Below are 71,775 nucleotides of genomic sequence, written 5' to 3' on the forward strand. Positions count from 1 at the left end.
TGCCATTTGCCATGTGGGGCCGACTGAGTGACAGATCGGACATGAGTCTTCGGCAGACACACTTTAGAAGCCCCAAATTCCCGTGTTAAACCCTAAGCCTCAGCTCCCCGGACTGTGACCTTATTTGGACACCGAGTCTTTACAGAGGTGATTTGAGTTAAATGAGGCACGGGGGGGGGGGGGGGGGGCGGCCCTGATCCAATAGGACTGGTGTCCTTATGTAAAGGACATAAATAGGCCCCAGACTCAGAGGGAGAGAAGACGCAGGCTGAGCGGAGCGGCCTGGAGCAGATCGTTCCTCAGGGCCCTCAGAAGGAGGCAGCTGCTCGCACCTTGACTTCAGATGGCACACCTTGAGAAGCAGGGGACAGTGACTTTCTGTCCTTTAAACCACCCTTTGTTACAGCAACCCCAGGAAACCGAGACAGCCTGTTAGCCGGCCGAGGGTGGACAGATGACACATCAGGCATCCCGTCTACACCTCCCAAAGTGTGTTACGTGAACCTCTGAAATGTGTAGCTGTGCAAGGTAATCTTGAGTGGCACAGGATGAAATCATTTTATTTCCCTTACTCATGGATTTACCCTACTGTGTAAATGCTTCTAAGAATCATTATGCATTTTAAGTGCGACTAAAATATGGATTTCGGGCGCCTGGGCGGCTCAGTTGGTGGGGTGACTGCCTTCAGCTCAGGTCATGATCCTGGAGTCCCGGGATCGAGTCCCGCATCGGGCTCCCTGCTGAAGCGGGGAGTCTGCTTCTCCATCTGACCCTCTTCCCTCTCGTGCTCTCTCTCTCTCTCTCATTCTCTCTGTCTCAAATAAACAAATAAAATCTTTAAAATAAATAAATAAATAAATAAATAAAATAAAAATATGGATTTCGATGCCACTAAAAATAGAAATATCAAATGTGTGGATGCTCAGATATTACTGCTTAGTGTTATCACTCATAAAATTTAGCATGTGGTTAGAGTAGGGCTTAGAAGAAAAAGGGGCTTAATAGAAGAATCTTAAGCCACTAACAGTGCAGGTTGGTGGCTAGACAGGGCCAAAGGTGTGTGCAAAGGAGACCACTCCTGCTGGGGGCCAGGCAAAGAGCCTCGGGCTTTCAGAACGGCTGGGTGCCCTGGGCTCAGCCTGCCCCTTCCTGTGCACCCCATGCCCCCCACACACACATGTGCACACACATGCACACACGCAGTTGCACTGTGCTTCCCCGTGCTGCACCATGCCTAAGGAGGCTCCGTGGAGAAATTGTTTTGTAAAACAAATGCAGGTGAGCCCAGCCCTCCTGTAGGACCCCCACCGGCGTCCCCCAACTCTGGCTTTCCGTCTTAAATGAAAGCGGGCTGCAGGGCCCCACTGTGTACCGCTGCTTCCCACCCGGCACAGGTCAACAAGCTCCGTGGGTCCAGAGCCTGGTGGGGCGGTCAACTTGCAGGTCCTCAGAAACCAGGCAGCTGCCTCCTGGTGGAGCCTTGAGCCCAGGGAGGCAGCGGGAGAGGTGGGACGTCCAGAGGCATCACAGGGGAGACGCGACCAAAACCAGGGATAGGGAGGAGTGGGCAGCCGGGGAAGGTTTTATTTCTAAAGAAGGGCTCTTGGGGGCTGTGTCCAGCAGGCGTGATGACGTCACTGCAGGTGTGTAGGTGATGGTGACCTGCAGTGGAGACGTGGCAGAAAGACGTGACCGGCCTCCTTCCCCGGCACGTCTCTCCCTCCAGCTCTCCCCCTTTCTCTTCCCTCCTCCCCACTTCTCTCCCTCCCTCCCCACCTCTCTCCCCCCTCCTCACCTCTCTCCCACCCTCCCCACTTCCCTCCCCATCTGTCTCCCTCCCTCTCCACCTCTCCACCCCCTATCCCTCTCCCGGACTCACCCTTCCCCCAGGTCACGCGGCGGGGCCTCCCTCCTCGGCGGGCGCGCACAGGACCTCAAGGCCGCCGTCGGGGGCGCGGGCGCAGGCCTGTGCGGTCGCCGTCAGGCCGAGGCGTCCCCACCTCCCCGAAGGCGCGGCATCGGGGGTCCCGGGCGCGCCCGCGCTCTCCTGGGTGGGCTGCCTGCGCTCTGGGAAGCAGAAGCTGCACGTCTCCACCGGCTCTGGTGGCGTGCCCGCGGCGCTTCCAGCTTCCATACAGTGATCTGCGGGAAGGGGAGAGGGCGACGGCGTTGGCCTTGGCCCCGACCCCTCCTCAACCGCCCTGCACCGAGGGGACAGGCGGCCAGGTTGTCGGGTTCCCGCAGACGGTAAACTGCCCTGCCTGCCCGCGCCCCCACGGGCAGCGCCCCCTCCTGGCGCCTCTCTTGTGCTACGGAGCCTGTCCAGGAGCAGGCTTTCACACCTTGGCTGACACCCCCCGCCCGCACCCCCCCCCGCCCGCACCCCCCCCCCCCCCCCCCCCGCCGCAGCCCCTAAGGGGACCGCCTCCTCCAGGTTTCGGCCCTGGAAGCCCTGCGTCCCTGCCAACCCCCTGGCCATCACCCTACACCCACCCTCGTCAGGTGCTCCACCTCTTGTCTTGATGTTGAACCTCATTTCACCAAGACATAAACAGTACTGAAGGGATGTGCCCCCCCCCGCCCCGCCCCTTCTCAGATAGGGCTGGCAACATGCTCTTTCCCTTTGGCAGCAGGACCAGTGCCAGGACAGGGGGATGGCCCACAGCTTGTCCAGCAAGCCATGGGAGTATGAGGGCCCGTTTCTCGCTCACCCTTGGAAGACTTGGCCTGGGTCCGACATGGTGCTGCGGAGGGCTGGCAGGAGAATGGGTCCCCTCTCCTCTTGAGGAAGCAGGCGACGGCCAGGAGGAAGCAGCAGATTATTGCGCAGAGGCACAGCCCCAGCGTGCTGTAGACCAGGGCCAACTGGTCCGCGCTCAGCTTCAGCCCTGGGGGCGCCCCAAAACAGACGTGAGGCCCTGAGATCCGGAGGGGCCCTTCATTGTCCAGGGCCCTCCTCTGAAGTGTCCCCTCCTCCTTCTTTTCCCTCATTGGGCCCAAGCAAGCCACGTGGCCATTCCCATGCTCCCTGGGAGGGCGGAGCCCCCAGTCCCAGCGGGCTGTCGAGCCAAGATGGTTCCCTTCCTCACCCTGAGGCTTGGCTGCTGTGGACTCTTCTCTGGACTTTGGGGGAAATCAGCCCCCTTTACCCCAGGTGGGTAGCAATGTCTCCCAAGAGCTCAGCACTGGACACCTCTGGAGCTGGCCCTTGTTGCCGTCTGCTCTTGCCATAGGATGTAGGTTGGGACAGTACCAGAGGTGGATGGATAAATGAACAGACAGAAATCCTGGGAAGCTGTCTCTGTTCTGACCTGGACCTTCCTCCAAGAGGGGTCCTTCCTGGGGAAGCATACTTGGAGAGTGACACAGGTACAGTTGCTACTGAGTCTGGGAGAGCAAAGCAGGAGGGCCCTGGGGAACGGGGGTGCTGGTCACTCCACTTGTCAGGGCCTCGAACCTCTGGTTTGGATGCGAGAGGAAGACTCAGCCCTGAGCCAAAGCCCTCCCCTTGACGTTTTTCCTGGTCCCTAGAATCGGGGCACCCCCGAGGCACCAGGTGGAAGGACAGAGGGGCACATGCAATATACTGATGATGTGGACCACCCACGGAGCCTTTATACATGCACGCACTTTGGGGAGCGTCTCCCATAATTCCCCTGCTCCTGTGAAGGCGGATTGACTACCCCGCCTTTAGATATTGAGGTAGAACTCACATGCTGTCACATTCCTCATTCTAAAGTGTGAAACTCAGTGGGTTTGCGTATATTCACAAGGTTGTGCAAACGTCACTGCCATCTGATTGGAAGACATTTCCCTCACCCGTGTACTCACTAGCAGTCACTCTGCATGTCCCTTGCCCCAGCCCCTGGCACCACTCCACCAATCCCCCGCTCTGTCTCTGTGGGTCTGCCTATTGCGGACCTTCCCTATGAATGCAGTCATACAGTATGTGGCGCTTTGTGTCTGGCTTCTTTCGCTGAGCGTGATTTCAAGGTTGATCCACACTGTCCTGCGGGTCAGGACTTTGCTCGTTTCTGTGGCCGGCTAATGTTCCATTGTAGGGTCATAACCCATGCTCCTCTGTTCATCTGCCCATGGACATTTGGGCTGTTGCCACGCTTTGCTGTTGTGCATAAGGCTGCCGTGACCATTTGCGGACAAGGTTTCGTGTGGACACATGTTTTCGGTTTTCTGCTGAAGCCTAGGAGTGGAATCTCTGGGTCAGATGGTAATGGTCTGTGTCACTTTTTGAGAAACCTCCAGACTGTTTTCCACGGGGGCTGCACCATTGGACACTCCATTTTGCAGGTGACAAAACAGATTCCAAGTCACGCTGTTCCCAGTCGCAACTGTTGCGGGGAGCAGGTGTGATGGACTCCGGGCCAGTGCTCAGGGCTGGCCTCACAGAGGCAATGAGAGGGACACCGCCCCCGACACGCTCCTCAGAGTCATGAGTTTTATAAAGTGACCGAGCTGGCAGGTGCCACCCTGACGTTTACAGAGGGAGACCGGGTGCTCTGGGCGGTGCTGTCCTTCGTGGCCCTGGCCCGGAGCTCAGGGAGGCCCAGAGAAGAGGGAAGCAAAGAACCCTCAGTGGGCACCATACGCTGGTGCTACAGATCTGAAGACTGAGGCCCTCAGAGGGAAGAGCAGCAGGGCATAGGGCCGAGCTGGGCAACTCTTCCCATTTCCCAATTGCCAGGCCTTTCCATCTGCCTACCTACTCCTCCCTGCCTCTGGAATAAAATGACAAGGTACGGCTGGATCCACAGGGGAGGGGCCGGCGGCCTTCATTCACATCAGGGACGGAATGCCCGGCCGCCAGATTGCTAAGTACAAATGAACTGCCGTGTAGATTCAAGGAGACAGTCTAACCATCTACATATTTCAGATGTTCTCGGCGCGAATTCTACCGGCTAGACCTGGCAGCGACTGTTCACGGCTGGTCCCCAAAGAGCCGCCTCCACGCAGCCTGCGCCTCACGTTAGGGCTGGGCCGGGCCTCCCCGACACCCGTAGGAGGCAGCAGAAGGCCTGGGAGCCCTTGCTTCTGCTCTCCGGGGCGCCCCGGGGCCACCGCGTGAGAAGGCCAGCTGAGAGGCCACGTGGAGAGGGGTGGGCCCTGAGACTGAGGGAGGAGCGGGGCCCAGCCATCCCGGAATCAGAGCCAAACCTCCAAGTGACCCCATCCCCCCACACCATCTGCCTGATGCTGTGCAGAGACCCCAAGCAGACACCAGACCTGCGAGCGGAGCCCAGCAACCCAGAGAACCAAGCAAGATAACAAAGGGGTTATTTGTAGGCCACTAAGTTTTCGGTGGCTTTTGGAAGCTACAGTAAACAACCAGACTGCACTCCTGAGGGGGTGAGGGGCTTGTCCCAGCTGCTCTTTGCCCCTCTGCCCGGACCAGTGACCTGACGTTTCCTGTGTAGCTCGTGCTGGTGACCTGCCCCTGGTACCTGCTTTACAGAGCCCCTGGAACCAGGAAGGGGAGTGCAGATTAAAGTACAGCGTCCTGTCCCACCTGTCTCACGAGAGTACCTCGTTTGGGCCGGGGTGTGGGGAGAATAGTTTCAGGGCCATTTGGAACCAGCTACCAAGATGAAAACCACACTTTCCTGATGTCCGTGGATTCGCTGACTTCCCGTCCAGGCCATGTCCCACCCACACAGACACAGGCGCTCACTGAAGCCTTGTTCAGAGTAGCAGAAGCTGGGTCGGCCCACGACGGACCAAACCCCAGGAGGTAGGCAGCGAAAGCGGGGGGTGCGCACTCTGGATGACAGCCGTGGTGTGAACCACATAAGGAGCTGTAGATGTGCCTTAGATAAGGAAAGGTGGGAAAGTAGGTTCTACACCCGGCGCAGAGCCCAACGCGGGGCTCGATCTCACGACCCTGAGATCAACACCTGAGCTGTGACCAAGTGTCGGACGCTCAACCGACTGAACCACCCAGGCACCCCTCTTCTTTTTGTTTTTTAAATGATTTGTCTGTGTCATCTATTCAAAACAGGAAAACAGCTTGAAGCTGCTCTGCTCACGACGACGCACACGTCCAAAGAGCCTCCTAAAAGGCCCACCAGAAGGACCGGGGCGGGGGCGGGGACGGGGGCGGAGGGGTCATTGAGCCCCAGCAGCTGGCGCGCCCACTAACGGGACAGCTGTCCCCCGCGGCTTTCTGCACCACCCGAATGGGCCCTGCACGAGTCTGGCAGCAGTGAGCGCCAAGACTCTCCTGGGGGTGGAGGGTATCTGCCCTTCTCAGCTCTCCTTTGGTGGATCACGAAGGTCTCTTGGGTCATGACCTCAGAAGTCGCCTTCTGTGGGCCCTCGGTGACCCAGCCTCCGCAGATCGGAGAGGCCTTGCCCCGTACTTCTCTGTCTGCTGACCCCGGGAGCAAAGGGGCACAGTCACAAAGTCTTGTGAGAAAAAGGGATGCGTTCTCTGTGCTTGTCTGAAGATGAAGTCCTGGGAAGAACCCCGTGCAGGTGCAGTTCCCAAGAACCACTACCAGAGGGCACCGCACAAGGCTTCCGGCGGCTTGGGAGCGAGACTGGCCCCAGCCACGGGGGACGGTTTGTTTCCAGGCTGGTTTTTGTTTTTGTTTTGTTTTACTGTCTTCAAAGCCATCTCACATCTAAAAATAGAATTTCCCCAGACTGCTGCGGTCCCTGGATCAGGCCCAGGCTGGCCAGGTGCTCAGGGTTATGACTCGTCACTTAGGGGCAGAGAAAGGGGCCTTTGCGGGCCAGGAATCCAGATGGCACCGCTCAGCTGGGGGCCCTGCAGCCACACTGCTTGGGTTGAAGGAGGCTTTGGACATTGTACTCAGCTTCCTCAGCCCTCAGTCTCCTCATCTGTAAAATGGGGAATGAGATGCCTGTCAGCATTGTTTGGCATCTGCGAGGTAGTGCATGTAAATGGATGTGAGGCAGGTAGGCCCGGGGGTGGGGGTGGGGGGACACTGATGCCGCAGGTCCCCAAGTGTCCCCACGCTTCCCCAGCTCAGCCTGCAGGGAGTCTGTCCGTAGGAAGGAGGGAGGCTGGGGTGGCCGTTGTAGGACGCCACACTCTGGAGGATTTCTGTTCCTCCTCTTTCTCGGAAGACTCTGGTGCACGGCTGGTGGGCCCCGTCCACGGGGACCACCTGGCCAGCCTCCGGGACTCTGCGTTTTCCCTCCTTCCCTGCACGTGTGGTGACCCTGGGCCGAATGTTCACCTTGAGAAGGGGTTTCCTGCAGTGAGTGTGAGCCTCACTCTCGGCTCCCTGGGGGGCCTGCACATGTCCGTATCTGTGGGCCTTTCCCGCCCCCACGGGGTCCGTGTGTGCTTGTGGGTGTGACACGTGGCTGCCGTTTTGGGAGACGAGTTTGGGAAAGGATGGGGGTGCAGCTGGCCTTCTCACGCAGTGGCCGCGGGGCGCCCCGCAGAGCAGAAGCAAGGGCTCCCAGGCCTTCTGCTGCCTCCTACTGGTGTCGGGGAGGCCCGGCCCAGCCCTAATGTGAGGCGCAGGCTGCGTGGAGGCGGCTCTTTGGGGACCAGCCGTGAACAGTCGCTGCCAGGTCTAGCCGGTAGAATTCGCTCCCCCTGCTCTACCCCCATCAGGGCCTGGGATCCCAGTGTCCCGTTCTGTCTGGTGCCACCACTTCTGAGAGCAAACCTCCATCCTGCTGGTGGGAGGGCAGGACGGCAGGGGGGATGACTCCTGCACAGCCTCACCCCTGCTCCCGTTCGGCCCCTCTCCCTGGCCCCGGATCAGACCCCCTGGCCTTTCCCTTTGCTCAAGTGGCTCCGGTTAACGACGGAAGCCCCCTTCACCCCGGGGCCCCCTCCAGCCCCGGCCCGTCCCTCCCCTCCCTTGTCAGCCTGGTTTTGAAGACCAACGCCAGGGCCGCCCTGTCTCGGTTCAGTTCCCGCACACAAGGAAGCCTTGAGCAACTCCCAAGACAGACGTGGTGTCCGCCCCCAGCCCCGAAATGCTGACGGCCGGCTTCCATGGACGTGACCCCAGTGAGAACAAGGCCGTTTCCCACCCTGCACACATGACCTGCAGATTGATTAATCTCGGCCACTGGGTTTCTCTTCCTTAAAGGCCTGTCATGCTTCCCATTTGCCAAGCCGGTGCTTTTTTCCCTGGGTGCGTGTACCCCACAGCTCGGAGCTCCCCCACCATGTAGGACGCTGCTGCCAGCCGGCCCCTCCACGCCCTCACCTGCTAGGCCTTCAGCCCCCCTGCCTGTGATCTTCATGGTGGGACTCTGCGCCCCCGGCCCCAACACCCTACACTGTTCAGTGAAAACGGGGGGCCCTGGAGGGCAGTCTGTGCTTCCGGGCCCCCCACTCTGCCTCTGTGCCTCCCCATCTGGTGCAATTAGGTTAAACCGGACTAGGGGATGCTAAAGGCCTGATAAAGGATGAGGCTAAGCGGGAGACGGAGAGCGAGAGGCCTGGCTTCTTGGCCTCAGGAAGAGTGAGAGAGGGGCTCCCTGCCTTGCCCCCCGGCATTTCCTCAGGTCAAGGATGCCTCCACCTACCGACACCTGAAAACTGCCCTTCAGAGGGTCCTCTGGCCTCTTTGCATCTGCAACCTTCTCTGCGCTGTGACCTACTCCTTCCAGAATGTTCCTCCTTGTTTGCCTTTGTGGACACACAGTCCTCTGGGTTCTGCTCTGATCTCGCCGACGGCTCCTTTCCAGTGTTTCTGGGGGACCCTCTATGACCCCTCAGAGGCAGAGTCCCCTGCTCCCTACCCCGTAGAACTTCCCTCTCCATCCTTTTCTGCACACACGTCCTGGGTCCCTGGGGCATCTTTTTCATTCTTGGAAACACAACTGCCACCCCGTAGGCCCACGAAATCCAGGTTCCCCAGTGAGATGCTCCCCAGAGCTCTGGACACCTGGATATCATCCTTCCGGGCTCCAGAGTGGTGAGCGAGGACATTTGTGTGGTTTTAGGCTCCCCAGTGTGTGGCATGGTGTTACAGCAGCTGCAGAAAGCTAACACGGCCAACCCAGGACAGGACCAAGGCTCAGAGAGGTTAAGTAATTTGCTCAAGCTCACACAGTTAGTGAGGGATGGAACCAGGGTCTGGCTCCACAGCCTGCACCATTACTCCAGTCTGCCTCAAAGGCCCCTCCTCCGAGAAGACTGCCTTGCCCCCCATCGCACCCCTGGCTGCATTACGTTGCCACCATGCCCGGAGACTGATTTGTCATTTGCTTGAGTCTTGTGCATTGTCTGTCTCTCCCATTAGACTGTGACTTCTGTGGGGTCAGGGACAGGATTTGCCTGGTCTTGCCACCTCGCCCACGCACAGCAAGCCCTCACGGTTACGTGTCAGTGAAGGAATGACAGTCTGGAAGGACTGCAAGAAGAGCTGGAGTAGGGTTGAGGTGGGGGTCTGGCAGGGATGCGGACTTCGTAGGGGGATGGCAGGATCTGGGGAGCCACAAGGGGAATGGATCCCATCAGCTCCACCACTGGCCGCAGCTGGAGACAGCCTGGTCCCATGGCGTCCTCCAGTCCATGCTCTCAAACAGGTCCACCCCTGGCCCTCCCGGTGTGTAGCCCTGGTACTTCCTGCTTATAATCCACACCAAGCACAGCTCCTGCCCCATCAGCACACCCAGGTGTCAGACGAGAGAGCAGAATGGACCGAAACCCCAGACCTCTGGGGAGTCTCAGGCCACAGCAAGATAGTCATTAAGCCACTGAATTCCTGGGAGAGTGTGTGGTGTCCCCGGCTAGTGGCACAGCTGATGCTACAGGGTCAGGCATGACCTGCACATGGACCCCACTGACTCCCCAGCATGTCCCTACACACTTGCATCCACACATTCTGAGGGATATGTTCCTGGAGCCAACATGAAGCTCCCAGATTCCACCCAGTGCCCTCCAGGGGTGAGGCTTGGCTGGGAGTCATAAGCAGGAATAGCTAATCTTGTCCCACGGGCAGCAGGTTACCCTCAGGAAGTGACAACAATCCCATGAATGCCACTCTGGGAGTTTTGCTCTTGCAGAATGGATAAACTTTGGGACCCAGAGACTTGGCCTGAATCCCAGCTCAGCATTGCTCATGCGCTCATTGCACAAGTCTCAGAAACTCACTCTAAATTTTGAGACTCAGTTTCTAGATCCATAAAATGGGTAGTATTGATCTGAAGGGGACCCTATTGCATCAAAAGTGAGAAAGTTCTGGGTTTGGCTAGAAGAACGCAAATACATCGCCAGCTGCAGGTTGGACATATGGGTCACTAGACGCTGGAGGAGCAGGTGTGCCCCGCCCATCCCCACGTCATGGTTCTGTGCCTCCCTCCCTCTGTATCCATGCCCCTCTGCATGTGAATCAGTATTTCTCATGAGAGAGAGACTGTGCTAGATTACAATCGGCCACAGACTCACCAACACTACGAATTCTTTGTCTCTCCTCCCGCATCTGTTTCCCCAGCCTTGAATCTGACTGGCTTTGCAACTTGAGGAATAGCATGCACCAGTGCAGATGTAGTGCATGTCCCCAGCCTGGCAACACGAGGCCTTGTGTACTTCTACCTCTTACACTCCTGCCATCATCATGAGAAGGACATGCCTGGTCCCGGGAAGAGGAGGAGAGACACATGGAGTGGAGCCACCTCTAGCTGAGCCAGCAGAACACAGCTAACCCCAGGCAAAACCCAAAGATGTAAGAATAATAAGCCACTGAGTTTTGGGACTATTTGTTACACAGCAACAGCTCACTGACAAGAGGACAGAAAAGAGTAAAAGACAACAGTCTAACCAAGTAGAACTTGGGGCTGGGCAACCTCCAGTATCAGGGCACACAATGCCTGCCCTTTGGTTTCTTGGCACTAGGATCTGGCGCCATGGAAATGATGTCATTGTGAGGAAAGTCACAACAGAGGACAGAAACCAGTCAGTCCTCCAGGAGCTTCAGGCCTATTGTCTCTCCACTGACAGACCAAGAGCAGTGTAACTATCTCAAGTGTTTACGGGTCCGCATGGCATTTCTCCTCCACTCCATCCTTTCTGACACTGCAGAGCAGGGTAGGTAAGCCACGAGGTGTTTTCTGGGAGGATAATTAGACACTTTCAATGGTTGGCACTTAGTAGATGACCAGTTCCAGGGAGCCTTCTCACCATGTCCCAGGTGGCCAACCCCCACCATCAGTTGTTTTGTAATACTTTTTTCCTTCTCATTCTTTGGAAGTCCCCATTGTCTCTAAATGGAATCAGAGATCTTGCTCACATGGTCAGCTCTGCTGGTTACCTGCTGCTCTGTGTTTTAAGAACTCATTTAGCCTCCATTATAAGGCTCTCAATGATCAGATTTTCTTTTTTCTTCTTTTCCTCCTGCGTCCTTCTCACCCACAGACTTCTAAATATTTTGCCTAAAATTTCGTTCTATCCTGTGAAAACCCTCCCCTGTCTTCTGGCCATTTGCCCGGACTCTGGACTTCCTGCTTTGTAGACCCTCCTTATCTAGTCCTGGCACCTGGCCCTCTGCCCACTGTGGCCCTCAGACACCATCAGGCCAACCTCAGAGGACTTACCTGGACCTGTCTCCGAGCCTCTGTGCTCTGTTCCCTGGTACCTTCCCAAGTCGTCTGACCTGGTTTCAGCGTCCCCAGCCCGCTGTCTCTTGAGCTCTGGTGGGAGGTTCACATGGCTCCTGAACTTGTTCTCACAGAAGTATGTGCATTGCTTGGGGTGACGTCCACAGATGGAGGCACAGCTGATGCAATCCCTCAGGAGCTGATCATAGTACCTGCCTTGCTCTTTGCGGCAACTGAGTGCCTCTGGGAGACAGAAATGAGTGATGTTACTGGGTGACAGAGACCTGCAGGCCCTGTGAAGCTGGTCTTCAAGGGCATCACAGTTTAAAAAAATCACAATTCAATTCCCCCAAAGCAATTGCAGAGTAATGCAAGTCCTTTCCCAATAGGTAAATGGAAGGCTATACATTGTCCTCTAAGTACTGTTTTAGCTGCAATATATACTTTGATATGTAGTATTTTTCCTATATCTACTTTACAATGTTTTTCACTTTTCATTATTACTTCTTCTTTGACCTATAGATTATTTGAAAGTGCATTTCTTAGTTTCTAAACATATAAGAGTTTTCTAGTTATCTTTTAAAATCGAAATCTAGGTTGTTACATCATCACATAAGTTCTTCACTTGTATTTTTCAAACTTCATAAAGGAAAAACATATTTCATATTAACATAAGGATTGGAGGAGGAAGCCAGCAACCATGTTGGCAGGTTGAGGGAGGGCGTTGGAAGGAAGATGGGAAAGCTCAAGCTAATAGTGTTTCTTCTGTCTTAATGAGAATTATAAGAGCTTAAACAGGCATCGGTTCCAAGGAACAGAAATCAAGTAAACTAAAGCCCAATCACACTTGCTTTAAGAGAGCAATTTTGAGTGCATAACAGAAATCTATACTTTCACAGGGCTTCCCTTGTCTTTAAAACAAGATTCTATTTATATGAAAATGTGACTCACACAGGGTTATTTTAAGGGCACATCTCAGAGGCTGTGCAAGATAGAGGGTAAGAACACAGACTTCAAGGCCAAAGAGATTTGAGAGCCTCCCTAGTCTACCACTTGCAGGTTGTGGGGTCTTGGCCTCTCCATGCCTCAGTTCCCACATTTCCAAGACAAAGGTAACAATAATGTTGACTTCTTAAATTTGCTATGAGGATTTGAAGTTCCTGGCACAGTGTCTGACACATACTAAATAAATGCTGGATTAATAGAAGGTTTAAGTAGAATATTCATTTGTGCCTCTTTGCAACACACACACACACACACACACACACACACACACACACCAACTCTTACGTCCTTGAAAGAGTAAAGGAAAAGACCAGGAAGATGGTGGAACTGGGAACTCAGAGAAGACTCAGATGGGATCAGTGACCTCTTCTTGCCCTGGCACTGCCCTGGAGTTACACTAAGCCACGTAAGACCCCTGCCACTGCCACTCATAAGAAGGAGTTGATGGGATGACAATGGTGTTCCTACCATTTTATGTGTGACCTCCTCCCCTCCTCAGGCCCCCAATGTGGCTGCTGCAGGTGGTGTCTGAGCTTCCCAGACCACCAACCCTCCCTGCCCAACCTCATAAACTTCCCTTCTGGACCTTGATATTTCCTGTTGTGTTTTTTTCACCTCCATGACTTTGCCCACACTGGTCCTTCTTCCAGGAGTGCCCTCCCCTGCCCCCCGCCGCCACATCTACAAACTCTTAACAATTTATCTCAGGTGGCATTTACTCCAGGAATACCTCCCTACTCCCCAACCCATCAGCCAGAGGTGGTATCTCCCAACAGTAGCATTTTATGGTACTTTATCTTTCTGCCTTGAAAGGTAGTTATTTCTCCCATTAGATGATAACCCCCTTGAAGGATCATGTCAATTTCCTATTTTCAAGGAGCTAGAGAGTTCCGTGAATATTTGTGGAGTGATACAATGAATATTCTACTTCATTAATGGATAGTGGAGACACTCTCAGTCAGTTAAGTGTCTGCCTTCGGCTCAGGTCATGATCCTGGGGTCCTGGGATCGAGCCCCACCTGCATCATGCTCTCTGCTCAGCAGGGGGTCTGCTTCTCCCTCTCCGACTCCCTCTGTGCTCTCTTGCCCTCTCTCAAAGAAATACAATCTTTAAAATAAAATAAAATAAAATACACAAGCAAAAAAATGCCTGGGGAATAAAAAGGCACAATTTTTAATGCTAATGATGGGTAGATAGGAATTTATTGTTTTATCCTCTCTGTGATAATTCCTATAATAAAAAGTTTCAAAAGAAAATTAGAACAGAGAAGGACAAAGAAGGTCCTCATTTCTATTGGGTAGTCAGATAGGACCTCTTGACATTTGGCTTCAGACCTGAAGGTTGAGTAGGAGGGAGCTGAGGGAACTATAACAGGGATCTGCATTCCAACCATAAGGTAGAACATGTGCAAACACCCTGAGGCAGGAAAAAACAGCATGTTCAAGAAACTGCAAGGAGGCCAGCATGGCCAGAACAGAAAGACTGAAGAGTGAAAGTGTGCCACATTGTACATCTCCTTTAACCACCTCCTTCTCAACCACCCAAGTGCAATGGGGACTGAGGGACCTCTGAGGAGAAAGAAGGGGTGATCCAGCCCATGGGGCTCAGGGCCCAGAACTCACTGCAGAATGCTGCGCAGGTACGTGGAATCTGATGGCTGCAAATGGGTTTGCAGGAGAGGCAGACGTTCAGCAGGGGATCCCAGTACTGTTCTTCAGGGCAGGGCTCCATGGCCATCCCCTTCACGGGCCCTGTGGAGCTGAGAGGCAGGGAGCATGAGGGTAGCTGGCACCCTGCTGTAGGTCAGAAGCCAGACAGTCACTCCCACTCACATTCCTACCCTCTGTCTCAGCAAACAGAGGGGAACCAGACAAAGCTAGCTTCCAACCCCAGCTGCACATGCTGGGTGACCTGCAACAGCCATCTCACTTCCTTGAGCCTCAGTTTCTCCATTTGTGAAATGGCTGTTCTGAGGCTCCCCCTCTCACATCTGTGCCCTTCTCAGTCCTGTTCTTTGCCCTCTTTAATGTGCCTCATTCTACCACAGTACCTTTGCACAAAATGCTGTTCCTTTTGCATAAAATGCTCTTCTTCCCTGCTCCTCCACTGGTATTTTCTCCTGATCCTTTAGACCACTGTTTCAATTTCATTTCCTCAGAAAATCCTGATTCTCTCCTCAGATTACAACATGCCCTTTTTTCTGAGCAGTGGTGTGCCCTTCACTTGTTACTGTTTTCACTTCACTTTTATAAGTGTGACTATTAGATACTGTCTCCCCCATTAACTGTGAGCATCCTGCAGGCAAGAACTCTTAACTTTTTTCTTCACTCTGGGTCCTCAGAACCTAGAAAGTGCCCAGGACAGAGTTGGTGCTCATTAAGTGAATAATTAAAAAAAAAAAAAGGCAGATCTAGCCAGTGCCTAGCATACAGCAGCATTCAATAAATGTCTATTTCCTTCCCGTTTTCTTTTTTACTGAGATATGAGACACACATGATGTGTGTAAAGTGCACAAATCTGAAGTGTACATCTTGATGAATTTTTCCATATGTATACACTTGTGTCACTACAACCCACATCAAGGTACAAGGTATAAATATTTCTTGCACCCTGGAGACTCCCTTGGATCTCCTCCCATCTGATACTTACTTCCAGAGGTAATTTCTACTCTGATTTTTATCACTGTAGCTTGTTAATATTGCCCATTCTTGAACTTTCGTGTCTGGTTTTGTCGGCTCCATGAGATATCTGAGACACATCTCTGTCGAAGCTCTATCAGTCATTTGTTTTGTATCGCTGAGTCTTCCATTATATGAATGCATCACCTTTTCTACAGTTTTCTGCCTGATTTCATGAAATTAGCTTCACCAAAAACATCTCCTTTTAAACATTTTTCAAGGCCGTTTGTTTACTCTTTGATGAAAGTAAGCTGAGAAAAGACCAGTGGCTTCTGGTTTAATGCGGCAGCTTAAACACATGGGCTTATCTTCCTTCCCTCTTGAAACCCTACTAAAAGGACAAGAAAAAGATATTTGTCCTCAGAGAGAAAGAGAATGGAAAAAAGTTACTGCCGCAGGGGACAGATGTGAGCAACATTTTGGGATATGGAAGGCATGTGAACTGGGACTGATTTCAGTTAAAGATCTCTCTCTCTTTCGATGCCCACAGGGAGAAGGAAGCTGATTTGAGCCACAGAACCCTAGGAAGTCTCCGGAATTGGACGCACCAAGTATCTCTGACAGTGGGGGATGGGAAGGCAAAACGATGAAAGAGGGCTTGACCCCGGCCAAAGCCCATCCCCAGGCAGGTAACGGCCTCTTGACAACCCAAGCAAAAGATTAGGGGCCTTCTCAGGCATAGTTGAGGGTAGCTATAAAGTCCACTCTCTCCAAAACACAACCTAGGGAGTGCTGTGGTCAGGTTTTAAAAAATGTGTCCTTCCCCGTCCTGTAGCTGGCAGGAAATCAGCAGAATCTGGGAAAACTGATCCAAAGGAGATGACCTAAAGACACTGACTGGGAGATTCTCTCAAGAAAATGACCAAGTTTGCTGCTTGACCATCTGAGAGCCAAGCTTCTACATTAACAACCCCATTTGTTTACTCAGAACTTCCAATCAGCTGTTTCTGCCTCAGTCTAAGTTGTGAACCAAGAACCACGGGTCACCTGATATTGGAGCACCCCCCCCCCCAACATGAAAGAGAATTCAAACAAAGCAAGCAGAAAGAACATGCTGGGAGCCAAGAGAGACTATGCAGAGAAGAGAAGAAAACTAAAAGGTGACACCAACAACAATTGATATCCTCAGAAGGATTGGAGAATTTTTACATTTATGAAAAGGAATGGTGCCCTGTCTTTTAAAAAGAATATGCATATAATACATAAGAATTATTAGAAATTAAAAATATAATAGCCAGAATAAAAACATTGGTAGGAGGGTTGCAAGATGTAGTTGAAGAAATGTCCCAGAAAATAAGGAGAAAAAAGATATGAAAATTAAGGAATTATTTCGGGAGGTCCAAAGGTTGACTAATGGGAGCTCCAGAGAAAACAGATTTCTAGGATATATAGCTTCCAGATTCAAAGACCCAGTCTGGCATCTGGCACAATAAATTCTCACAAGCCATGACCCACCATCATAAAGTTTAGGAGGACCAGAGATTAAGAGCAGATTCTAAAACCTTCTTGAGAATAAGCAGGTCACCCACAGAGTTCTTTTGGGAAGCCAGTGGACATCTCAAATCAAAACTGGGATGTGAGAACAATGTCTGGGAAGATGGTAGAGTAGAAACTCCAGGAATCTGCCTTTTCACCTAACAGTTGTTGATGGCAGCAACCATCTGAAGGCACTGTTTTGAAACTCCAGATTTACCCAGGAAAAAGCTAGATGAAGAGACTGGTAAGTTTTTGGAATTTTGGTGCATTTCGACCCATTTCATGCTGGTGGCTACCATTCCTGTCTCCAGCCCCACCTATGCAGCGGTGGGAGCAGCTGCTCATATTGCTGGTGCAACTTGCTGGAACCTAGATGGGCAGTAAGGACCTTGTCTTCCAAATATTGGGATTGTAGGCTCTGACTGCTGTTTGCTGTTTTTGATCAGTGAGAGGCTAGCACACAATTTGGTGGCTATTGTTTCAACCCCCATCAGCTGAAGTGGCTTCCCTGAGGATTTATTTATTTTTTTAAAGATTATTTCTTTATTTATTTGAGAGAGAGAGAGAGAGGGAGAGCATGAGCAGGTGTGGGGGAGCAGAGGGAGAGGGAGAAGCAGACTCCCCACTGAACAGGGAGCCTGATGTAGGGCTCGATCCCAAGACCCTGAGATCATGACCTGAGCCCAAGGCAGACACTTAACTGACTGAGCCACCCAGGCGCCCCAAGCATTTCAGGAAGATTTAAAGAGACAGTGCTCTCCACCACTTTTGGGAACCAGACTTTTAAGGAAATCTTTGTCAGGTCACTGGCTGACTGCAGAGATAAAGGAACAGAAACTTCAGTGACACGCAATAAATACAAACTTTCGAAAATAGTTTGAAAAAGCCACACATGGACTCCAGCCATCAACAAGCAAGATACAGCAGTCCCTGAGGAATGAGAGAACTAGAATTACCACAACATAATACTCAAAATGTCCAGTTCTCAAAAAAACTTACAAAACATACAAAGAAATAGGAAAATATGGCACATTCACAGAAAAAAAAGAATTTGACAGAAATTATCCATGAAGAAGTCTAGACATTGGAAATATTAGTCAAAGATGCTAAATCAACTGTCTTAAATATGTTAAATGAATGTTAAAGAAAACCATGGACAAAGACCTGAGGGAAGTCAAACAATGCATGAATGATGTATGAGAATATGAATAAAGAGATAGAAATGGTTAAAGAAGGAACCAAAACTTGGAAGCAAACAAGGTTTCCTTCAGTAGGTACATGGATAAATAAACTATGGTACATCTAAACAATGGAATTTATTCAACACTAAAAAGAAATGAGTTATTAGCCATGAAAACACATGGAGGAATCTTAAATGCATATTAGTAACTGAAAGAAGCCAAACTGAAAAGTCTACTGTGTGAATCCAGCTATATGACATTCTAGAAAAGACAGGACTATAGAAACAGTAGAAAGATGCGTGGTTGTCAGGGGCCTGGGGAGGGAGAGATAAAGGTGGGACGCAGAGGATTTTATAGGGCACTGAAACTATTCTGTTTGATACTATCATGGTGGATACGTGTCCTTATACATATTTGTGAAATCCCATAGAATGTATAACACCAAAAGTAAATATTAGTGTAAGCTTATGGACTTTGGGTGATAATGATGTATTAATGTAGATTCATCAATTGTAACAAATGTACCACTTTTTTGCAGGATGCTGGTAGTATAGGAGGCTGTGCATGTTTGGGAGTATGAGGCATATGGGAACTCTCTGTACTTTCTACTCAATTTTTCTGTGAACACAAAACTGCTCTAAAAAAATCTATTAAACAATAGAAACGAACAGAAATTATGGGATTGAAAAGTCCAATAACTGAAATGAAAAAAAAAAAAAACTCACTAAAGGGGTTCAACAACAGATTTGGAGAAGGCAGAAGAAAGGATCAGTGAACCTGAAGATAAAACAATTAAATTATTTAGTCTGAGAAGCAGAAATTTTTAAAAATGAGGGCAAGTGAACAGAATCTGAGGGACTTGGGGGCCTCATCAAACATGCCATCATAAATTTATAGGAGTTCTAGAAGGAGAGAGGGAGAAAGGGACATAAACCATATTTGAAGAAATAATGGCTAAAAATTTCTCAAATCTTAGGAGAGACATGAACACAGACGTTCAAAAATCTCAATGAACTCTCAAAAAGATAAATCCAAAGAGCCCACACTGAGACACATTGTGGAAATGTGGAAACCCAAAGACAAAGAGAAAATTGTAAAACCTGCAACAGAGGAACAACTTGTCACATACAGGTGATCTTCAATAAAATTAACAGCTAATTTTTCTTCAGAAACCGTGGAGGCCAGGAGTCAGTAGGATGATACATGTAAAGTCCTGAAAGGAAAAATTTGCCAACCAAGAATTATATAGCCAGCAAAGCTATCCTTCAAGAATGAAGGGGAAATTAAGACATTTCCAGATAAACAGAAGCCAAGGGAATTCATTCCCAGTTCATTAGACCTGCCCTACAAGGCATGCTAAAGGGAGTCCTTTTGCTGAAATGAAAGTACCCTAGACATAAACACAGTCATAATAACAGATAAGGGACATTGGTAAAGGTAACTACATAGGTAAATATAAAAACCAGTTTCACTGTACTTTTTGTGTGACTTGTGACTCCTTTTTTTTCTATATGACTTAATGAACCAATGCATGAAACAATGACTATGACTATGAACCTATGTTAATGGGCATAAAATGTGTAGAGAGGTTATCTGTGACAATAACAATGTAAATGGGAAGGAACAGAGATATAGGAAGAGAATGTTTGTATATTATTGAACCTAAGTTAGTCTTCAAATTAGGTTGTTATAAGTTTAAGATGTTAATTGTAATCCCCAAGATAACCACTAAGAAAATAACTTTAAAAAATACAAAAAAGGAAAGAAAAAGCAAATAAAATGTTACACACAAGTAAACAACTAGATACATAAGAAGGTAGTAATGGAGGAATTGAGGAACAAAGAACATATAAGCCATACAGAAAACAGATAAATGACAGAAATAAATCCTTTTTTATCAGTAATCTCATCAAAGTAAATGGACTAAATTCCCCTATTAAAAGGCAGAAATTGGGGCACCTGGGTGGCTCAGTCGTTAAGCGTCTGCCTTCGGCTCAGGTCGTGATCCCAGGGTCCTGGGATTGAGTCCCACATCGGGCTCCCTGCTCGGCGGGAAGCCTGCTTCTCCCTTTCCCACTCCCCCTGCTTGTGTTCCTGCTCTCACTGTCTCTCTCTGTCAAATAAATAAATAAAGTCTCTAAAAAAAAATTTAGAAAAAGGCAGAAATTGGCAGATTGTATTAAAAAAGAAAACAGTATCCATCTATATGCTGTCTACAAGAGACTTCCTTTAAATAAAAAGGACACAAAGAGATTGTAAGTAAAACAATGAATAAATATATTCCATGCACATAATAGCCAAAAGAGAGCTGAAGTGTTTATATTAATTGTCACACAAAATAGTCTTTTAAGCAAAAGAGGTTAGAAGAAACAAAGAAGGACAAAATATATCAATAAAAAGTTTGATACAGCAAGAAGTTTATAAACATACATACACCTAATAACAATATATGAAACAAAAATTGACAGAATTGAAGGGAGAAAAAGATAGTCCTACAAAAATATTTGGATACTTTCAGTAATGGATAGAAGAACCACGCAAAAGATTAATAATGAAATAGAGGACTTGAACAACACTACAAACCAACTACAAATAACAACACTATAAACCAATGACGTGTAATGGACATAACACAGGGTGTTACACTCAACAACAGCAGAATACACTTTCTTCTCAAGTGTACCTGGAATACTCTCTATGATAGACCATATATTAGATCATAGGGGCACCTGGGTGGCTCAGTTGGTTAAATGTCCAACTCTTGATTTGGGTTCAGGTCATGATCTTGGGGTGGTGAGATCAAGCCCCACGTCGGGCTCCACCCTGGGTGTGCAGCCTGCTTAAGGTTCTCTCTCTCCCTCTGCCCCTCTGCCTCTTCCCCCCTCACTTTCCCTAAACAAAACAAAACCAAAAAAAAACAGACCATATATTAGGTCACAGAACAAATTTTAACAAGTTTTAAAAATCTGAAACCATTCAAAGTATCTTTTCTGATCAAAATGGAATGAAACTAACAATCAATAACAGAAGGAAAACTGGGAAATTCACAGATATGTGGAAATTGAACAACATACTCTTAAACAACTGCTGTACCAAAGCAGAAATCACAAGGAAAATTAGAAAAATATTGAGATAAATGAAAATGAAAACACAACTTACCAAAAGGTATGGGATACAGCAAAAGTAATGCTAAAGGGGAAATTTACAGCTGTAAACGCATACACTAAAAAAGAAGAAATTCTCAAATCATAACCTAACCGTACACCATGAAGAACTGGAAAAAAGAAGAGTGAACTAAACCCAAAGATGGTGGAGGGAAAGAAATAATAACGATTAGAGTGGAGATCAATAAAATAGGGAACAGAAAAACTGTACTAGAGAGAATCAACAAAACCAAAAGTTGGTTCTTTGAATAGATTAACAAAATTGACAGACCTTTAGCCAGATTGACTAAGAAGAACAGAAGACTCAAATTACTAAAGTCAGAAATGAAAGTGGGACATGAAAAGATGTTCAACATCACCCATCATCAGGGAAATGCAAATCAAAACTACAACGAAATATCACCTTACACCTGTCAGAATGGATAAAATAAAAAATACAAGAAACAGCAACTGTAGGTGAGGATGTGGAGAAAAAGGAACCCTCTTGCATTATTGATGGGAAGGAAAATTGGTGCAGCCACTGTGGAAAACAATATGGAGTTTCCTTAAAAAATTAAAAATAGGGGCGCGTGGGTGACGTTAAGCGTCTGCCTCCGGCTTAAGTCATGATCCCGGGGTCCTGGGATCAAGCCCACATCATCGGGCTCCCTGCTCAGCGGGAAACCTGCTTCTCCTTCTCCCACTCCCCCTGCTGTGTTCCCTCTCTCCTTGTGTCTCTCTCTGTCAAATAAATAAATAAATAAAATCTTAAAAAAATTAAAAATAGAACTACTTTAGGATCCAAGAATTGCCCTACTGGGTATTTACAATATATATATATATATATATATATATACACACACACAAAAACACTAATGCAAAGGGATACATGCACCCCTATGTTTGTTGCAGCATTATTTACAATAGCCAAACTATGGAAGCAGCCCAAGTGTCCAAGGATAGACAAATAGATATTTGGTATATATCTACAATGCAATATGACTCAGCCATAAAAAAGAAGGAAATCTTGCCATTTGCAAAGACATGGATGGAGCTAGAGAGTATTATGCTAAGAGAAATAAGTCAGTCAAAGAAAGACAAAAACCTCATGATTTCACTCATATATGGAATTTAAGAAACAAAACAAATGAGCAAAGGGGGAAAATAGAGAGAGAGGTAAACCAAGAAACAGACTTAACTATGGAAAACAAACTGATGGTCACCAGAGGGGAGGTGGGTGGGGGATGGGTGAAATAGGTGAAGGGGATTAAAGGGTACACTTATCATGATGAAAATAAAATAAAATGGAAAAAAAAGAGATTTAAAAAAATGAAAGTAGGGACATTACTACAGATTTTACAGATTATGAGAATACTATGAACAATTATACATCAAACAAATTGGGTAACCTAGATAAATAGACAAATTCCTAGAAATGTACAATCTACAAAAACTGACACATGAAGAAGGAATATCTGAACAGGTCTATATATAACAAGTGAGGAGATTGAATCAGTAACCAGAAACCTCTCAGTGAAAAGCCCATGACCAGATGGTGTCACTGGTGAGTTCAACCAAACATTTAAAGAAGAATTAACACTAATACTTCTCAGACTCTTCTAAAAAATTGAAGAGGAGGGAATACCTCCTAACTCTTTCTATGAGGTCAGCATTACACTGATACCAAAGCCTAATGAAGACAACATAAGAAAAGAAAATTACAGGGCGCCTGGGTGGCTCAGTTGGTTAAGCAACTGCCTTCGGCTCAGGTCATGATCCTGGGGTCCCAGGATCGAGTCCCGCATCGGGCTCCCTGCTCAGCAGGGAGTCTGCTTCCCCCTCTGACCCTCTTCCCTCTCATGCTCTCTATCTCTCATTCTCTCTCTCTCAAATAAATAAATAAAATCTTTTTAAAAAAAAGAAAAGAAAATTACAGACCAATATGCCTTATGAATATAGATGTAAAAATTCTCAACAAGATATTAGCAAATAAATTCCAACAACTTTATTAAAAGGGTTCTACACCACAAAAAAAGTGGGATTTTCATTTCCTGGAATGCAACTATGATTCATTACACAAAAATCAATCAGTGTAATATACCATATTAAAAGAGTGAAAAGAAAAACTATACATTCATTGCAATTGGTGCTGAAAAAGGATTTGACAAAATTCAACACCTTTCCATGATTAAAAAAAGAAAACAGTAAAGTAATAATAGAAGAAAATTCCCTCAATATGATAAAAACCATATACGAAAAACTCACAGCTGACCCACTCAATGGTGAAAGACTGAAAGCTTCTTTCCTAAGATCAGCAACAAGACAAGAATGCCCACTTTTACTGCATCAATTGAACATAGTACTGAAAGTTCTAGCTAGAGCAATCAGACAAGGAAAAGAAATAAGATATGCAAATTGGAAAGAAGGAAGTAAAATTATCTCTGTTCACAGATGACATGATCTTATATGTAAAGTCCCTAAAAGTTACACACACACACACACACACACACACACACACACACACACACACGTTGGAACTAATGTTAAGTTGTAGGATACAAAATTGAAACACAAGTATATGTATTTGCAAAAAAAATTCTAAAAGGAAATTAAGAAAACAATTCCATCTACAAAGGCATAAAAAAAGAATAAAATGCTTAGGAATAAACTTAACCAAGATGGCAAAAAGTATACACTGAAAAACTACAAAACATTGTTGAAATTAAAGACCTAAATAAAGGACATCGTATGTTCATGGACTGGAAGACTTAAGATGGCAACACTACCCCAAGTGATCTACAGATTCAATGTAATCCTGACAAAATCCCAATAACTTTTTTACACAAATACATAAATTCATCCTAGAACTTCATATGGAATTGCAAGGGACCCTGAATAAGCCAAAACAACTTTGAAGAATAAGAACAGTTGGAGGACCAACACTTCCTGATTTCAAAACTTATTGCAAAGCCAAAGCTAAAGTAAACAGTTAAGTAGGGTAATACCGGAATAAAGAGAGACACACAGACCAGTGGAATGGTCCAGAAATGGACCAGAAATAAATTCGCACATAAATAGTCAATTGATTTTCAACAGGGGTCCAAAATATTTCCATGGGGAAAGGACAATCTTCAATAAATGGTGCTGAGAAAACTGGATAGCCACATGTGAAAGAATGAAGTTGAACCCTTACCTTACAATATATACAAAAATTAACTTAAAATGCATCAAAACTTACACTTAAGGCTACAACTATAAAACTTTTAGAAGAAAACATGGGAAGTCTTCATGCGTTGAATCTGGCAATGACACTTTTGATACAACACCTAAATAAATTGGATTGCATCAAAATTTAAAACTTCTGTGCATCAAAAGAGTGAAAAAGGGGAGCTCACAGTATGGGAGCAAAGATTTCTGATAACAAATTAATATGCAGAAGATATAAAGAAGTACTAAGACTTAAGAACCAAAAATGAAACCAATCAAGTCAAAACTGGACAAAAGACTTGAATTGACATTTCCCCCAAAGAAGACATCCAAATGGCCTATAAGCATATAAAAACAGTCACCATCATTAGTCATTAGAGAAATTCAAATCAAAACTACAATGAGATACCACCTCATGCTCATTAGAATGGCTATTTTCAAAAAAGGGAAAAATAACAAGTGTTGGCAAGAACGTGAAGAAATTGGAGCTCTCATGTATTGATTATAGGAATGCAAAAGGCTGCGACCACTATAGAAAACAATTTGGCAGTTCCTCAAAAAGTTAAATACAGAGCTACCATTTGGTGCAGCAATTCCACTCCTAGGAATATATCCAAAGGAACTGAAAGCAGAGATTCAAACAGATCCTTGTACACCAACGTTCACAGCAGCATTATTCACAATAGCCAAAAGGTGGAAAACCCAATTGTTCATCACTAGACGAAAGGATAAGTAAAAAGTGCTATCTATACTGGAATATTATCCAGTTATTAAAATGAGTGAATTACTGGGACACCTGGTTAGCTCAGTCAGTTAAGCGTCTGCCTTCGGCTCAGGTCATGATCCCAGGGTCCTGGGATCGAGTCCCGCATCGGGCTCCCTGCTGGGCGGGGAGCCTGCTTCTCCCTCTGCCTCTGCCTCTCTCTCTCTCATGAATAAATAAATAAAATCTTTTAAAAAAAAATAAAATAAAATGGGCGAATTACTGACACGTGCAGCAACATGGAATAACTTTCTAGACCTTATTCTAAGTGCAATAAGCCAGCCACAAATGGACAAACATTGTATGATTCCACTTGCATGAGATACCCAGAATAGGCAAGTTCATAGAGGCAGAAAGCAGACTAGAGGTTACCAGGCACTAGGGGAAGGGGAAACTGGGAGGATGAAAGTTTTGGGTATAGATAGTGGTGATGGTTGCAAAACACTGTGCATGTACTTAATGCCACTGAATTGCACACTTAAAAATGACTAAAATGGTTAACTTTATTCTGTATATTTTACAAACCAGAAGGAATAAGATAGTGGCATAATGCCCCAAATTTATGATAGAAATGTTTTCAGTCTAAAACACCACATGTTATTAATTAAGTGTGGGGTCAAATAAAGATGTTATGAGACATACAAAGTCTCAAAACTTTTATCTTCCATCATGCACCATTTCTTGGTAAGTAACTGGGAGATATGCTCCATCAAAGGCAAGGAGTAAACAAACCAGTGGGGAGTGGGGGAGAAACACAGGATGCATCTCAGCTAAGAGGTGAAGGTAGACATTCTCAGAATGTTGGTGAAGGGGGTCTCTGGGGACAGCTGCCTGTAGGCCTAGAGGGAATCCTATCCAGGCTAAAATAAGAGAAAAGAGGAAAGGAAGGTCTCCAATGAAAACATTGCAACAATAGACAAGTGAGTATGTTTGGCAAACTGACAGGCTGAGTTTGTCACAGAGCTGAGGATAAATTACTGATACGTGCAGAGAAAACTGAGGCACTCTCAAGCCCAGGGAAATCATAGTACATGTATGGCTCAGCTGTGAACAAAATCCACATCATCATAAATGTGTGAGCAACTGTCAATGAATAACTCGGAGACTTTGAATTATGTCTGCTATAAAATAGTTTACTCATTTGCGTGAGTGGAGACAGCCATCAGACCACTGTCAATGAACAAAGGCAATACCAGAACTTATAAGAGAGGACGAAGAAAAGGAAGAACAAAACTGTAGAGGGTTTTACATTTGGGGGCAAACTGATTAGCTGGCAGCCAAGAGGGCAGTCTATCCTTGAACACCTGGGTTGGCTAAAGGGATCCAAAAGAATTGCCATTGTTGATGGATTCTCTGGAAACCCTGAGGGCATCAGAGTGGGCAAATGTGCCAGGCCGTCTGAGTACACTGCTGGTCCTGCCTTATCCACCATGGAGTCAGCCCCACTGTCTGTACCAGACTTGCTCAACAGTCTCCACTAACTAAACACAGCGCTCTGGGAGATTGGGTGGAGGGAGAGGTTGTGTGTACACAGAGGGTGATGTAAGAGTTGAGTTCTTATCTTAGAAAGTAGGAAGTTAATCCATAATGTATAAAATTGAAAAGTCAAGAACTAGCTGTGTATGCCTATTATATTCTGAGACTATTCAAGAGTGAGCCCAGTGAAGCTATGAGGTAGCAATGGCTGGGAACCACTGCCTGTATGTCCTAGGCCCAGCGTTTTCCTAGCTGTGTGACCTTGGGCAGAACTTCACCTCCTGGAAACCCAGTATCCTCATCTGTAAAATAAGGGTGTTATTGCTTACTTCATAAGCCATTGTGAGTATTACATTCATCGCAAGTGCTTTACCTGGCATGATACTACGCTATTAGTAAAAGGTTAACCCTCTGAGCTATTGCCCTCCTTAATACTGCCATTCCTTGCAATATTGAGTACTGTACTGGCCAAGGCCTGGACCTGGGTCAAGGGAAGACTAAAAGGGCCAATTCCTGCCCCAAGGGCCTAAGACAACTCCGTATCTCTCTCCATGGTGGGGAGAGGGTCCCGTTCTCATGAGAAAGGAGCAGGATGGGTGTAGATCTCAGCTCCTCCTTCTTACTCTTTACAATTTTGCCAAGAAAATCTGTCAGTGTGACTTGAAAAGAAAGGACAATAAAGGCTTCAAGACAGGAGGAATTTCTCGTCCAATCTTTGAGTAAACACAGCATGAACTGGGCGGGGGGGGGGGGCTTTGAGCTAAGCTGTCACTGGTGGGGTGGGGTCAGGAGGCGATTCCAACGTGAAGAGACGGGGTGTGTGCCCTGGAGGAGGTCAGAGCCGGACACCTGGGGCACCCACAGGAAAACTGGCAATGACCACTTACGACCTTGCTTTTATTCACATAAAGAAGGAGGAAGAGGAGGTAGAGGGGTTGGGGTGGGTGGTGGGAGAAGTAAAAGGACAAGGGGAGGGGAGGAGACAAAGAAGGAAATGAGAAGGTGGTTTTTCATTTCAGTTAACTGTGTGTGATTTCCTACCAGGCTCTTCTGAAATACTGAACACAAGTCAGAGGCTGACCCCTGCCAGCCCCCACCCCACACTACCTTTCAGAGATTCTCAGGGTGGTGAGCCCACCATCCCCATGCAGGATCTAAGTCAGAACTAAACTAGGTCCTGGGAATCCTAGTCAAGTCACTTTCTCAGTTTTGGTTTATAAGAAGGGGATGACCATTTCTACCCATTATAATTTTTGCCTCCTGTTAGCTCTTTTTGAAAATTGATTTGCCACACTTCAGTGGCAGAACAAGTGTGAGAGAACTAAATTGCGTGTGGTGGGGAAAGCACAGCTCTGGGTCCCCACTGAATCACCTTGCAAAAGGGCACCTTATTTGCAAAATGGAAGGTACACTTCTCTCAAGGACGTGTACGTGACATGCCTGAGACACAGCTGCCAAGTGGTAGTTACTTGTCTGATATAAGTGGTATAAAATATAATGGATTAATTATAGTCACAATTATAATCATTTTATGGTAATATAAAACCATAGAATCATTTATAATGATAGAATATTATTATTAATAATTACGATAGTATCATGTAATTAGTCCTCCAGGCCTGGGAACTGCTCCCACAATCTCAACTTAAGGCTTAAGCAAAATAATTTTCTAAAAACACTTGTCCCCATAGCTGCCTTGTCCCCTTGCTTCTCCTCTGAGCTGTCTCACATGTGTCTTCCTGGATGACCATGTGGCCTGAGCATGTCCACCTGGTGATAGTTCTTGTTTTGTAATTTACATTTGAGGGTGTAGCCATTCTGCCTCCTTACACTGTCTCATTCCTCTCTGAATCCGGTGCTTCCCATAACACCAGGACATAGTAGGTCCTTGATAAATGCTTATAAATGACCTTGGACATCACTGTCCTCAGTAAAGACTTGTGGAATGAAAAGCAGTCTCCATTTTTGCACTGTGTTACAGATAGCTGGACTGGGACAATATTTAGGTTTTACTCTGTCCTCTCTCCTGCCTGCATTTCCTCCATTCAAGTAAGACTCAGGACAGAGATGTCCTGGTGTGGAGACAGGGGAAAGCAGAAATCTAGGCTTTTGATTTTAAAACTTAGGGGAGAGGATTCTTGGCAGAGACAAAGTAACCGGGCCAGAAACCAGCACAGAAAATAATTTCCCCTATATCAAAACAAAACAAAGCAAAAAACCAAAACAACAACAAGAAAAAAACAGATGCCCAGCCAAAGATTTAAGTGTGAAAAAGAATAAAATTACAAAAAGTTCTGGAGAAAAAAATGATCTAATATTTCTTTGTAACCTTGGAGTATGAAAGGCCTTTCTAACTATGACCCCATATCCAAAATCTGTAAAAAAAAAAAAAAAAAAAAAAAGACTGATAAAATAGACTACACAGAATAAGGAGACAAAACAAAAAACAACAACAACAACAAAAAAAACCCAAACATGGCCAAAAATATCTTTAGAAAACTCTAAAGGCAAATGAAAAATGGAAACAAATCATTGCAGTTCAAATCTATAAACAGAAGAGGAAAGGCCAGCTACCCAATGGAAAATTGGGCAAACACAGTGAACAGACAGTTCACAGAAGGGAAAAACATCATAAACATGTCTGGTCTCATTCCTAAGTGATAGGTGGATCCAAACTATGCTGATACTATCTTCCCTCTAATAGACCTCCCTCTAAATCCAGAAGCATCTGGATTTGGCTAAGTCATGAGGAAACTGGCACTCTTATTCACTATGGAAGGCAGGGGGATAGGGATAACCCCCGTGGAGGGTAATTTGGCAACATTTTTCAAAATTACTGATGCGTATACCAGTCATATAGTGATTAAACTCTGGGGTTTATCCCAGAGTGTGAAATAATAAATTCATTGTAGCAATATTTGTATCAGCAAAGATTGGAAAAACCCAAATGCCCATCAGTAGAGGACTGAATGAGTAAATTACAGCATGCTTATATACAGGACTATTGTGCATCTCTAAAAAAAAGAATTAGGAAGCTGTTTATATATTGCTATGGAAAGAACTCCAAGATATATTATGTGGAAAACAAAAATAAAAATAAACAGGGTACATAACAGCATAGCTCATAGGGTCCCTCCCTTCCTCCTTCCCTCCCTTCCCTCCCTCCCTCCCTCCCTCCCTTCTTTCCTTCCTTCCAACCTTTCTTCCTTTTTGCAAAAAGGGGGAAAGTTCAAATCTATAAGTGTTGGCAAATACACAAAGAAACACTATAAAGAAACTTAAGAAACAAAAAAATGGTGTTTTAAGTAAAAATCTTAGGAATAAATTTAACAAAAGAGTGCAAAACATGTACATGAAAAACTACAAAACATTGTTGACAGAAGTCTTAAAAAGACCTAAATAAATGGAGAGACATCCCATGTTCATGGATTGAAAGACTTAATATTGTTAAGATGGCAATATTCCCCAAATTCTTCTATGGATTTAATGCAATCCTAATGAAAAAAATCCTAGCTGGCTTTTCTGCAGAATTTGACAAGCTGATCCTAAAGTCATATGGAAATGCAAGAGACCCAGAAGGGCCGAAACAATCTCAAAAAAGAAAAACATAGTTGGAAGACGCACACTTTTCAACTTCAAAACTTACTACAAAGCAATAATAAATAAGATAGTGTGGTACTAGCATAAAGATAACCATAGACCAATGGAATAGAAATGAGGGTCCACAAATAAAGTCTAACCTTTATGGTCAATTGATATTCCATAAGGGTACCAAGACAACTCAATGGGAGAAAGGAGAGTCTTTTCAACAAATAGTGCTGAGACAACAGGATAGCCATGTGTAAAAAAAAAAAAAAAAAAAAAAAAAAATTTGGACTCCTACCTCACACCATACGCAAATAAAAAATTAACTCACAGTGATCATAGATCTAAATGAAAGAGCTAAAATGACAAATTTAGAAGAAAACAAGAGTGAATCTTCACGACTTGGGGTTAGGCAATGACACCAAATGCATAAATGACTAACGAGAAGATTGAGAGATTGGACTTCATCAAAATTAAACACATTTGTGTTTCACAGAATACTATCAAGAAAATAAAAGGACAATCCACAGACTGGGAGGAAATATTTGCAAGCCATATATATGTTAAGGGATCAGAATATATAAAGAATGCTTATAACTGAATAATGAAAAACAACCCAACTTAAAAATAGGTTAAGGAGTTAGACATTTCTCCAAAAAGATATGTGAATGGCTAATAAGCACATGAAAAGATGCTCAACATCATTTGTCATTAGGGAAATGCAAATCAAAACCACACTGACATACCTACTAAAATGGCTATAATGAAAAAAGGGATAATGACAAGTGTTCATGAGGATGTGGAGAAATTGGAACCCTCATACATGAAGCAAGATTATCAAATGGTACAGCTACTGTGCAAAACAGTTTGGTGGTTCCTCAAAATGTTAAGCATAGAATTACCACAAGACCCAGCAATTCCACTCCCAAGAGAAATGAAAACATGTCCACCCAAATACTTGAACACGGATGTTCATGGCAGCATTATTCATAATAGTCAAAAAGTAGAAACAACTCAAATGTCCATCAGCCAATGAATGGGTAAATAAAATGTGGTATATCCATTAAATGGAATATTATTGGGCCATAAAAAGGAACAAAGTGTTGATACATTCTACAACATGAATGAACCTTAAAAACATCATGCTAAGAGGAAGAAGGCAGTTTGCTAAACACCACATTCAATTTTTATAAAATTGTTCAAAACAGGCAACTAGGGGCTCCGGGGTGGCTCAGTTGGTCAAGTGGCCGACTTTTGATTTCGGCTCAGGCGGTGGTCTCAGGGTCATGGGATCGAGCCCTGCATCTGACTCCGTGCTTAGTGGGGAGTCTGCTTGAGATTCTCACTCTCCCTCTTCCTCTGCCCCTCCCCCCTCAAATAAATAAATAAATCTTAAAAAAAAAAAAAAAACCAGGCAAGGGGCGCCTGGGTGGCTCAGTCGTTAAGCATCTGCCTTCGGCTCGGGTCATGGTCCCAGGGTCCTGGGATCGAGCCCCGCATCAGGCTTCCTGCTCGGCAGGAAGCCTGCTTCGCCCTCTCCCACTCCCCCTGCTTGTGTTCCCTCTCATTCTGTGTCTCTCTTTGTCAAATAAATAAATAAAATCTTTAAAAAATAAAAATAAAAATAAAAACAGGCAGATCTGTAGATACGGAAAGCAGATTAGTGGTAACCTAAGGCCTGGGGTGGGGAAGAATGGAGATTGTGGGGTGATGAAAATGATCTAAAATTAGATTATAGTGATGATTGCGCCACTCTGCAAGTACACTAAATAACATTGGCTCGTACACTTTAACAGGGTAAACTTTATGACATGTAAATGATATGTCAGGAAAGCTGTTTCTTCCAGGGGAAGCAGGGACTGGATAGATGAAGGACGGAGATGGAAGGAAGACTTCATATTGTATACCTTTTTATACTTTCTGTGCTTCCAATGTGTGACCACTATCTACTCAAAAAACAAATTGAAAATACAAAAGGATCAAACAAAATTAAAGAGAACTCTGACCCTTCCCTCACTTGGGGAGAGGAGAGAGAGGGTGCTGCCACCCACCCCAGCCCCCTGTGAAGTGATGGCAGGGTGGCCCGTGGGTTAGATTGGACAGGGCAGCCCTAGAGAGCTTCCAAGACATATTCATGGTCTGGAGGCCACCAAGCTGTGGGACCTGATGGGGACATAGGACCTAGCTGGCCACCTGCTCCCCACTCCTCCACCACCATCTGGACCTACATAAAATCCCAGAACCATCATCTAGCCCCAAAGAGGGACTGGGAAAACCCCAAGATTGACACTGGCCAGGCAGAATAGAAGCTTGAGAAAGTTCTGTTGACATAGAGGGAAGGCGGGAAGAACTCCTCTTGCACGCCTGGTTTTGTGGACCAGGCTCACACCCCCAGCCTCCTGCACCCTGCGACCTGAGAGCACCAGGAGGGCTGATGGTTGGAGCCCTCTGCCTGTGGTTCCTCATGTGCTTGGCTTAAGAGGTGCCGTACCAAGAAAGACCTCTGTGGTCAAATTAGTTTGAAAAATGCCAGATTAAAGAAAGGCAAAGCTTTTTTAGCTGCAGCCCTTCTCCGAGTCTTTGCTTGGGACTCCTCAAGAGGGGTTCTGGCAAGTTCAAAGACCTTTTGAAGTTTCGAGGGACATCTGGTGGGGCAGAGACCCTTCTTCATGGTACAGCTGAAGAAACAGAGCCTGGAGAGGGGAAGGGCTCATCCAAGGTCACACAGTGAGTCCGTGAACACCTGGAGTGAGAACCCCTGACTCCAGGCCAGGGCGGATTCGGCTGCACCAGGCAGCCACACTCGGCGCCCTGTCACAGTTCTGACTGGTCGCCAGCCCGTGATCCTGGCGGCCCGGGCAGTTTCACCCAGAGTCAACGTGGCCTCTGGTCCTTGCCTGGTCCGAGCCTCTCAGAAATTTTATACGTTTGAGCCCTAAGCTGGGGACATGTCTGGGGACATAGTCACTGGATTTAAAAAGGAATCAGAGAAAAGATATACTCCCTGACTGATGTGAGCCGGACAGAGCGGTAGCCAGCCGTGCATGAACCCAGGCCGGGCCACCCAAGGCCCTGACAGCCCCTCAAATCCAGCCTTGGGGTCCCCTGTGCACAGTGACGGACTTGGACCCATCTGCTCCAGCAACGTATGCTTCCTGGTTTGTGTCTTCGAACGAACCTTTAAAACCCTGATAAAAATTCTACAGGGTAAGCTATCCAGCTTCTTCAATAAATAAATAGCAGGGGGGCGGGGGGAAGGAGACCAGATGGGAACTGTTCTAGATTAAAACATGTAATCAAAGGCATAACATGGGCCATGTCAGATCCTGATTTGAACAAATCAACTGGAAAAGACGTTGATAAGACAGTTGGAAAATCTCAACACTGACAGGCTATTTAGTAATACTGGCGGGGGAGGGGGCGGTCATTCTTCTTCTTCTTCTTCTTGTTTTTGTTTTAAGATTTTATTTATTTGTTTGACAGAGAGAGAGAGAGAAGGATCACAGGTAAGTAGAGCAGCAGGCAGGGGGAGAGGGAGAAGCAGGCAGAGCCCGATGTGGGGCTCAGTCCCGGGAGCTTGGGATCATGACCTGAGCCGAAGGCAGACGCTTAACCGATTGAGCCACCCAGGCTGCCCCTGGGCGGGGGAGGGGTGTCATTCATTTTTGAGTTGGTCAGGGCATGATGGTTAATTTTTCGGTTTTTGGTTTTTAAAGAGGCTTTTAGAGATCAATGCTGAGGTATCCACAAATCAAACAATACAATGTTTGCTATTTGCTATTAGCTTTAAAATGATCCAGTGGGGCTGGTGGGGGAACATGGCAGGCACGGAGGATGTAAGGTGGGCCATATTGGCTAATTGTCAAAGCTGCGGGATGTATGCTGAAAGTGCCTTAAACTCTCCTCTCCACTTTGGCTTCAAAATAAAATACTTTTTAAACGTCCTGGCCAACCTGGCTCAGGTGCCCTGGCCAGCTTGGGTTCGGGGGTGTCTCAGACGGAATTCCTGCCTATGTGCTGACCCGCCAACCTCCCGGCTCCTCTCCTGGAATGCAAGGTGCGGACCCGCAAAGCCCCCAAAATTGGGGCTCTCCACGTGCAGAGGCATGGGCCGACCCCCAGACTACCCGAGCTTGCCCGTCTGCTGTGGGTGCTGTGCCCACCAAATCCCTCCGAACCCATGCGGGGTGCCCCTGGCCAAGCCCTCCTCACCCCCACTTCCCCCCAATCCGGCCGCCTACCTGGCTACTCACGCCACTCTCCCTGGGCTGCCCGGCTCCAGCCACCTCGCCTGCTCCGGCCCAAGCCGCTCATTACTCAGGAGGTTTATTATTAGCCTGAGATTTGATTAGTGCCTGAGCTGCACTTCCTGGGTTTTCCCCCCCAACCTGTAGGATGTAAATCAGGGGCACCTCCTCCCGCCCTGCACCTGCGTGTTAGGAGCTGAGGTGGGTGGCCTGGGACTACTCCGGAGTCCCCACCAGTGCCGTCTGTGGAGCTCCCCTGCACCCTGTCCGCCAGCGCCCACAGGGCAGGGGAAGGGCAGGACTGGCCTCGCCTTGGGGTGAGGTACGAACTGGTATGACCGCAAGCCGGCGCTGACCCACCACTTGGACCTGGTTTCCTGCCCCGTGGCACACGTTCCTGGCTGCAGCCAGGGTGAACCCACTCTCCAGCCTCCAAACATTGCTCAGCCCCTTCCCTCTTCCCTGACACCCATTTCCTATTTCATTGCTCGGTGGTCTGTTCTTGTTCTGCCTTCAGGCTCAACTGAGGGGCCAACTCCTCCGGGAAGCCATCCCTGACTGTCCCAGGCCTGGTTAAATGCCCATTCTCGGTGCTTCCTAAGCCCTATCAAAGCACTCAAGAGGCTGACGGCCTGGCTTTGAATCTCAGCTTGGCCACTTACCAGCAGGAAGCTTTTGGGGCAATTCACTTAACTTCTCTGTGCCTCCATTTTCTCTTCTCGTGAGTGGGTTTGATAACCGTACCCAGCTCACAGCTTGTTAGGAGAATGAAAGGAGTTGCCACAGTTAAAGTCTTAGGGCAAGTTCTTGGCACCTAGTAAGTTCTCAATAAATGATATGGAGGATTAGCACCATAGCCCCCATCACACTCTTGTAACTCGTTGTCCACGCCTTCGAAACTCCCCTGAAACCTCCATGGGATTAAGACTGGATTGAGACAGGGGGGTGGGGGGATGGGTTAGCCCGGTGATGGGTATTAAAGAGGGCACGTTCTGCGTGGAGCACTGGGTGTTATGCACAAACAATGAATCGTGGATCGCTACATCAAAAACTAATGATGTAATGTATGGTGATTGACATAACAATAAAAAATTAAAAAAAAAAAAGACGGGATTGAGACAGATTTAGAAGCCCACGGCACTTAGGAAGGAAACTTTGAGGGATGGGGAGGAATTGGGCAGGTGGAAGGGAGGTAGGATTAAGGCAGGAGAGTGGCGGGAGGGAGGAAAACAAAAGGCTGACTTGAATGACAATGACAACAGCCACAACAGGAGAGGAATCAGGGTTGGTCAACTTAAGAACTGCTCAATCTCAGTGATCAGAGAAACACAACTTAAGCAATGAAAAACTAATTTTCACCCACCAGCATGGCAAAATCCTCAAGGTCGATAATAGGAGGGCTGGAAGTGACCCAGGGAAATGCGATCTTGCGCCCTGCTGGAGGGAGGGAGTTGGTACCACCATTTTGGAGGGCAACCTGCCAGGGTCCATTAAACTGTACAACATACGCCTATGTCCCCAACCTGGACATAATTCTCCACATGTCGCAGGTGCACGAGGATGTTCGCAGAGGCATAGTTAATACTAGGGGGCATCTGGAAACCACATACATGTCCATCCAATGGAGGATGGCTGAATGAGATGCACAAGTCATAACCAGGAACGTTATGCAAAGGTTACACAGAAGGAGCTAGACGATTGTCCAGACAAATCGTGATGCCTACAGTAAGACACCCTGTAGTAAAACAAAATCACAAATGGCCTTCTCCGTGGCCCCATGCATATGAATGGGATGCAGACAAAATCTTGTGGGATATATGTGGTAATGATGGTTGCCTCTGGGTACGACAAGAGGGGACCAGGTTTGGGGTGATGGTCAAAGGGGACTTTAGCCCTATTTGTAAGGTTTTCATGTTTACGCAGAGAAGATACTTATGTATTACTTGTGCCAATGAAAAGTAGTAGGCTGGTGGGGGGCTAGATTTGTGAGCCAGAGGTGGTCGTCGATTGTGTCCTCAGGAACTTCCTGCCTGTTGAATCGGGGCAAGCCCAGAGTCACTGTCGGGTGCCCCCAGTACATCTCCTGCTTACCTTCCTACCCAGGGCTGGGGCTCTCCCCACCTCACAGAGCAGCTAGCTCCCAGGGGGTTAGTTCTGACCGTTAGAAAGCTGTCTCTGTCTATTGAGCGGACCGTGCCTTCCAGAAACAGACCTGCTGGACTGATTGCGGCTCTCTGAAGCCACACACATTGCCCTGCTCAATGAGATCCCACTTTGGAGTTTTAAAGCCAGCATAAGTTAGGCGTGAAATGAAAGTCCAACAAGATCCAATCTGACTTTTGGGGTGGTCAAGAATGGGATGGTAGTGTTTCCTAATGTCTCACTGCTGATCACAGCTTGTTAATGCTTTTGCTCAAACACCCTTTGCAGATAATGGATTTTATTTGCTTTCTATTTTCTTTAATTACAAGTGTAATTTACATGCAGTGAAATGCATGAGTTTTAAGTGTGCAGATCAATGAATAGTTCACGTATGTCCATACCCAGGTAACGCCACCCAGATCAAGACTTAGAACATTTGGACCCCCTCCCAGGCGGCTCCCTCCCTGCCCCTTCCAGGCACCCCCACCACCCCAGAATTGCCACCAACGTGACCTCTATCCCCATGGATTCATTTCTCTTGTTCCTGACTGTATAAATAGGAACATACAGATGAGATCATCCACTTCTTTCTTCTGGCTTCTTTCTGCTGATATTAGATTTTATTAAACCAGACAGAGCAAAGCTGTGGGACATTACTGGGGGGAGTTGTTTAACCTCTGTGGGCCTCCTTTTCTCCTGATCAAATGGATGAGCGTGAAGCTCACCAGGGCTGCACGATTACAAGGAATTTTATTATTACTGTTACTAAACTCAAATTTCATGACCCATGCAAATAGAATCCCTTCCTCCTTGGGCTCCCTCAGAACAGGTGCTGGAGGTTTCTGAACCTCATTCTGAAACCAGCCCTCTCTCGGAGCTGTCTCCCCGGGGGAAGTGGGGGACTCAGGATTCTAATTTTAAGCCCTACACTTAAAGGGGACAGAAGAGTCTGGAATCTAGAGTACAGATACCTTGTATACCTCCAGGTTTTGGAGCTGATGCATTCAAATATGCGTACCTAAACAGTTAAAATGAGCACATGGTAAAGAAAAATTCAAACAGTGTGAAAGGGAATATAGCAAAAAAGAAATTTCCCTCCCATCTAGATACTCTCAACGGCCCCTTTCCCTGCTCAAAGGCGGCAACTGTGGCCAGATCTGGTTCACACACGCTTCCAAGCAAAACCCTAGCATTTACATGCCTGTACATGTCAACAGAGGATAGATTTTTGCCTCTACCCCCTGCCACCCCATACATATTTTTTTTTTACGAAATTGCTTGTTTATACAGATTCAACGCACTATAAACATACGACCTTTCTTCACTCAATATATCCTATCAGTCAAGCCTTGCCTCTTTAAAGTTCTTTAAATGCTCATTAGAGATAATAACAATAGTAAGCATTTATGTAGCACTTACCATGTTCCAGACACTATTCTAAACCCCTTATATGTTCACTTCATATATATTTTATCTCTGTGTCTCATCAAATGGCTTGAATTCCCTAAGTGGATTACTTGGTCAGAGGAAACATTGTCACGTTGATCAATATTTTCCAATGAGACTGTTCCACTCTACACAAGCGCGGTGGTGATATTTTGGCCCTGAGAACCTCTGCCCAAGCTGGGTGTCATGGTCTCTCTGAGGCAGTGGGTATATTTCTCAACCAAGCCTTGCCATCTGCCAGCCCCCCCTCCCCCAGTCCCTATGAGGCCATGCTGTGGAACCTTCTCTGAGAGAGTCCTAGAGGTAAGACAAAAGCAAGAGTATCCAAAAAAGGACATTTCTTAGAAATGCAGTGAAAGCTCTGATTTTCATGATTGCAATTTACATATACGACTCAGATGTGAATTTCCTATGTTGCTAATGTACCTGGTCCCTCGATTTGTGCTAATTTTTCAGAAATGCTAAATACTTTTAGCAGAACCTGTTTCAAAGAAGCAAACAGCAATTTCCATAGCAAGAGCCGCAAACTTTTGTGGGAAGACCTAGTTTCTCTTTCCATTTAAAAAAATTTTCCCCTCAAAACTTTTATTATGAAAAATTCAAAATTCAGAGAAAGGTTAAAAGTAGCATAGAATGAATACCCAAGGACCCTCCAGCGAGGTTTCACAAGTGTTCAGATTGGTGTCTGTCTACCATCTACTTTCCCACTGAGATGCCTGAAAGCCGTTTGCAGACTGACATTCACTCCTCAGCCCTCCAGCGGACATCTCCTACGACACGGACATTCTTTTCCATAGATTTAGCATTTCCACACCTAAGAAAATCAATAAGAATTAGAAACACCATCTAATATCTAGTCCATATTCAGATTTCCTTCCCCAGCTGTTGTCTGAAGGTTTTCTTGACTGCCTCTTTTCGATCAGAACCCAGCGGAGGGGGGCGCCTGGGTAGCTCAGTCGGTTAAGCCTATGCCCTCAAGTCATGATCCTGGGGTCCTGGGATGGAGCCTATGCTCAGCGGGGAGTCTGCTTCTCCCTCTCCCTCTGCTGCTCCCCCTCCTTGTGCTCTCTCGCTCTCTCTGTCAAATAAGTAAGTATCTTAAAAAAAAAAAAAAAGAACCCAGCCGAGGGTCACATGTGGCTTGTGGTTGTTATGTCTCTCTAGTCATTTTTTTTTTCGTCTCTAATTGTCCCCTCCCTTTCGCTCTTCTCTCTCTCTCTCTCTTTTTTTATTTAAATTCAATTAGGCAACATATAGTACATCATTAGTTTTTGATGTAGTGTTCATTGATTCATTAGGTGCTTATAAACACCCAGTGCTCATCACATCACATACCCTCCTTGATGCCCATCACCCAGTTACCCCATCCCCCCACCCACCTCCCCTCCAGCAACCCTCAGTTTGTTTCCTCGGAGTCAAGAGTGTCTCATGGTTCGTCTCCCAATCTGATTTCTTCCCACTCAGTTTTCCCTCCCATCCCCTGTGATTCTCTGTGCTATTTCATATGTTCCACATATGAGTGAAACCATATGATAATTGCCTTTCTCTGCTTGACTTATTTCACTTAGCATAATCCCCTCCAGTTCCATCCACGTCAATGCAAATGGTAGGTACTCATTTTTCTCTGATGGTTTCCTCCTCTGTGCTTCAGCATGTTCTTCTATCCCGCATGAGTTCCTGGGAGGGGCACGGTAGGTCTGCACACTCGCTTGGATTTGGGTTCCCCATCTTGGTGGAGAAGACATCCCAGGTGATGGGCTGTACTTCCTATTGATTCCCCTCAAGGGGTGCCTGGTGTCAACTATCCTCCACAAGGTGATGCCCAGTTGGATCGCCTGTTCAGGTGGTGACACCAGATGTCTCCACGTAAAGGTGCCCTGCGCCCTCACGAGTGTCACCTGCGGGTGCTGCTTGGCGCCTTGCACATCCTGCTCCCCGGCCACCATTCACTGACAGTCCTTGTCTGAAATAACTGTAACACTTGGAAAATGGTGACTTTCTAACCCTATCATTCCCTCTAATTTCTTAGTCAGTGTTTTCTCTGATGGATTCTCTTTTTATTTCCCTTGTTAAAAAATATACAGAATATAACTGTGCATGAGATAACAAAACCCATATTTTCACCACCATATTTTCACTGCGTTAACAGGTTGGCATATTCACCCTCAAATTTTTCTTTTAAGAAAGAAAGCATGACAGCTCTGACCGCCCCCGCACCGCCCCCTCGCCCCTACTTCAACCCTCACCAGATGGTTGGAACCACCATCATGAGTATGGATCCATCTTCCAGGCTTATCTTTATACCTTTGTAAGGATGCGTTTATCTACGAACAACACAGTATGTATCACTATTTTGTGTGAGTGATTTAAAACTGTTTTATATACATGGTATTCTGTATCTATCATGACGCATTTCACCCAACGTTGTTGAGATCGACTCATATTAATTTGTACATAGCTAGTTCATCCCTTTTAACGGCTGTCTGGTAGTCCACATTCCACTTCTGTCCCTCCTGTGTTGAGGAATATTTAGGTTGTTTCTGACTCCTTGCTGTTAGGAGCAGGGCCGTCCCGGGCAGACGTGTGCATGCTTCTTTGTGTAAACGTGAAAGTCTCTCTAGGGGTGTTGTTCTCAAACAGGACCTCTGAACTGTGGGGTGTGCACTTTCCCAACTTTAGTAGATATCACCAAACTGGCCACACTAAGAATCATTTCCTCTGGCAGCGGATGACTATCCCCAGGCCCCCATCTCTTTATCTACACAGGGGAGTATCAGACTGTTTCATCTAGTATCAGATATTTTGGCAACCTAATAGGTGAGAGTTGGTGTCTTGTTGCTTTAATTTGCATTTCCTGATTACTTGTGAGGCTGCGCACAGATGCTTACTGGCCCCCCGGAAAAGGAGCTGCAACCTACCTGAAGGCTTGCAGTCACTCACTGGGAAGGACATGACAATGAGAGGCGTGGCGGGGAAGGCCGTGCATTGCTCTGAGCCTCTGAGCTGCTAGCAAACACTCACTCTCCTAGAGATGTCTCATGCCCCTGAAGCTCACCCTAAGCCCAGGAGCCTCCCCATACTCCTCCCACATGCCCAGATAGCTCCCAGAGAGAATAAAAGATGACTTCTTACTGAGAGAAGAAGGGTTCTGGTTGCCCTGCCCCTCCCCTTGGCTGTGAACAGAGAAATTTTTTGTTCGCCAAAAAGTGCAGCCTTGCAAATAGCTCCCAGCCCACTGACCCAGGTTCTGGATCAGGAGACAGAGAAGGCAGCTTAAAGTACTTTTTTCTCACTGCAGCTTAGGAAGGAGAGGTGAGTCAGTGGTCTTTTCGTTTTTTTATCACTTTTGGATTGGTTGGAGTCAGGGTGGGTGGGGAATGGAGCTATGAGGCTCAACAATGGGAGAACTTTTATATCTTAATTTTGGGAGCAAAAAGAATCTCTCTCTCCAAGCCCTCTGTTGTACATGCGATGTTGGGCAGAGATATTTACAGACTTCTCCACTGTCATCCGGACTCTAGAAGAGACACCAGTTCCAGCTGCCCATTTTATAGATGCGAAAGCCGAGGCAGTGAAATCTCTAGGCTCTGGGCAGCTTGAGGGCGCCAAGGTATGTGACTTGTCCTCAGAGCCCAGCGAAGTATTCAGCCTACCATATACCTTTCACAAATATCTGTTGAGTGAATACACGAATGAACGAGAAGGTTGGAAATTCAAAACAAACAAGATTTTGGTTCCTTTGGGTTTTGCTGGGCGGTGACCAATTTAAGGAAGGAAAATCGGTGAACCAGGTCCTTCGTGAGAAGACGAGGCCAGGCCCTGCGGGGAGGTGGTGGTGACTCAGCTAGCACTCACGTTCACAGCCCACTGATTCACAGACCTAGGACTGAGGCTACAAGCACAAGGCCAGGAACAGAATCTGCACAAGGCCCCATGCTACCTCGCTCCACCACCTCCCTCCTCTCCTTTCCCACCTCTCCCCCCGCTCCCGCCAAGAGCCCCACCAGACCCATTCATTCGCACCTGAGGGGCCTTTGCCCCTGCCAGTTCTCCCTTCTGGAACGCTCAGCCGTGGCTCTTCATGGGACTGAGCCTCAGCTCCTCAGAGGGGCACTCCTGACCACCCTAGCCAGACTTCTCAACCCCACCACTTGGATCTGGTTGATTTCCTTCTGAGCACTGACACCTGCTTAGAATGAGCTAGCTTGTTGGTGGGCTTACTGGCAGCTCATCTGCTCCCCCTCTAGAATGTAAGCTCCAGCAGGCCAGAGCTCCATCTTGACATCAGCCGGTCCTGCTGGTCTATCTTGACACCAGCAGGTCCCCAGAGCTGTGCCTGGCACGTGAAAGGCACCCAAAAGACAGAAGCTGCATGACTGAGAATGCAAACAGGGCGAGCTACTGACTTCTGGACTGAGGTTTCTGGTATCCCTTATCTGTAAATAGTAGGAGACAAGCTGGAAAAGGGATTTGGGCCCCACAGTGAAGGTGATGGTGTGTGTGGTGGGGCGTGGGGGGTCAGGGGACATTAGGGGAATAATAAGTGACTACAGTTAGTTGAACTACTACTACTAAGTGCCAGGCACAAGCTTTATTTTAAATTGTTTCACCCTCACAAAAAGGCGGATGCCACCAAGCCCCCCATTTTATAGGTAAGGGAGTTGAGGCCGAGAGAGACGGAGCATTTTGTCATAGCCAAGGATGTGGTAGAGCCAAGATTTTCTCCCACCAGTATCTGACCCCAGGGCCCACGATCTTCCCAGTGGGTGCTGGAACAGCTGGGGTTGTTATAAATTGTCATAAAGCTCCAAATAGGAGCCCGAGCTCCTGCCAGACCCTGATATTCTTCTGCCCTGGGATCCCTGACCCTCTCAGGGAGGACATGCGGGACCAGAAGCAGAGTGGTTTACTGACTGAGGCCACAAGCATTAACGGAGCACCTACTGTGTGCAGGGGTGCTCTGGACATGGCAGTGTATAAATCAAATTCCCATGGAGCTCAGGCGACGGAGGTGGAAAGATGCCAACATAAGGAGATGACAGGAACTCAGAAGCTGGTGTATAGGGGGTGCTAGGGTACAGGGGAGCGGGAGGCTCTGGAGCACCCAGGGTCTGTGTGTGTTGGCGGGGGGAGGGGTGGCAGGACAGGGCTACCCAGAACAGTGGATAGGCAGCTTGCAAAGGTCTAGGTGAAGGGCAGTTCAGACAATTGGTACAGTTATGAGTGAGTGAACTTGGCATATGAGTGTAATAGAGAAAAAGGCCTGTGGGGGTGGATGTGAGAAAGAAAAGAGAAAGATGTTTACCAAATGAAGGAAAGATCGAAATAACGTGAGCTCCCGCAGCACCTGGCACAGAGAAGGTCCCCCAGAAATATCGGAATTCAGTTGAACTGAATTGAACTGAATCAGATCAACGCTTGGAACAAAACAAGAAACCAGTTTCTGGTGGAGCCCACCTCACAGGAAAATTCCCTCCAGAAAGAATGAGGGTGAGTATCAATCTCCCAGTGGTTAGCAAACCAAGACAATACACACCGATGATAGAAGGCAGATTAGCAACCATGAGGTTGCAGAAGCAGAATTTAAAAGTTTTGGGTAAAGGAGGAAAAAAAAATCTTAAGACCCTTTGTCTTGCAGGATTTGAGTTTAATCTCCTGCTACTATTGAAGGCTAATGGATTTTTCTCCTTTTTCCTGGTAAGTTGGCTCTGGTACAGGTTGGCTACACCAGGTCTGGGGCCCCTCAGCCACATGGCTGGGCTGGCCTACTTGTTGCAGCTCTGGATCTAAAGTGGCTAAGGACATAGGGACCCCAGGGTAAAAATGGTGAGACCCTGCTTCCAGCTGCCTGCCTTGAACTGTCGCCCTGACATTTCACCTTGGACTGTCATAATAGTAGCTAATAATGCTTTGAGGTAGGTACAGGTCTGACCCCACTTTGGAGATGAGGATAATGAAGCTCAAAGACAGCAAATCACCCACTAAACCTAACATAGCCAAAGCACTCCCTCTGCCGCTCTTGCCCATTTCAGTAAATGATACCACTGTGTACTGAATGACTCAAACCAGAAATCTGGGGATGACCCTCGATCCTTTCCTTCCCTCGCTCCCATCTCTTATCCATCACCAAGTGGTCTATTCCATCTCCGCAATACAGAACATCCTCAATGTGGCCATTTCCCTCCCCTCCCCACCACCACCACTCTCACTGTACCCACATCACCTTTCTGCTGAGCCACTAACTGATCTACCACCCATTCACCTCCAGCACTTGCAAATGAACTTTTCAAAACATAAATCAGGGGCGTCAGTCAGTAGGGCACACAATTCTTGATCTCAGGGTTGTGAATTCAAGCTCCACCCAAGGCGTAGAGCTTACTAAACAAAGAAACAAAAATCAAAACATACACCAGATGTCATATCAGTCCCTCATTGAAGACTCTCTAACTTTTTTCTTCTGTCTACTCCGAAGATTTTTCTTCTTGTCTTAGCTTCCTGGTAACGTTATTGTGCTGTACCTAAGTGTGGTTTTCTTTGTATTTATCCTCCTAAGGGTTCATAGTCCTTTTCAAATCCATGGCTCAATGTCTTTTCATTTGTCTAAAAATACTCTTAGTCATTATGTCGTAAACTACTACCGCTGTCTAGTACTTTCTTTCTCCTCTTTTTATTTATTTATTTATTTATTTATTTATTTATTTATTTATTTATTTATTATTGATTGATTGATTTAGAGCACAAGCAGGGGGAGGGGTAGAGGGAGAGAGAGAATCCCAAGCAGACTCCGTGCCGAGTGTGGAGCCCGATATAGGGCTCACTCTCACAACCCTGAGATCATGATCTAAGCTGAAATCAAGAGTCAGACACTTAAGCAACTGAGCCACCCAGGCACCCCTCTCTCCTCTTCTTCTGTAACTCCAATTACATGTATGTTAGGTCTTTTATACCATGTCCCATATTTCTCTTAGGCTGTTTTGTTTCTTCAATCTGGATATTTTCCTGTGACCTACCTTCCAATTCCTTATATTTCTCTTCAGCTGTATCTAATCAGCTACTGAACTTATCTTTTGAGTTCTTAATTTCAGTGACTGAATTTTTCAGGTCCACAATTTCCCTTTGATTCTTTTCCTTTCCTTTCCTTTCCTTCCTTTCTTCCTTCCTTCCTTCCTTCCTTCCTTCCCTTTGGTTGATTTTCTTCCAGTCTTTTAAAAATAATACATTTTATGTTTTAGAGCCACATTTAGGTTCACAACAAAATTGAGCAGAAAGCACAGAAGGTTCACATATGCCCTTACTCCACCTCCCATGCACACATAGTCTCCCCCACCATCAACATCCCACATCGAAGTGGGACATTTGTTACAATCACAAACTTACATTGAAACATCATTATCACCCAAAGTCCATAGTTTACATTAGGGTTCACTCTTGATGATGTATAGTCTATGGGATTTGAAAAATGTATAATGGCATGTATCCACTATAGTATCACACAGAATAGTTTCACTGCCTGAAAATCCTCTGTGCTCTGCCTATTCATGCCTCCCCCCGCCCCCCCCCCCGCAAACTCCTGGCAACCACTGATCTTTGTACTGTCTCCATAGTTTTGCCTTTCCCAGAATGTCATATAGTTGTATCCTACAGTACATAGCGTTTTCAGATTGGCTTCCTCTAGTTATAAATATGCATTTAAGGTTCCTCCATATCTTTTTGTGGCAAAATAACTTATTTCTTTTTAGTGCTGAATAGTATTCCATTGTCTGGATATACTGCAGTTTATTTATCCATTCACCTCTGAAGGTTGCTTCCAAGTTTGGCCATTATGAATAAAGTTGCCATAAACATCCATGTGGAGGTTTTTAATGTTCATATAAGTTTCCAGTTCATTTGGGTAAATACCAAAGATTGCAATGGCTGGATCATATGGTAAGGGTATGTTTTGTTTTATGATCCTCTTTGATAGAGTCCCATTCACTGCCAGAATTCTCATCTTGTCTTATAATTCACTGAACACTTAATTGTAGTTGTTTCAAAGTCCATGCTGTAACTCCAATATCTGGCTCCTCTTGGGTCACTTTTTATTATTTGTTTGTGTGTGTGTGTGTGTGTGTGTGTGTGTGTGTGTTCCTCTATCTGGGGGGCAAGTCTTGTACTATTGTCAGCCTGGACATTGAATATGAAAAATTATAGAAATAACTTGATGTCATCTTCCTCCTTAGTTTTGCTTTGGGCAGGAAGCTAAGCTGAGATCACCTTAGCTGGGCAGTCCCAGATCACCTTAGTCAAGAGAGGAATTGGTATGCCTTAAAGTTGGGATTCAATTCCTATGAGGGCTTGTCTATTTTTTTTTTCACCTTTATTCTTAACATGCAGCCCTTAAGGATCCCAACCCAACGCTTTGGATGTTTAATACATGTCTCCTCCTTGACAGGGTCTAAACTCCTAAACTCCATGAGTCTGAAAAACACTCTGCTCATCTTCTCAGCCTCTCAGATGTTGCTTTCAAGTCAGTAATCCCCCTGAGGGGAAAAGTGGAATCCACTGCCAGCCTCATTCTCTGGGCATCTGTGCTGTCCCAGATCTTGGCCCTGTAATTCCCATAATTTCTCACCACCTTGAGAGTTATCTGGCACCTTCAAATAGATGTGTTTTCCTTTTTAATTTTGTCCCCCTTTTCTAGTATTCTCAGCAGAGGGAATGGTCTGAAATAATCTGGTTTTCCATTGCTGTAAGCTCCTCCATTATCTTGAGAGAAAAGTAAAAACTTCTTGTTTTGCCCACCAGGCAACACATGATTTAGATAGCCTAGCCCTCCGATTTCCTGTCATACCACTCTCTCGCTTGCTCACTACACTGTAGTGAGATGTTGGGCTTTTTCCGGTAACCCAACTATGCCAAACTCCTTTGTGCCCCAGGAGCTTTGCACATGCTCTCCTCTGTCTAGAATGTTATTTCCTTTACCTCATCCTCCAGGTCTCTGCTTAAACGTCACTTCCTCTGAGAGGTCTTTCCTGACCTTTCATTCGAACACAGTCAAGCTGTACCTTCGCACTCCTCACTACCTAGCCTCTCATGTATACTCTGTTCTTCCCTTTCACACTCGTTATCATAATTTTGAATCATATATTGATTGGTTATTACTTGTTTATTATCCATCTTCCCACTGGCTGGAAGTCCCACGAGGGCCGGGGCTGTCTTGGTTTGCACTCCTCATGAGCAGACCCTGAGAAGTAGATTAAGTACAAGTTGTTCAGGAAGTTGTACAAGGAAGGAAAAGCAGCCAATAAAGGATGTTATTATGCCAGCTACCATGGTGGGCACCGGGGCCCTGATAGGATCATGTTTGTTTGGGGCACCATTTTATTCCCAGCCCCTATCATGGGGCCTGCCACATGGTAGGAAATCAATCAATATTTATTTAATAAGTGAACTTTTAGAACTATGTGCCGAGATTAGGATGTTGCTCTTTGAATGGGATCACTATGTTATTAAAGACAATTTTTGAGAGTCTGCCGTAGGCCAGGCCTCATGGAGGGCGGGAAGGGGCTTTCCAGAACAGGAATATAATCAGAGGAGGGTAGCCAGCAGCCTGGAGCCTGTCCCTCATGGGGAGCAAGACTGTGTATCCCATGAAGACAAGACTCCGTGACAGTCCTCACACACCCTGGGTTCCATCCTGGGGGTCATCCTGTGTAGACTCCATGGGGTGAGAAGGACCAGGGAAGACAGAGCTCAGTGCAACTTTGAGGAGAACTCCTTCCGTCAGCACTATTCAAAGGCTGCCTCTGCTGAGTAGTGAGCTAGCTCCCTGTCACTGCTACTGTAGAGGAAATTGTGGTCTCGGTCCTCCAAGTGTCCAGTGTCTGGTGGAGAGGACAAGACATCACTCTGCATAGAGTTGTATAAAGGCTTAAGTACAACAACGCAAGGGCCAAGGATTAAATTCAGCTCCTGGTTGGGGGAGCTCACACTGGGGTGTCTGAGGCAGGAGGGGGTAAACCCATTTATTTCTCTGTGTAATCTTACAGTGCTGTGTTTCCAAGGGCTCTGCTTGGTCCACTGTTCAGGACCTTATTGTGTGAGAGGCCCTTGTTAGGTTTCAGGGCACTTGAACCCCCTATTGAGACCCTGACAAGCCTAGGAAGAAACCAAAAGAAAGACGGGGCTGTTCCTAAGGACCATACTGGGATCTCCAACATCTCTGCCCCGCCATCTCCCTGTTGTGATGGTTAATTTTACGTGTCAGCTCAGCTGAGCCACAGTACCCGGGTATTTGGTCAAATACTAGATATCGCTGTGAAGGTATTTCTTGATGAGACTACAGTGAAATCTGTAGACTTTGAGTAAAGCACAGTGTGGGTGGGCCTCACCCAATCAGTTGAAGGCCTTAAAAGTGAAAGACTGAGTTTCCCGGGAGAAGGAATTCTGCCTCTGGACTGCCTTCAGACTTGAAACTGGAACATCTAGCTTCACTAGGTCTCTAGCCTGTCAGCCTGTCCTGCAGATCTGAGACTTGCCAGCCCCCACAACTGCATGCGCTAATTCCTTAAAATCAATCTATGCATCCGTTCTCTTCTTCTGGGGGAACTCTGACTAATACACTTGGCCTGTGCTAGGTGTGTAATAGTAGTGACTGCACACAGATCCACATCTGCAGCCAAGCTTCTCCTCCAGACTCCAGACTCGGGTCCCCGTTGGCCTCTGGTCCCACACTTGGCTTCTGAATAGTCATCTCAGACTTATGGCAGCCACAGGGAGCTCCGACCCTACCTCCGCGCCCTGTCCCACCTTGTCATCCCTGTCCTGGTAGCTGGTAGTTCCAACCTTCTTTCTCTTTCTCTATGTCTCACTCCCTGCAACCAACCCAGCGGCCAACCCTGTTGGTTTTGCCTTCACAATATGACCAGAATCATCCGACGTCATCTTATCGGCTCATGCCTGCCTCAAAGCACGCATCTCTCCCCTAGATCGTGCCAATTGAATTCCTACCCAAGTCCTGGTTTCCCCACTCGCTGCTTCCTACCCCCAATGCATAGCTGCTCCCAGCCTGGAAGCTGGGAGGGAGGCGTGCTGTGAACACTGTCAGGTCACGTCCCTCTGCTACTGGGACGCCAGGAGAGCCATGGGCAGCTCCAGGCCAAGGCTCACCTGGATCAAGCTCTGAGGCCCCATAGCCCAAACAAACTACCCCTGCCCTAGAGTTGTTGTTACTGAAAATTGTGAAAATCCAATACGGTATGATATAGACGTTGTAAGTGGGCAGCATGAAAGACTGTCACAGACCCCAGCCCCCAGATCAAGGAACAGACCGTGCCCAGCCCCTCCCGGGCTCTGCCCTCCCCTAGGACGACCACTGTTCTGACTTCCAAACCTTAGGCCTGCCTGGTGCTGGACGGGACATAAATGGAAAAGGAAGTGCCTCCGTTTCAGAATGATTTTAGAGTTACAGAAAAATTGAAAACGTCCTACAACATTCCTGAATACTCTCCATCCAGCCTTCCCTAATATTAACACTTCGCAGAACCATGACCCCTGGTCAGGACTAAGACATCAACACTGGTGCAGTGCTATTAGCTAATAATCCAGGTGGCTATTAACTAGTGTTATTCACAGAACAATAATGATAACACAAGCTGCCACCCTGGTTCGAGTTCTCCCTTTGATCCCTCCCGTCCTGTATGTGCTCCGGGGTCCCGTCTGGCCCCCCCACATGCCGCGTACTGCCTCCTCCGTCTCCTCCAGCCCACGACAGCTTCCATCTTCCCTTGTTTCTCACGAGGAGCACCACGGATGATACCGGCAGGAAGGGTCTCGGAGCCTGGCTGGGCACACCCCAACAAAGGGTATGGCTGCACGGCCCTGCCCCTGGCCCCCCCAGCTGGGTGCACCCCCACCAGCCTCCCAGCACTTGCGGCATCCCCGGGGACCCCTGCCTGGTCCTGACTGCAGTGCAGGAGCCCAGAGAGCTGGGCTTTGTGGGCACACCTATCAATAGTGACTGCACTGAAAATTAAAACTGAGAAGTTAAAGACCTCTCTATTGATTTCTTTATTTTATTTCTTTTTTTTAATTTAAGTTTTTAGTTCCAGTACAGTGTTATATTAGTTTCAGGTGCACAATATAGTGACTTGACACCTGCACACATCACCCTGTGCTCCTCACAAGTACACGCCTTAATCCCCATTCCCCCACCCTCTCCCCTCTGGTCACCATTGGATTGTTCTCTATAATTAACAGTCCGTTTCTTGCGTTGTCCCCTCACTCTGGTATTTTTTTCCCTTTGCTTGTTTGTTGTGTTGCTTAAATTCTACATATGAGGGAAATCATATGGCATTTGTCTTTCTCTGACTTATTTCGCTTAGCATGATTCTCTCTAGCTCCATCCATGACCCGTTAAGATAAGTGGCATAGGGTTACGAGAAAGTCACTATGTATTGGAAGGAAATTGGTGACAAGAGCAGCACTGTTGTACATTTTCACGAATCTCTTTAAAGTCTGGCTTGAGACAGAGCAGCTAGGCCCTGGCACCTGCCTGCCGGGGTCCCCAGAGCACGAGTTCTGGTTTTCCCGTCTGTAAAACGGGATCCCTGAGGGCACCGACTTCTCGGGCTGCTGTGAAGATTGCCGGGGATCCTGCAGCCCCCCGGAGTGAGACGGCTGGCCCACGGGAGGCGGACGTGTCGTTTAGCGAGTTCTGCCGAGTCGTGTCGCCACTTTCCAAAGTGCTGGTACCCCTCAGCCTCCCACCAGCTGTGCGTGAGAGTCCAACGGCAGCTCAGGCCGTGTCGCAGACCCAGCTCGAGTCCCACTCTGCCAGCCAGGAGCTATGACACTGTGGGCAAACCACAAACCTTCTCCGAACCTCAGTATTCTCAGCTGTGAAAGGGAATGATGGCGCTCCTTACCGCAGCGGACTGTGGCGAGGACTGGGCGGGATGAAGCATGTTAGGCTCTTCACCCAGTGCGCGTGACTGTGAGGGACACGATTCTCCCGTCCTCAGAATTAACGGGAAGACGCCTTCATGGCCCAGTGGGAAGGCCTTGAGAGGGACATGAGGTGCCAGTTCTTATCTGCCCCTGGAGGATAAGCCCCGGATCTTTGCTTCCAGAAACAACGCACCTCTGGGATCAGGATGGCTCTAAATTCCCCAGAGCTCAAGCTCCTCCCCTACGATGAGGGCTTCCCCAGAAGCAGGGACCACTGTGTCCACCCCCCCCAACTCACCTGTGTTACCACCACCTCCCACACCTGTGTCATCACCACCTCCCACACCTGTGTCCCCACCACTTCCCACACCCGTGTCCCCACCACCACTCACACCTGTGTCCCCACCACTACTCAGGCTTTATTACCACCACCACCGACACCTCCCACACCCGTGTGCCCACCACCTCCCACACCCGTGTGCCCACCAGCACTCACACCCATGTCACACTCCCATGCCTGTGCCACACGCACCGCCCCCCCCCCCAGGCAGCACCTGTCTGCCTACCCACACTCCTTTGGGTGCCTTTATCCAACAGTAACGAACACCCTTCTTTTCCTTCCTCACACATACCACACCTTATCCCGGCTCAGAGTCCTTGCACATGCTGTTCCTTCTGCTGGAAAAACTCTTCCCTGCCATCCTCCAGCTGCCCAATGCTCTCTGGGCCTTTATGCCTCAGTTCTAACGTCCCCCCTGGTGAGGCCTCTCCGGCCACCATTGGTAGAGCGCACGGTGCTCACTCACCCCCACCTCCCAGGCTTCGATGGTCTTCGTCGCAGCTTACAATGACCGCACGTGTCCGCCACTGAGGTGCAACTGTCCGTCTCCTCGGGCAAACGCAGCACCAGGGCAGCGACATGGTCAGTTCACCGATGTGTCCCAGGTACGGGGGACTAGGAGCCCCATAAATGGTCGTCCAGAGGCTGCTTGCGCGTCGCAAAGAAGACTAGCGGCAGCTGCGGGGAGATGCGGGGGAGGTGGCGGCGTGTGGCCCGTCCCGGGACCGTCAGCACCAGGGCTGGTGCTTCCTGAGCACCGCAGCGAGCTGGTGGCTGAGCGGACCCTGCCGCGGTTGCTCTGGAGCACGGGGGATGGGGGTGGGGCGGAAATGTGGGCGGGGGGCCCGACCAGGGCAGTCACACGGCTGGCTGCCGGCAGAGCCCACACCGAAGCCCGCTCAGTCTGGGCCCCTGCACGGCACAGGGTCGTGGGCTTGGACGCCACGTTTCCCCATACACCCCATTCCCATCCAGGCCACCAGCACATCATGCAGGCGACGCCTTCAGAAAGAGTCTCAGGCGACCGCTTCTCACCGCCTCCCTGCTCCCTACTTCACTCACTCCCTGGGCTGGCCAGGCGGCCTCTTCCCTGGCCTCCCTCCTTCTGCCCATGGCCCTCCTCAGCGTGATCCCCATCCAGGACCCGTGGGACCTGTTATGCCCAAGAGGAGCTTAGAGCTCTGCCGGCTCCCAGCTTACTCTGAGTGCCAGCCGGAATCTTTACAACAGACTCAGTCACTGAACCCGGCCCTTGCTCTCTCTCTCTGAGCTGTCTGCCGCTCTCCCCCTACTATACCACCTCATACAGGGGACTTCTCCTCTGGGCTTCAAGCATGTCAGTCACGGTCCTGCCTCAGGGCCTTTGCACTTGCTGTTCCCTCTGCCTGGAACGTTCTTTGCCCAGATTGCTGCTAGGGTAGCCCATCACTTCCTATTAATCTATGCTCAAATCTTGCCCTGTCAATGAGGACAGCCCTGGCCATGTCAGGAAGGGTATCCAGGACATAGTACATGCTCAACAAGTACAAGAAAGAGAAGGAGAGAGGGAAGGAGGGAAGCAGGGAAGAAAGGGAGGGAGAAGGAATGAGGGAAAGAATACCACACAGCCATTGTCATTCCAGTGAAATCGGGTTTCAGTGAATGCCAAAGAGCAACCCAACGGTGCAGAAAGAAAGATTATAGAAGGCCGACATGAATCACGAACGGGGGTAGGAGAGGCAGGGATGCAGGTTTGGAGACCCCAGGTGTGTAGAGGATTCTCTCTGCTTTCCCTCCCCCCACCTCAGCCTTGCCCAGCCACCCCGGACTCTGGACAATACGAGGAGGCCCAGGCCCCCAGGAGGGGCTGGGGCAGGGGAAGACGCTCCACGGCCCTCAAATCTCATCTCATTTCTGCTCCAAATAGGCAATCCAGCCGCTTCGTGAGGACGGAGTCCAGACACTGGGTTCTAGTCCTGCTGATGTCCCAAGCTCAGTGGGGACCCCAGACTTGGCACTCAACATCCTGGGCCTCAGTTTCCCCTCTGTCAAAAGCAGGGAGAGTGGATGCCATCCTCCAACATGCAGCCCACTCTATTCTGAGCTTCTATAAATACAGCGGGATAGTGCTTATCTGCTAGGAAACCTGCCACGCCAGAACCATCCTGACCTCCTGGGGTAGGTTCTACTCGAGACTCTAACCGCCACACCTGGGCCTATCACACCGCAGACCAAGGGCAAGGTCACCTGGCACCCCCTCCTTCCTGCACTCTTTCCTCTCGGGAGGGACTGGGGTTTCACACAGAACAGCCAAGGCCCATAAATAGCAGCTAGCCACTCATACGCCAACCCTCCCAGGCCCCAAAAAGGAAGTGAGAGAAAGGCGGGCACTTTTGTTCTTTGTGCAGAAAAGAACTGCCAACCACACCCCAGGGCCCAGCGCCGACCCGGCCCCCACCGCCCACCAGTTCTCTCTGCGGGCTTGGCAAAGCGGGGCTCCAACTGAGCGGCCACTGACCCTGGCGGATGAAAAGACAGGTACAAAGTCACAGCTCACGAGGCAGGGGCCTGAGCTGGACCCGGGATGCCTTGCCCTACATCTTTCTGTGAATGGCAATTTGTTCAACAGGGACACACAGACAAAACCGTAGGGGACAATGCTGTGTAAAGAAAGCCCACGGGCAGTCCTCTGGGGTGACTGCAGGAGGAGGCGACTCGAGGGGCAAGTTCCTCTGTGAGACGCACACACTCGCAGATCGAGAGGGCCATCCCCTACCTTCTTCCGTAACACTAGATGCGAGGGGGCTGAGGATCTGAGGACAACCTGGCCACACCTGTCCCCTCACGGGGGACTTGGGAGCAGCTTTGGCGCGTGGGCACGAGGACAAACCCTTCTGCGGTGGCACCATTTGAAATAGCAGATGGAGGCAGAGATGGCGAAGTGTGGTGTCTTGCCTAGCCCTGCCCAGACCCTTCTCAGGAGCCCCTTCATTGAGTTCCTTCTTGTTTTGAGCAGTTCGTCTGTTTCCTGCCCAGGCCCGGCCTGAAACGTCAACAGGGAAAGGGATGAATAAAATGCGAAGTGTTCTTACAGTGGAGCCTGGTACAGCAGGAGAGCGAAGGAAGCCAGGCCTACGTGTGTCTCCACCAGGGGCCTCTCAAAAACACAGGGGTGAGGGAGGAGACGCAGGCCCCGATGAGCCCAAGGGGATGTTTCTGTCCCACGTCACATACAGACGTAAGACGGAAACAATGGCCTGCAAACGCACGAACCAAACTCACAAGAATGCTTCCTTCTGGGGAGGGGACGCCACCGGTGGCCCAGGTCCGAAGGGCCTGGGACCATATGCGCAGTGCTCTGTATCTTGAAAAAGAGAAACATGGAGCAGACTCGACCAGTTGTCAACAAAGTCCACGTGGGTGCTGTTCGGTTATTCCTTGTGGTGTTCTGAGTATCGAAACCTTGGACGTACTCGTTCACCTGCTGGATTGCAACACACAGTCTGCTGAGCCCTATTCTCTACCAGCACAGGTAACAGGTAATATCCCTGCCTTCTTGGAGTTTATGCCCACTTGGGAGACCCACAGAATGCACAAGATAGATAGATAAAACATATAGCCTGTCAGGTGCTGGTAAGCGCCATGAGGGGGAGGAAGCAGGGAAGGAGTTCCAGGCATGGGGACTGAAAGGTCAAGTAAGGCAGTGGCCATGGTTTCCTATGGCTGCCATGGTCAATAAACCACCATTAACTTGGTGACTTAAACAACACACATTTATTCCCTCATTTAGTCATTCCCCCATTTATAATTTTGAAGTTGAGAGGTCCCAAATCAGTGTCACTGGGCTAACGTCAAGGCGTGGGCAAGCTGCTTCCTTCTGGAGCCTCCAGGGGAGAATCCATGCGGGGCCTGTCTCAGCTTCCAGAGCTGAGCCCGTCGCATCCTTGGGCCCGTGGCCCCTTCCTCCATCTTCAAAGCGGGGAGCCTAGCATCGTGCTTCGGTCACATACCTGCTGCTTCTGTGTCACAGTGCCCTCCATCTCCCTCTCCGAGGATACCTGAGGTCACATCGGGGGCGCCCCTGGACCATCCAGGATCCTCTCCCCACCTCAAGATGCTGACCTCAGCCGCATCTGCGAGGTCCCTTTGTCAGACGGGGGAACATTCACAGGGTCCAGGGATGAGGCCCTGGATGTCTTGGCGTCAGTGTTTAAGGCCCCATGGGTAGGAAAGGAGACCTCATGACAAAGTGACTTCTACATAAAGACCTAGGGGGGAGGAAAGGGAGCCACACCTGTCTGTGGAAGAGTATTCCAGGCACAGGGAACAGGCCTGGCAAGTTTGAGGACCAGCAAGGCAGTCAGTGCGGCTGGAACTCAGGGAGGAAGGGGGAGTGCTGGAGGCAGTGAGGCAGCTGAGGGAACGGCGTCTGAGTCCAGAGGGTCTGGTCAGTGGGCAGAAGTCCGGTTTCCCCACGTGGCATGGAGCCCCGGGCCTTTCCCATGAGGGGCCAGATTGCTCCATCTCTAAAACCCCAGCCCCCGGCTTCTAGAGGACGCAGCCTTCGGGGATGCGCTCGTTCCTTTTTATTGTGGAGTCATGCCCTTTTGTATGGATATGTCCGCTCGCCAGGGATGGACATCTCTGTTGTTTGCAGTTTCTGGCAAGTCGCCTACAAAGCTGGTAGAAAGCGTAAACACTCCACGGGCACGTTTGTGTGGACATGTGTCATTCCCCTGGGGTCAACGGCTAGGAGTAGAACGGCTGAATCATACCGCAGGTATACGTTTACAATTTCAAAAACCTGCCAAATTACTATCAAAAATGGCCCTACAGGCTATATTCTGACCAGTAGGGAATGAGAGGTTCAGTAGCTCTGTATCCTCATCAACACCTGGTGTTGGTCAGTCTTTTTAATTTTAGCCATTCTAACAGGTGTGCATCAGTATCTTTGTCATGGTTGTTATTTTTATTTCTCTAATGACTAATGAATGATGTTGAGCATCTTCTCGTGGCCTTATTGGCCATCCATACACCTTCCTTGATGAAGTATCTGTTCAAATCTGTTGGCCCATTTTTATTTAATTTTATTTAGTTAGTTATTTATTTATTTGAGAGAGAGAGAGAGAGAGAGAGAATCCCAGCACAGAGCCTGATGCAGGGCTCGATCCCACGACCCCGAGATCGTGGCCCAAGCTGAAATCAAGAGTCAGACGCTTAACCAACTGAGCCACCCAGATGTCCTTGCCCATTTTAAAAAATTGAGTTGTTTGTTTTCTTACTACTAGGTTTTTTGAGAGTTCTTCATATATTCTGATACTAGTCTTTTATCACTAAATGACTTACAAATATTTTGTCCCAGTCTGTGGCTTGTATTTTCATTCTCTTAACCAGTATCTACTGAAGAGCAGAAGAGTTTAATTTTTTTTTTTAAGATTTTATTTATTTATTTGACAGAGAGAGAGAGTTAGCAAGAGCAGGAACACAAGCAGGGGGAGTGGGAGAGGGAGAAGCAGGCCTCCCGCGGAGCAGGGAGCCCAATGCGGGGCTCGATCCCAGGACCCTGGGACCATGACTGAGCCGAAGGCAGACGCTTAACGACTGAGCCACCCAGGCGCCCCTGGAAGAGTTCAATTTGAATGAAGTCAATTGATCCATTTTGTCTTTTATGGATTGTGCTTTTGGTATCGTATCTACGAAACCTTTGCCTAACCAAGGTTTTCTTGTACTTTTTCTTCTAGAAGTTTTATACTTCTACCATTTTTACACTTAGGTCTATGATCCATTTTGGGTTAATTTTTAAATATGGTATATTAACTCTATCCTGTTCCACTGTTAGCCTCTATAATAACACCATGTAGCTCTGTATTAGTATTCTATGATACCTAGCTTTACTAAACTACCGGCTGGTGTCAGCTCCCCAACTTCATTCTTTTTCAAAGTTGCTTTGGATATTCTAGGTTCTTTGCATTTCTATATATTTCATATATCTCTTCATTCTTCTCTGGAGAAACAGAACTATATATATATATATGCCTGTAATTGTTTCAGGCCAGAGCCAGCAGAGGCTAACTGCTGGAACCAGCAGAGAACTCAAGTGGAAGGACTCAAAACGAAAGGCAGAATGAATTGCAAATATTGTACGATACATGGCATTTGTAAACATGGTATGGTATTACATATGGTATATATATAAATACATATGTATTTTTTTCTCTGGAGTACTCTGACTAATACACCAAGTACCTAGAACAATGCCTGGCCCATAGTAGGGCAATAAATATTTGTTAAATGAATCAGTGAGTCTATCTGCTTGTTCACTACCACATCCCCAGTACATGACACTCAGACACAGAATGTACTCTTCCTATTTATGGCTTAGAAACCCACAGGTAACACTGTCTAATGAAATGCTCACTTACTGGGAGGCCAGAGGATCTTTACACTTTCATCCCCAAGGAAGGGTGGTGACTTCAGAGTCTTAAACATCCCTCTCCTTGTTCAGGTTTTATCTACCCCAGTGGTTCTCAACTCAGGCAGTTCTGCCTCCCAGGGCTCATGGGGCAATGTTCGGAGACATTTCTGGTTGTCCCAATGGGGGGCAAGTGATGGTACCCCCTGGTGTCCAGTGGGCAGAGGCCTGGGATGTTGCCAAACATCCTACAATGCACATAACAGCCCCACAACAAAGAATTACCTGGCCCAAAATGTCAATAGTGTTGATATTGAGAAGCCCTGGTTTATACGGATCGCTGATCGAAAATGCTCCACATCTGATTGCCTTCACCTACAGCCTCGTGCCAGCCTTCCTTCCAAACTGCCCGACTCCTACATGGGATGATTATGAAACTCTGAAACCACAAACAAAATGCATTTGTTTTACAAGCAACATACTGGAGACCACAACCGTTCTGAGAACTTTGCATACGGAAGGGTTTTGTTTTTGAAAACTGAAATTACAGAATAAGAACCTGAAGAGGAGAGAGGGAGAGCGCTTCACTATTTGGGTTCAAATTAGCAACCTATTCTTGGCTCCTGGTAGAAAAGGTACAATGTGCCAGTGTCAGACGAGGCCACCTGCTGTGGCCCTCGGGTTTTGTTTTGACCCGCTCCTGTTACAAGAGGCGCAGATGTTTGGGAGACCAGAGAACGAACCAGGCAGCCAAAGCACAAGGTTTACATGCAAACAGAAAACAATGTTTTGAGTAGAATGGAAAGATCTGCAGACTGCTAACTCAGAACGAGATGTGGTAATGACCTGACCTTGACCAGTGTGGCCCAGACCAAACAGCTGGGCAGGACATGGGGAGGAGGTCAGCAAGGCAGGGCCTGGTTGCTTTAGCACCCGTGTGAGTTCTATTCAGTTAAGGCGGCGGGGGGGGGGGGGGGGGCGGGGGCACGGGCGGGGGCGGGGGCATCAGGTAGAATCCGTTTATGCAGTGCATGTAAGCATCCGGAGTCTGGACTTAACACTCTTCAGTGTGGCAACTGCTAGTCTCTTGCGGCAATTTCAATCTAAATGTAAGTTAAATTTTAAAATTCAGTTTTCCCATCTCACTAAGCACATTTCAAGTGCTCAGTAGCTATAGTGGCTAGTGGCTACCACACTGGAGAGTACAGACATAGACCATCTCCAGACATCACAGAAAGTTCTATCAGAAAGCGCTGATCTGCATCTCAGCTCCCTGTTGCAGGCCTGCCAAGGACAGGGAAGGTCTTCAGGGAATGTCTGTGCTCACAGGCGGCCCAAGCTCCAGGGGCGGGGAGGGGGGGAGGGCGGGCGTGCCTATGTCTCTCCAAACACTGTCTTCCCTCCTCCTGGCTCATCTACACTCTTTTTTGAATCTCCTGCTCCTCTCAGCCCCACCCAAACCAGAGGCAATCTTTCCTTCTTCCAAACTCCCCAATCCCTTACGCGTACTTGTGAATTTATTATTTTGAATCGCATATGTATTACTCAGAACAAAAGCTAACGTTCCCATGTTGGCCTCAAGTGCCTCCATCATCTCTGTGGACGTCTCCTACCTCCCTGCTTGCTCTCTCCGCAGCTCCAGCCCCCGGCTACTTGCAGTTCCTTGAATGCATCAGGCAGGTCCTGCTTTGGTGCCTCTTCAGTGGCCGTTCCCTCTGCTCAGAATGCTTTTCCACCCAATACCCACATCGTCATTGCCTCTCTTCTTTCAGGTCTCTGTTCAAATGGCATTTTATCAGAAAGATCCTCCCTGACCACCCTATCCCATATAACGTGAATGCGCGCGCGCGCGCGCGCACACACACACACACACACACACACACACACACACACACACAGAGGCAACAACTTCCCAGGCACTTTCTCCATAGCCTTTCCCCAAGTTCTGAGGCATGGCGCCCCCCTGTGGGCTGCTTCCCCTAGCACTCCAGGGGGTGGATTTCCAGCAAGCCCTGCAGACACCCCATTCCTCCACCATGCAGTGTACCACATCCATGCCCTATCTAATGAGGTCTGTGGCTCAGCCCTGGCTCTGGGAGGGACGCCGGGGGGGCTCTCCCTCAGGTGCTCCATCTCGGCCCTGGGTGTAGCGGCCGCGCCTCATTCTGCTCTCTATGTTGTTTAAAATTATCTTTCCTGGGGCGCCTGGGTGGCTCAGTTGGTTAAGCGACTGCCTTCGGCTCAGGTCATGATCCTGGAGTCCCGGGATCCAGTCCTGCATCGGGCTCCCTGCTCAGCAGGGAGTCTGCTTCTCCCTCTGACCCTCTTCCCTCTCGTGCTCTCTCTCTCTCATTCTCTCTCTCTCAAATAAATAAATAAAATCTTTAAAAAAAAATAAAATTATCTTTCCTTCTTGTTAGTGAAACCCTTGTTACACCAAGCCTTTGTTAATAGCCCTTTCTATTAAAGATTCTCTATTCCAATGATCGTGTGGCTTCTGTCTCTTAAGTGGACTCTGATAAATGCACAGTGGCACTGTTCCAGGTCGTCTTACCCACCCACAGAACCTAGTATGTACTGTGTGTCTGATGAATGTTGGGTGATGAATGAATGACAGTTCTCTTTTGGGTTCACCCCATATGCTGGTTACTGGTTGTTATCCCTCCATGGGCGGGGAGAACAATGAGAAGATCTAAATCACGGAAATGAACAAAGCTATATTGGGTGCCTACAGTGAAAGGCATTTCCTAGCTGCTGTGGAAGATACAAAGATATTTATGGGCAAAGAGAATAGATAAGCTGTTCGCACTTACTTAGGTTTAGGAAAATGCTACTGGCAAAACCCTGTCATTTTTCTAAGCACAAGCCCCATGGTGGGTCCTACTCTACAGAGTGTTGGAGGAAGATGGCCCCATGGTGAAGGTAAATGACATCCACTCACAGAGGCCTGGGCAGTCCTGTCTCTCACCCAGCTGGGCAATTCGTCCAGGCTGAGGGTTCAGAGGGAGCTGCACAGAGGTCCAGAACATTTTCATTACCTCAAAAGGAGACCCTGCCCCCGTTAGTAGCCATTTCCCATTCCATCCTCCCCTCCGGCCCCGGCAACCACTATCACCTATTCTGGATATTTCGTTAAAACGGAATCATACAATATACGATCTCTTGTGTCTGGCTTTTTTCCCTAACAGAACGTTTTTACGATTTATCCATGGCGTAGCATGTATCAGCGGCTCATTCCCTTTTAGGGCTGAATACTATTCCAGTGTACGGATGGACCACATTTTGTGTATCCCTTCAACAACTGATGGACATATAGGTTGTTTCCACCTTTTGGCCATTGCAAATAATGCTGAAAATTTGTGTACCAGTGTTTGTTTTCTGTTCTTTTGGGGATATATCTAAGAATGAGATTGTGGGGCCATATGGTAATTTTGTGTTAACCTTTCTGGGAAACTGTCAAACTCTTTTCCAGGGCAGCTGCACCATCTACACTCCCACGAGCAATGTAGGAGGGTTCACATTTCTCCATCTCCACACCAAGGTTTGTTTTTTCTTTTTCTTTTTTCATTATTCCCCTAGTGGGTATGAAGTGGTATCTCCTTGTGGTTTTGATTTACATTTTCCTAATGACATTACCCATCTTTTCCTGGGCTTGTTGGCCATTTGTATGTCTTCTTTGGAGGATTGTCTATTCAAGTCCTTTGCCCATCTAAAAATTGGATTGTTTGCCTTTTTGTTGTTGAGTTGTGAGAGTTCTTTATTTATTCTGGATACTAGACCTGTATTAGTTAGATGCTTTTAAATATTTTCTCCCATTCCACGGGTAGCTTATCTCTTGGTAGTGTTTTCTCCTGCCCATTTTTAATTTTAATGGAGTCTAAGTTATCTATGTTTTCTTTTGTTGCCTGTGGTTTTGGTGTCATTTCCAAGAAATCTTTACCAAATCCAATGTATGACCTTTTTCCCCATGGTCTTCTTCAAAGAGCTTTATAATTTTTACTCTTACGTTTAGGTCCTTGATCCATTTTAAATTGGTTTTCGTATATGGTGTGAGGTTGGGGTTCAACTTCACTCTTTTGTGTGAAAATTCAGTCGTCCCAGCACCATCTGTTGAAGAGATTCTTTTTTCCACATTGAATGGTCATGCCGCCCCTGTCAAAAAATCAACTGACTATATATATATATATATATATGATAAATCCATATTATTGTGGATTCTCAAGCTATTCCACTTATTTGTATGTTCATCCGTATGCCAGTACCATACTGTTTGGATTACTGTAGCTCTGTAGTAAGTTTTTCAACATTTTATTTATTTTACTTGAGAGAGAGAGAGAGCACAAGTGGGAAGGGCAGAGGAAGAGGGAGAGAAAGAATCTCAAGCAGACTCTGTACTGAGCATGGAGCCCAATGTGGGGCTTGATCTCACCACCCTGCGATCATGACCTGAGCTGAAATCAAGAGTTGAACACTTAATTGACTGAGCCACCCAGGCATCCCTGTAGTAAGTTTTGAAACCAGGAAGTGTGATTCTTCCAACTTTGTTTTGTTTTGTTTTTTGAGATTGTTCAGGCTATTCAGGGTCCCTTGCAGTTCCATATGAATTTTAGGATCAGCTTTTCCATTTCTACAAAAAAAAAAAAAAAAAAGCCATTAGGATTTTGGTGGGGATTGCACTGAATCTGTAGATTGCTTTGGGTAGTATTGCATCTTACCAATGTTAAGCCTTCCAGTCTATAAACATGGGATGTCTTTCCATGCATTTAGACCTTTTTTAATTTCTTGTAGCAATATTTTGTAATTTTCTGTATACAAATCTCTAACCTCTTGGCTTAAATGTACTAAGTATTTTATTCTTTCAGATGCCATTACAAGTGGAATTATTTTCTTTAGTTTCCTTTTGGGATTGTTCATTGCTAGTATAGAAATTCAACGAATTTTTGTGTGTTGATCCCCTACCTGGCAACTTTGCTGGATTCATTTACTAGCACTAACAGTTATTCAGTGGATTCTTTGAATTTTCTACATATAAGATCACGTCATCTGTGCATGCAGATAGTTTCACTTCTTCCTTTCCAATTTGGATGTTTCTTTTTCTTTTTCTTTTTCTTTTGTTTCTTTTTCTTGCCTAATTGCTCTGGCTGGAATTCCAGCACTCTGTTGAAGAGCAGTGATGAAAGCAGGCATCCTTGCCTTGTTTCTGTCTCAGAGGGAAAGCTCCCATCTTACACCACTGAGTATGACGTCAGCTGTGGGCTTTTCATAACATCCTTTATCACACGCCTCTACTCCTAGTTCAGTGTTTTATCATATGGGATGTTGGCTTTTGTCAAATGCCTTTTCTGTACTATTTGGGATGAGGCTTTTTTCCTTTATTCTATTAATGTGGCATATTACATTGATTGATTGGGTAGCCCTGATTTTCCAGGATTAGTGGAAATCTGAATTCTAATGGGAAATAGTCTTACTTTTAAACATTGACATACCTTTAAAAAAAATGTGCATGGACCAAGTTCAACTCAGCTAAGAGCCAAATTGGCTCTACAGCCAACAGTTTGAAATCTCCAATAAAGAAACTTAAAAATCATTCTTCCCTTTGTTGACTTAGGAATTCTACTTCCAGGGATCCATCCAGAAGAAATAATACACTTAAGTATCATTTTTAAAGCCCAAAGCTGGGAATCTTCTGATTATCCAACAATAGAGGTCAGTTAAGGGCCATGTTCACCCAGTGGAAAGAGTGTTTGGAAGCCGCTTACAATGGTTTATTGAAAACTGTGGAATGCCATCAACACATGTAGGTGATATAACACTAATGATTGTCATTCAATATAATAATAGTTGTTATCTACTATGAAAATATGCTTTTTTTTTTCTTATGACAAGAAGCAGACAGGATCCCCAAGACCTCCCTACCGGCTGGGTTAGGTTGGCCCAACAACAGATCATTTGCCCATCTCCCCCTACCCCCGCCCCCGACCACCACCACTTTCCTCTGGTTTCCAAATGTGGCATAATGTGCTAATGTGACTTTCTTTTCCCTTTTTGGCATTCTCCACGCTTGATTCACATTTTCAAACATTTCAGTCTCAAAGGCACATTCCCATGTACCATTTTCCCTTTTGCTGCTTCCATGGGCTATGCTGGTTTGCCCTGTCTCTCGTATGTAGGAACTGCTTTGGGCAGGAGGCCACTCCCCTACCCAAAGCATCCCTATTCTTTATAAGCACTTGAATCAAAACACTCTGGAACATGGTTTTTGGCATGTTTGGCTTTCACTAAGCACGTTTGAGAAATGCAGGCCTCCCGGAGATTCATTTTAGGAAGCAGGTTCGTCTTATAAAAGCTGACTTCCATTTTGAGCACTCCGAGTCCATACATCAAGGATGGTGACTTGAGGAGAGGAAAACAGGAATCCTGCTGAAGTTTGAGCACAGACCTGGTAACTGTCCCACTCATACCACCTAAGCCCAGGACAGGAGAGGGGCCGGGGGCACAGGCCCACAGACAGGCTTCCCATAGGAGGCGATGACTCAGCTGGGTGCTGAGAGGTAGACGTAGGGGAGAAACCACTACACAACTCACCCGTCCACTGCAAAGCAGTGCAGATCCTATCCAGAAGCCCCACATGCCTTGCTGGGGCTCAGGACAGGTGGTGGTCCCGGTGGATGGGGAAGGGCTGCCTGGAGGAGGCAGCATTTGAGTCGGGCCTCTGTGGCAAGCGTGATAGTGTGCCCCCGAGATTCATATCCACCTGGACCTGGGAATGTGACCATATTTGGGAAGAGGGTCTTTGCAGATGTGATCAAGTAAAGATAAGGTCATACTGGGTTAGGGTGGGCCCTGATCCAATGACCCATGTCCTTACAGGAAGAGGGCAATCTGGATGAAGATATCCAGGGAAGGAGGCCACCTGAAGACGAAGGCAGAGATTGGAGGGGCGCGCTTGCAGCAGAGGAAAGGCAAGAAACACTGGCCACCACCAGAAGCTGGGCAAGGGGCCAGGAAAAACCCTTCCATAGAGCTTTTGGAGGGCAAGGGGCCTGGCTGACACCTTGATTTCGGAGGCTGGCCTCCAGAACTGAGAGAAGAATATTCTGTTGCTTTAGGCCCCCGTTCAGGGTACTTAGTTACAGCAGCCCCAACAAGGCACTGCGGCCTTGAGGGAAACCTTGTCCCAAAAGCACCTCTGTCCCTGCCTTGTGGGTGGGCCCCTCTCCGAAGGGGCGCAGGTCCTCCCGCTTGTCACCAGTAGGTGGCACCCCTGGCTTACGCTCCAGCACTTCTCCCTGGTCCTGGGTCCGGCTACAAGGAGCCCTGGTGGCCTGACCTGGGCTTGCTGCCTCCTGGTGAGAGGCTGGGACAGCAGGTGGCTGAATGCCACTGCACCCAACTCCTTTGCCTCCCTGACAAGGCCTCAGGCCGGGGCTGGGCTGCCCTCCCTCTGCAGGGCACTGGTCCCCAGGGCCAGATGAGAGGGCTGAGCTCTTTTTCTCTTCCAAGGGTGTTGTGTGGGCTTCAAAGAGGTCACGCTGTTCCATGTAACGATGTAATGGAGGTGGCAGTGCGGGACACTTCCCAAGGATGCAGGACTCTTAGCCAGGGCACAGGAAGGCAACGCCCCCCCCCCCCCCCGCCGCCGCCATGCTCCTCGTCAGTGTCCTTGCTTCTAAACCCCAGTGTACGTCGGAATGTGTGACCTTACGGGAAATGTCCACAGGAGCATCGGGGTGTCCTGAATAATCAGGATGGCCTGGCTGGAGCTGTTTGGAGGCTCAGGCTCGGGCCACCTGGAGCCAATCCCCTGTTTCTGAGGCCTGCATCAGGGGCACACCCCATTCCCCTACTAGCCCCATCCCCAACTCCACCTGATCCACAAGCGCTGAGAATGAGGAAGGCGGTCTGCCTCCAGGGAGGTCAGGAGGGCAGATGTCAGGCAGGCAAAAGCAGCCCACCTTCCTCCTATGGAATCACTGGGCTGGTCTTCCTCTTCCTTCTGGGCAGGCCCTGGAGAGGTGGGAATGCTGGCTCCCAAAGACCTTATCCCGTTCTTTATGGGGGTGGTGGGTGGCCTGAGGAGGCGGGAAAGGCAAACGTTTTGCAGTAGAAAGAGCACAGAATGTGGAGTCAGATCTGAAACCCGGTCCCAGCTGTACCGTTCACCTGCCACGGTGATCACACTTCTCGCCTGAGCTTCCGTTTGTTGGCTGTAAAATCGGCCCAGATTCGTGCACCTGTCTTTCACGGAGGTTGGGTAAACCCTTCAAGACATCACATGGAAAGGCTCTGACCGCAGGGCGAAACTTGTAGCACAGAAATTTCCCCAGGTGTTTTGGAGGTTTTCTGGTGGTGGCGGTGGTGGGGGCTTGTGGTGAAATACACACAGAATAAAATTTACTCTTGTAATGAAAAGAACTCTTTTCATCTTGTAAAACTGAAACTCTGTCCCCATTCAACACTAATTCCCCGTTCCCTTTCCCCCAGCCCCTGGCGACCACCATTCTACTTTCTGTCTCTGTGACTCTGATGACTCTAGGCACTTCGAATAAACGGAATCCTACAGTGTTTGTCTTTTGGGAATGGGCATATTTCGCTTGGCGTAGTGTCCTCAAGGCTTGTCTGTGTTGCAGCCTGCGACAGGACTTCCTTGCTTTGCAAGGCTGAATATTATTTTACTCCGTGTATGTCTCACATTCAGTTTATCCATTCACCTGCCGATGGACGCTTGGGCTGCTTCCACCTCTTGGCTACTGTGAATGACACCGCGATGCCCAGGGGAGCACGAATACCTCTTCGAGAACCTGCTCTCAATTCTTTAGATATAGACCCAGAAGTGGGATTGCTGGATCATGCGGTGATTCTATTTTTAATTTTTGAGGAACTTTCCACAGCAGCTGCTCCATTTTCCGTTCCCACCAGCCGCGCACAAGGCTTCCAATGTCTCCACGTCCTCGCCAGCATTCGTTACTTTCAGGCTTTGTGACTGTGGCCATGCCCATGGGGGTGAGATGGTACTTCCGGGTGTGTGGAGCACACTGGACTTGACATAGGGACGGGTACTTCCGATACCACTGAGGAGGTCGGGCCTCTGGGGACGTCTCCCAGGTCCCTGCAGAACCTGCCTACGAGCAGGGATGGGGGGGATGCTGCCCCCTCCACAAAGGCCAGGCAGACAGTCGGGGGCCTCACTCAAGCACATCTCCCCTGGGTGCAGGGAGCTGGGATCAGGGCCCTGTCCCACAGCTCAGCAGCCAAGATTAGAGGCTGGGATGCTGCTGCAGAATATCCCATGACCCAGTGACCCTGGGGGCCAGCACAGCACCGCCAAAGCAGCAAGCAGATGCCCCCCCACCGCCTCCTTCACCTCACGCCACATGGTTATTTGATGGGCCCTCGCTCACAGCCAGAGCCTAGCAGCAAGAGAGCCGGGCAAATGCAGTCTTCTTGCTTTCCAGCCTCCACAGGCCAGGAAGGCACCTGAAGAGTGGGAACGGATGCTGAGGGCCACACGCCGTGCGGGTTCAGCAGGGGCTTGGAGCCCCGCGGCTGTTTTTTTGCAGGGCCATTCCCTCCTTCTCGAATGTTCCTCCCTACCCCCTCTACTTCCACACAGTAGGTTAACTTCTTTTTTTTTAAAAAGATTTTATTTATTTATTCATGAGAGACAGAGAGAGAGAGAGAGAGAGAGAGAGAAAGAAGGAGAGGGAGAAGCAGGCTCCCAAGGAGCAGGGAGCCCAATGCGGGACTCGATCTCAGGACCTGGGATCATGACCTGAGCCAAACGCAGACGCTTAACCATCTGAGCCACCCAGGCACCCCACAGTAGGTTAACTTCTACTCCGCTAAAAAATGCCACTTTCTCATAGCATCCTTATTCTTAGTAGGTGACACTTGGAACAACCCGAATATCCATCAGCAGGAGAACGTATCAACAAGTGATGGTGTCCTCGTGCCATGGGGTGTTCTACCTCAATGAAAACACACGGCTTACTCCCACGGGCCACGACGAGCGTGCGTCTCACGGACATCATGGTTGAGGGAAGAAGCCAGACACGGGAAAGCACATTCCACATGCTTCCATTCACACGGAGCGCAAAAAGCAGCAAAATTAATCTATGGCAAAACACCCGAGAAGAATGGTTCCTTTTGGGGGGGGTGGAGAACCGGCTGGGAGGGGGCACAGGGAGCCTTCGAGGGGCTGGAAATGTTCTCTCTTGGTTGTGATGGTTGTTGCGTGGTGGTACACATTGGTAACAGTTCACCAAGCTGCTTAAAGGTGCATCCTCTGTGCGATAACAAAAATAAAAATTAAACCAGTTCTTTTCTCTGGGAAGACTTTGCCCCGACTAGAACAAATGTCCCCGTTATGAGCTGTCGGAGTCCTGTGAAGCCCTCCCTCGGGACTCTGGCTACTGACAGGTGAGGCTAGCATCCGGCTCCCCTGCTGGACCAGAAGCGCCATGTGGGAGGTCTCTCTCTGTCTTGTCAGCACCTGTTTCTGTTTCTTCAGGACCCTCTCCGAGCGTGGGTACACATCATCATAGCATAAGCCCACTCTCTGACGTCAGGCACGTGGGCTTTGTGCCTGCAACGTGAGCTCTACACCCAGAGAGGGGAGAGAATAATCAGATTTGCAGCTGATGAATCCTGCAGCCGTCCAGCTGAGCCGAAAAGCCAGGGAAGGCAGGTTTCCGAAACAGAACCACCTACGCCTGTCACTCTTCTGAAAATGTCCCACGTTCAAATATCTTTTCCAAAAAGAAAAAGAAAAAGAGAGAGACAAAGAATCTTTTCACCTTGAAACCTCCGTACTTATGATCCTTAAGATCATGCACACGTAGTATTTATGTAACTGTATTTGTGTGACAGGTAAATACTTCAAAGGGGCAGAGACTGTGCTCATGTTGAGGAGGAGGAGGAAGAAGTGAAAACTTGCCAGGCTTGGTCTGATTGCAGCTCAGCAGTCCGAGACGAGCCGAGGGAAGGACGGTGCGAGCTCAGGAGTCGCACCGCCTGGACCTCAGCTCCTCCATGCCAACAGGATTTTCATTGCCATCTAGATGGCAAAGCCAGGCCAGTGGAGAGGCAGGCTCAGGAGAGAGACAAGCTTTCAAAGGATTAGAGAAGTGAGCTTGATAGGTGGTGAGCCCTCTTTCCCCAAAGGTATGCAAGTAGAGACTAAAAGTCTCTCATCCGTGAGGGAGACTATGAGACAGGCAAAGGGTGAGGGGCTAGAAGGAAGGCCTCTCTGAGAATCTCGGAGGCGCTCGGGAATCGTGTAACATCCTCTTGAAACATTTCATTCTCATTGAGGGAATGCCAGTCGTCAGGCTGCCTGCAATTATATAAAGAGTCTTGGAAGGCAGGAGCCAGGAGGGACCTTCCATAGTATTGTTTCCTAACCCCAGATGACAACACACAGGGAACCTGAGCTTCTGCCAGGTGTTATGCTGTTCCTGGGGGCTCGGCTCACAGGGGAGGCCAGCCGGGTCACACCCTCTCAACGGGAGGTATCACAGTTGTGCTGAAGAATGTGGATTGTGGAGCCCCCACCTCCTGACCTGGGGGGTGAGAGTCTCAGAGTCAGACCCTGGAACAAGGATTCAAGGGCAAGGACTTGACTTGGGAGGCGCTGTCAAGACAGTCGACGCTCGCGGCAGGGCAGGGAAGCAACCAGTAAAGTGTGTGTTATCAAGGCTGTCACGCCCACCCGGTCCCTGGGGCTCAGTCCTGCTGTGGAGCCCTGGGAGAGAGCGTGGAGGATGTCCCCCAAGCGAAGGGCAGAGCCGGGGAAGCTCTCCTCTGATCCCACACTCCTGTTGCCTGAGAACTGTTTCCTGAGCAGTAACTCCGTAGCCCCCTCCCCCCAGCTGTTTTAACCCGCCTGCTCTGGCGTCTGGAAAAAGCCCTGGGGAGCAGTCCCAGGTGTCCCCAGCCTGTGGCGTGAAGAGATGGGTCCTGTTGGGGAGGGGCAGGGGGCAGGGCGCCAACACTGTCCACCGCTGCCACCCAGTAGGTGTGCGACCTCAGGCCGTTACTCTCTCTCTCTGGGTGTCTGCATCCGCACCTGTTAGGAAGCCTCCCTGAGCTCAGTGAAGGGCGGGGGCTGAGAACTGCCGGACACAAGGTCAAGCACGCAGGAATCCAAGGGGTCCATGAAGGAGCCCTGCTACATCCCATTTCAGGGAGGAGGTAACCCAGGTGAGAGCGGCCAGGCCTCGGGTGCACCACCACACAGCGGGAGGGGGCAGAGGTGGGCCTGTCCGATTCTGGAGTCCGTGCTCACAGGACTCCCGTCCAGGGCTCTCCTGGGGGTGGATCAAGGCAGCGGCTGGCCTCCAAGAGCACCTCCCCCCTGCTCTCCACCGCCCCCCCCACATCCAACAGGGTTCCTCATCACTGACTACAGCACCGACCTACATCCTTGACCTTCCTGCGGCCTTCCAGAAGCCCTTGAAGCACCCCCCCCCCCCGTGGCACCAGTGCTGGGCTGGGCTCCCCTCGACAGCCCATGGGGCACTGCTAGCTGTGGGCAGCTCTGCTCCCAGGCAGGAAGAGACCTCCGGAGGGGCACCCCTGAGAGCCTGATGAGCGGCCCCCCACCCAGCCCACCCCCACATCCCAGAGTCCAGGCTACAGACCCCTCGTGCCCCTGTCCCCACCCATGCCAGCTGGGCTGCCGTGAGTCTCCTCTCCGCTGGACATTGCTCAGAACACTTGGAAGCGAACCCCCAAGAATAGCTTGTTACTGGGCACGGAGAAGGCCGAGAACTCCTGCAGAACCGAGTATTCCCTCACGCGTCTGTTCATTCCTTCCCTTGCCCAAGCATCGTGCTCAGCCCTTACTTTGTGCAGGGCCCACGGCTCAGCATCATGCCTCCCCCATGCCCCCCGCCAGCACACAGCCTGGGGCACGTGAGCAGGACAGACAGCAGGGCCCGAAAGCCCCCTGAGCCACCGGCCCTGGGGGGTGAATGAGCAACGTGGCTGGGATGGGAGAGGAGATGAGAAAATCTGCAGAAGGTGCTTCTCCGGCATGCCATCCAGGCCATCCTCAAGCACTGGAGAACTGTGAGCTACCGGTATTATTACCCTTAGCAATGTGCAAGAAGGCCAAAGCCATCTGCCACAGAGGCAGCCGCGTGCGCGGTTGTGGCGGCCAGCGAGGCGGGAGAGCTGAGCGCGGCGGGAGCGGGAGCGGGGAAGTCTCGATGGAGGCGGCTGTGAACCTTCCCCAAGGCCAGGAAGGGAGGGCCGTCCACCTCCAGACCGGCCCGTCGGTGCCCGCACAGCCCTCATCGTCCACCCTGTGGAGCGTTTCCTATGCGCCAGGCACCGCTTCAATAACTCAGGGTCCCCCCCACCTTCCATGATGCCTTCTTGCATTTTACAGAAAGGAAGCGGAGGCCCAGGCAGCAAGCAGTACAACCCCAGGGAAGCTGGCATGCGTGAGGGCTCTCGCAGCCCCGGGGGCCCCCGCGCACCAGCCACAACCACCACCCCACCCCCACCCCCGCACCCCGAGCTCCGACCTTGCTGTGACGGAACCCACAGCTCCCAGAGGTCTCTGCCAGGAGCCCCTTCTTGAGCTGCAGGCCATGTCAGCCGATGAGTCACCTACTCCGCTCCAAGGAGAAGCTGCTCCCGGCCTGGTGAACGCCGGGGTCAAACCACAGACCTCTTCGGCACATCTTTGCCTGGACCTCCCTCGGCGGGACCTCAACCCACTCCTCAGGAGGCCCCGAGTTTACACACCCAGCCCCCTTGATTACATTGTAGATTGCCTGTTTCCTGGCAACATCACAGAGGAAAATGACCAGAGGCTCAGCCTGGGAGATGGTGACACGCAGGAGCACCCGGAGCGGGCAGTCTCCCATCCGGAGGCCCGAGGCCCACGCCTTGCCTACAGGAGGCATTCAGCAAATGCCTGTCGACTTAATGAATATGCAAGGGAGGAATATAAGCTGTAGCAGCAACCAAGTTTTTGGTGGCACTCAGGTCTGGGTTAGAGTCCCAGCTCTGAGCCTTGAACAGGTCACTTTCCTTCCTTGAGCCTCGGGCTCCCCATCTGACCTCTCAGGGGTGTTGTGAACGTAAATAAGGTACACAGTGCAGCTGTCCCCACCCCCAATCCCCACGCAGCTTCCCTGCGGCCACTGACTTTTGCACCCTTCCCCATAGGACACCCTGGGGCCCCAAGAGCCATTTTTCCCTACT

General features: G+C 48.4%; 1 protein-coding gene across 2 annotated transcripts; it reads right to left on the minus strand.

The window, feature by feature from the left end:
• Positions 1-245: 245 nt before the first annotated feature.
• TNFRSF13B (TNF receptor superfamily member 13B) lies at positions 246-34,413 on the minus strand. Of its 2 annotated transcripts, none has more exons than XM_028089459.2 (6): positions 34,307-34,413; positions 14,179-14,315; positions 11,548-11,793; positions 2,712-2,888; positions 1,880-2,142; positions 246-1,662 (listed from the first exon to the last, which is right to left on the minus strand). In XM_028089459.2, the coding sequence occupies exons 2-5, from the start codon at positions 14,291-14,293 to the stop codon at positions 1,892-1,894; spliced, it is 789 nt and encodes a 262-aa protein (XP_027945260.1). In that variant the 5' UTR covers positions 14,294-14,315; positions 34,307-34,413; the 3' UTR covers positions 246-1,662; positions 1,880-1,891. The 2 variants fall into 2 exon arrangements, with proteins under 2 accessions (XP_027945260.1, XP_027945259.1); XM_028089458.2 differs by lacking the exon at positions 34,307-34,413 and adding an exon at positions 14,607-14,676.
• Between the last annotated feature and the right edge of the window lie 37,362 nt (positions 34,414-71,775).

The sequence above is a fragment of the Eumetopias jubatus genome, unplaced genomic scaffold (assembly GCF_037043125.1).
Source record: "Eumetopias jubatus isolate StellerSeaLion01/CBP00866 unplaced genomic scaffold, mEumJub1_p1.0 scaffold_10, whole genome shotgun sequence".
Classification (NCBI taxonomy): Eukaryota; Metazoa; Chordata; class Mammalia; order Carnivora; family Otariidae; genus Eumetopias; species Eumetopias jubatus.

What these genes read in the sequence shown, in the direction of transcription:
- TNFRSF13B (XM_028089458.2), bottom strand. Translation starts at nt 14,635, where the DNA reads ATGCAAAAGGAACAGCATTTTGTGCAAAG. An exon ending in TACCTGCGCAGCATTCTGCA is followed by an intron (nt 11,794 to 14,178) that starts GTGAGTTCTGGG and finishes TCTGTCTCCCAG; the next exon opens with AGGCACTCAGTTGCCGCAAA. An exon ending in CCAGGCCAAGTCTTCCAAGG is followed by an intron (nt 2,143 to 2,711) that starts GTGAGCGAGAAA and finishes CCCTTCCCGCAG; the next exon opens with ATCACTGTATGGAAGCTGGA.